Below are 70372 nucleotides of genomic sequence, written 5' to 3'. Positions count from 1 at the left end.
TTTTCAAAGTAGTGTTCTTCAGATGTATTTACCCCAAAGAGGAATTTACCCAGAAGGGGGATAGCTGGATCCTATGGTAGTTCTATTTTTAATGTTTTGAGGAACCTCCATACCTCTTTCCATAGTGGCTGCACCAGTCTGCACTCCCACCAGTAGTGCACGAGGGCCCCTTTTGTCCACACCCTCGCCAACACTGGTTGTTTCTTGTCTTTTTAATAATAGCCATTCTGATGGGCCTGAGGTGATACCTACTGTGGTTTTGATCTGCATTTCCCTGATGATTGGTGACGTGGTGCATCTTTTCATGTGCCTGTGGCCATCTGTACAACTTCTTTGGAAAAATGTCTGTTCAGATCCTCAGCCCCTGTGTTGGTCCGGTTGTTTGCTTTTTTTGTCGTTGTTGAGATGTATGAGTTCTTTACATATTTTGTAGAATAATCCCTTATCAGATATACGATTTGCCAATATCTTCTCCCAGTCGGTAGGTTGTCTTTTCCTTTGCTGGGCAGAAGCTTCTTAGTTTGATGTAGCCCCATTTGCTTATTTTCCCCTTTGTTTCCCTTGCCCGAGGAGACAGATCCAAAAAGATACGGCTGAGACCAATGTCAAAGAGCGTACTGCCTGTGTTCTCCTCTAGGAGTTTTTTCTTTTCTTTTTTTTTTTTTTTTTTCACTTTAAAAAATTCCGTTTACTTTAAGAAAGGAATGCTTGGTTTGTCTACTAATTGTTTTTAGACTAATTCCTAGTGGAGAGAGGATACAAAATGTCTCGCAGTGTTAATTTAAAAGACACGTGTATAAAAACAGGGGCAGGTCGGGGAGCGGGGTGTGCCTGTCCGGAGGGACGCGAGGGCCTTTTCCTTTCTTCTTGTGGAGAGGGAGCCCGCGCCGAATTCCCCTCTTGTGCTTAGCTGTCACACCCTTCAAGGGCATCCTAGCTTCTGGTCACTTTTCAGTTGGCCTCAGCGTTACATCAGCATGCCCTTCTTCCGGGCACCCAGACACAGCACCGCCGCACCATCTTAAGAGATGGAATGGGCTGCCGTGGGGAGAGGGCAGCGAGCAAGGCACCGGGTGGGGGTCTCCCAAGGGGCCGCACCCTTGACTCTGAGGCTCTGCGATGGTGCATGGCAGGTGGTGTTTAGTCCCTGTTCCCTCCGAGTCTCCGTGAACTGCTCTCCCATGCTTCTGTAACTAACGGATCTGACTTGGTCTGCGAAGCTGCAAGGACAATATCAATATGGGAAGAGAACTTGACTGAAGTTTTCAGCAATATTCAGCCAGGATATTCCTTCTAAACTCTGCTCCAGCTTGATCAGAGTATCGATAATTCCTTCTGTCAACAGGACACAGGGCTAACTTCTCCTCTAGGTGTACATGCATCCTTTATCTCCAGGTCCAATTCTTCCAGCCAGCAGCCCGAGGATCCCGGCCGCTCGCAGCCCCCGGGGGCCGGGCGCCCTGCACCGACGCCTCCCGAGGGCACACGCAGTCCCTACCCACAACGAGCAGATCCAGCTGGGTCGGCCAGCGCGGTGCCTCCTCACAGCACTATCCGCTCCGAGACGGCGTGAAGGCGCCGGAGGCCGAGGGTCCCCAGGCTCGCCCTGCGCTCGGGCCCCGCCAGCTCAGGTGGCAGCGAGGAAGGAAGGTGCTAGCGAGACTCTTCTAGGAGTTTTACGGTTTTGGGTCTTACGTGCAAGTCTTTAACCCACTTTGAGTTAATTTTCGTGGATGGTGTAAGATAGCCGTCTAGTCTCATTCTTTTGCACGTGGCTGTCCAGTTTGCCCAGCACCGTGTACTGAAGAGACTTTCCTTTCTCCATTGTATGCTCTTGGCTGCCTTGTCGAAAATTAGCTGTCCATACGGGACGTCATCTCTGAGGCCCAGTCAGGAAGGATGGGGCGGGCACGTATCCAGGGACGCGAGACGCAAAGGGCCTCCTTTGGCCACAGCAGGAGCTCCTTCCCGGGAACAACTGGACACTCGGCTGCCCCCTCCAGGCTGGCGCCTGCCACCACCTGAGCCACCAGAGCCCAGCACGGGGCTACCTGACACCGTCATTGAGGAAAAGGGGTGCGCCTTGTCAGCCTGCACCTCCACAATGTGGCCCACACCACTCCACTCCACTCCCTGCCCCCACCCACTTCACTGGCAGCATGGGGGAAGGTGGGAGGGGAGGGGAGGGACCGTGCCTGTGTGCAGAGGGAGGTCACTCCCACCTCAGGCAGGGCAGCTGCCCTGCCCCCACCCCTGCCCCTGGGGAGGAGAGGGAATGGGGGCAGGACTGAGCCACTGGCTGGGGACGCTGGAGGTCGGGGAGCATCCTGCGGCCAGGGCCTGGGTGGGGACTCACACGGCACTGGCGCTGAACAGGCTGGCTGCCGTGATGAGAAAGAGCTTCCTGCCCGTGTGCCCGGGGCTGCACAACTCCCTGGGACCGCCACCAGGGCCGCAACCTCCTCTGCAAAGGGCAGAGAGCACACACCGTGGGCTTTTCAGGCCACACAGGGGCTCTGTTGCATATTCTTCTCCCTTTCTCTGGAATTTTGTGTGTTTTGTTTGCAACCCTTTAAAGACGGAAGAGCCACCCTCTGCCCTTACAAACACAGGCTTAGGCAAAGGACGTGTTCCTGAGGCGCTCGTGCCGGACCAGGAGTCCCACACCCAGGTTCAGGAGCAAGGAGGCTCCTCAGAGCCTTCTCATTCGCCGTGAACGGAAACAACCTATGCCCTGGTGGGTTCCAGGGCTGACCCATGCGACCCATAAAAGTACAGCAGAGGCGAGCGGGTGTCACTTAGAGACGAAGTTATAAAAAGACTGCAGCTTCGACCTTGGGACCGCCCTCCCCGGCTCTGTCTCTGCTGGATCACTGGCTCTGGGGGAGCCCTGCCCTGAGCAGCCCTATGGAGAGGCCCCGCAGGGAGGCACAAGGCCCCTACCACAGCCACGTGAGTGATCTTGGAAGCAGAGTCCACCCCCGGCAGACCAGATGGCTGCGTCCCCAGCTGGTGTCTTGACCGCAGCCTGTGAGAGACCCTGAGCCAGAACCTCCCAGCCAAGCCCTCTAGGAGCCTGTCCTTCAGACACCTGGGAGATCACAAGTGGTAGCTGTGCTAAGGCGCGACGTTTGGGCTCATCTGTTACGCAGCAATGGGTAACTCACGCACGACTTCAAATGGAGAAGGCCACTCTAAGTAAGTCTGAAGCAAGCAGGCCGAGGAGAAACTCCAGAAGCCATTAGGAAAAGCCTGCAAAGTCTGACGACATGAAAACTAAAATCGCCTGCCTGACCAAATGCAAACCCCAAACCACAAAGTCAAGAGACAAGTGACAAAGTGGGGAAAAAATAGCAGCAAGATGTGACTCAGGGCTCATATCATTAACGTATGGAGAGCTTGAACCAGTCGACATGGAAAAGCCCGGTGACCCCTTAGGAAAAGGAGGTCGAGGAGGGGAACAAGGAAAAGCAAAGCCAAAGGCCACTCCACCATTTGACCCCACAGCCAGAAGAGGCTCCGGTGCTGGGGCCGCACAACCGCTGGCTCCAGGGACAAATGGTGACTTGCACCCGTGACTGGCACTGCATTTCACCTGCTGCTCCAACTGGACGACAGGCCACGGTGGAACCGAACAAAGACCGATCACAGCAAAGACTGGCCAAAGCCCGGGGAGCACGGAGCAGGGCGGGGGTGCCACGGGGCCCTGAGCGGGTCTGGGCAGCCTCACCCAGGAGCTGGGAGACCATCTTGGTGAGGACCATTTAGCAGGAAAGGCGGCGGCTTCCCAGCAGCTCAAGAGCCGGCCACCTCCACCGACCAGACAACTGTCAGGGCAGTTCCCAGGCAGACAAGGTCCTTTCTGGCCTCCCTGCTCTCGCAAACGCACGTTCTCGGTCTCAGGGCCCATGTTCCTTTGCCACCCGCGAGCCCGGCGTTTGGGTCTTTCCTCTGCCTCATCAGAGAGTTCTTTCCCTCCCCACTCCCAGGCACAAATCTCATCTCCTGATCTCCGTCCCTCCCTCCCACCTGTCCGGATTGTTATCCGTGCAAGCCTGACGCCTTTTCCCCCGGGCTGTGGACGGCGGCGCCCTCCAGCGGCGGCATCCAGGCAGGGACGGGTGACTGCTGCTCCATGGGAAGCCCCGGATCTCCCGAGGGCTGGCACTCCGCTGGCGTTTCCCGGACCTGTCGGGACCCTGCAAAGGAGGCAGCCCCGGGTAGTGGAGGGGGCACACACCTAGGAATCTCGGGCCTCCAGAGCGGTGCTTCTCACGGGAGGGTCGGTTCTAGACCAGCAGCACCCGCACCACCCGGGAGCTTGTTGGAGCCATCAGTTCTCAGGCCCCACCCCAGATCTGCAAGATCAGAGACTCTGGGGTGGGGCCCGGGGACCCAGGTTTGAACAAGCCCTCTAGGTGTTCCCACGCACCCTCCAGCGTGAGAAGCACCGGGATGGCTGGTTCCTGGTCGCACTCACTTCCAGAGAAGCCAGGAGCTTTCTCTGCGGGGCTCACCTGGACCTCCCCAGGGGAGAGGCAGGCAGGCAGGCACAGCTGACGGCTGCGACCACAGGCCGTCCTGGGTACAGGGGTGCTTGGGCAGGAGTCCCTCCCAGTGGGCCACACTGTCCAGTGGCACGGGGAAGACTCTTTTACCTTCCCGCCGTCCCCACCTCTAAAAGCACAGACAGACACTTCCGGCAGACACCACGTCCCCGGGTACCGGCCCCAGCTCTGCCCACCTCTCCCTGGATACTACGCTGTGGTTGGCGGGAGGGGGGCGGATCCACGCTTTACAGAGAACCGTCCTGAACACACGCGGGAGGCGCTGAAACAGTGGGCCGGGCAAGGAGTGTGCGTGTGCGCGTGCGTGCGGGGCCGGGGGCGGGGGCCACAGTCTGGGCCCTGGGAGGGTAGAAGCTCCCGGGAGCGCGGAGCGAGACAGCTCTCCGAGGCCAGGACTGGGCGCAGCGGGAGAGGGAGTGACTGTGCCCTTTCCCATCCCCGGGGGAGTCGCCGCCCTCTCCCCCCCCCCAGGTCCCTGGGGACCCCGACACACTGTCCCTGGCCGTCTAGAGGGCCAGCCACCCTTAGGGTGGTGGGGGGCGTCCTGCCGGGAGCGGCGCCCGACGGAGCCCCCACGGTCTCTCGGGGCCTGGACTCAGTGGAGGCTTCTCCTCGGCCTCTCCCCGGGAGAGTCTTGGGGAACGAGGACTCTGGCGAGACACACGCCCCAGAGGGGCGGGGGGCGGGGGGCGGTGGCGAGCGGGCCGGGTCGTCGTCCGGGCGTGTCGGGCCCCGCCCTGGCCACCCCCACGCCCATCTCCACATCCCCCGCCCCTCAGCTCGCCCACCGGAAGGCCCGCTCCACCGCCCTGCTCCGCCCCACCCTTTCCGGCTGGCCCCGCCAATGACCAGGCTCGGCTTGTGACGGGACGCACCCACAAGGCCCCCGAGGAAGCGCAGCGCCTCTGGCCTGACGGACACTCCTTCTGCCCAATCAAAACAAGCCGGCCGCGTGCGCGCCTCTCGGTTCCGCCCCCGCGCGCTCCCCGCGGGGACATCCGGCCTGGCGGGCTGCGGGGGTCCTGGACGCGCCCGCGGGGCGAGCGGGGACTCTCCCTGCCGGGTCGCGCCAGTCGTCCTGTCTGTACAGGCTAAGCCCTGCCTGTGTGCTTTTCGTGTGAGCGTGTAGTTTGAAGTGATTACATTCACAGGAACTTACATAAGAAACACGTCCGAGAGGCGGGGGCCCCTCCCGCGGTTCCCCCGGTGTCGGCGTCTCGCGCATCTGGTGCCGTCGCACACCAGGAAATGGCACTGGTGCCATCCGAGCGCTGCTCCGGGTTTCGTCCGTGGGTGGGTGTGGGTGGGTGCGCGCGTGCTCTGTGCAGTTTCACCACCCGTGTAGATCCTGGATAAGTGACCCCCCGCGGCCATCAATGACCAGCTGGTTCCCTCGCAGGGATCCCTCCTGTTGACCTTTCATAGCCACAGCCTGCCCGCGTCCTCCTCTCAACCCATGGCACCAGTATTGGATTCTCATCTCTAGAACTGTCAGTTGAAGACTGTTACATAAATGGAACCATGCAGTATGTGACCTGGGGTGGGCCTTTTTTTCCCCCACTCACATAATGCCCTTGAGATCCATCCAAATTGTTGCATGTATCAACAGTCAGTTCTGCCTTTGTGTCGCTGGCTACGGTCCTTGGTGCGGATCTACCACAGTTTGTTCAAGCATTCCCCCACTGAAGGACATGTTGCTTGCTCCCAGTAAATAAACCGGCTGTGAACATTCGCGTGCGGGTTTTCCTGTGATGGTTAAGTTTCCATTTCTCTGACATAAATGCCCAGGACTGCAATCGCTGGGTCCTATGGAGGTGGATGTCTAGCTTTAGAAGAAACTGCCAGACTGCCTTTCACAGAGGCTGTACCAGTTTACATTACCACCTTGCATATTTTTAAAGCACACAGTTGAAAATTTTCCCTTGAAATCAGACTAGGCTCGCTGGTTTGGGTGGTCAAGAAGTAATACAGGGGCCGGCCTGGTGGCGCAGCGGTTAAGTTCGCACGTTCCACTTCTCAGCAGCCCGGGGTTCGCCGGTTCGGATCCCGGGTGCGGACATGGCACCGCCTGGCAAAAAGCCATGCTGTGGTAGGCGTCCCACGTATTCAGCAGAGGAAGATGGGCATGGATGTTAGCTCAGGGCCAGTCTTCCTCAGCAAAAAGAGGAGGATTGGCAGTAGTTAGCTCAGGGCTAATCTTCCTTAAAAAAAAAAAAAGAAGTAATACATTGTTATATGACCAAATTTATCAAACTCTCCATTGACGATTTCTGGCTTGCGTATCCTGGGCGCAAAGGCCTCTTCCCATGTGTGACTAGAGTGAGGAGACTCGGGGCGGAATTTCTGAGTCTCCATTGCCAATTCCTCGTTGACTCAGGCTGGCAGGCCCGCCTGCCGGCCCAATCTCTGTGGCCTGGGAGGCGGGGTATTGGGCACATGACTCAGTGCTGCCTAGGCCAGGATTGGGGGCGGTGCCTCTCCGACACCCAGTCCCTGCCCTCCAAGGATGCCCGTCCAGTTTGGGAGAGAGACAAGGAAATATGTAATGAGAAGAGTTTAGTTACATTATTCAAATGCCTAGGTGGCCCACAGGTAAGTGAGGGAAATCCCTGGGGAAACAGAGCCAATGAAAACACAGGGCTGAGGCGGGGAAGGCTGGGGCTCAGGCCCCTCGAGGAGCTGCCGGGCTGGGTTTCCAAGGCGCTCGGGGATCACGGGCCTCAGAAGGTGAGAGCAGAACTGAGATCCCACCTAAAACCAGTGCTCTTGAAGGGTCACCTCCTCGGCAAAAAGGAAGGACAGAGATCTAAAAAGAAGTTGAGGGGCCACCCCGGGGCCTAGTGGTTAAGTTCCGCTCGCTCCACTTCGGCACCCGGGTTCAGTTCCCCGAGCGCAGACTTACACCACTCGTCGGCAGCCATACTGTGGCAGCGGCCCACATACAGAATAGAGGAAGATTGGCACAGACGTTAGCTCAGGGTGAATCTCCCTCAAGCAAAAAGAGGAAGATTGGCAACAGATGTTAGCTCAGGGCCAATCGGCCTCAGCATAAAAAAGAAAAAAAAAAAAAGAAGTGGGCCCATCTGAACATGGGTCTGAGTGAGGAGACAAAGAACTCCTCTCCACCCCCCACCCGCCCCCGCCAGCATCCACGACCAGGGGCTGCCTTCCCCCCTCACCGCCACAGCCAGAGGGGCTTCAGCGAACCCCTGGTTGAGAGAGAAACTGCCCCTCATCGTGGTTGTACTGCTGGGCTCCTCACCCCAGGCTTCCCACCCAGGACTCCCAGAGGCCTTACTGAAGATGGGTCAGCAACCTCAAACTGAAGACACCGCCCACCCTCATGGAGAACCAGCAGGTCTGTCAAAGAGAAGACTGGCCCTGTCCACGTTCCCAGGGTGTAACTGTCAGAGGCCAGATAACATACTTTTCGGTAATGGCCCTGAGCGTTTGCTACGTGCCTGGACTCACCCATCCCATCCTCATGGCAGCCCTCGGGGTTGGTAGCAGCATTATCCCCATTCTCCAGATGGGGAAAATACGACACAGAAGGGTTGAGTAGCGTGTTCTGAATCACTAGCCAGCAAGTGGCCGAGGCAGGGTGGAAGATCAAGGATGCTGGGTTCCAATCCCAATCCCCTTTTGTGGGCTATGCTCTACAGCCTGGCTCGCTCCCTCACTTGGAGATTCCTGGGGCGTGCGTGTGGCACATCAGTACGTCCTGAAGGTGTCAGAGGTGACCCCAGGTGAATGTCCCCCAGGCCTTAGGCCAGCACATCACCAAGGGAGGAGGTGAGATAAAGAACCACCTTCCACTCTTGTGCTTAATCAGGGGGGACTTTGAAACACAGAGTGACATTATCGTTACAAATGTGCTATTGTGATATAAAGCTACTCCAACTCCCCAACGCTTCAGTAGCCTCTGAGACACAACAAAAGAAAGACACAAAAGAAGGAATTTAAAAGTTCAGAATAATTTTTAAAGCTCAGGCAGATTTGAAAAAGAACAAGAACTTTAGAAGTAAAAAAAAAAACTCGTCATTGAAATAAAAATCTCAACGGATGGATTAAACCACAAATAGATGCCACTGAAGAAAGAATCAGTGACCTGGAAGATGGAGCCTTGGAAATTACCTCCTGCCCCCTTCCCCCTCGTAGCTGCTGATGTTGGTTCCTCCTTCCCTGAGAAACTGCAGCAGCACCCCCTCAAAGATCCAGGCTCCGGCTCTTCAATGCCCCTCCATCCTGGCTTCTAGGCCTCTTTCCTTCTTCCTCTCGCTCTAGGGGCGGCAGCTTCTTCCTGTATTATCCCTGTCACTTCAGCCCTCCAATCCCTGGGTAACCAACTGCTCTTATTCAATCCCCTCTGTTGAGAATCTCTGTATATTTTTTGTACCCTGACCCATGTCTGACCGACAGAGAATGGGTACTATGAGTGGTCCCAGAAGACAGAATTTTGGGATTCGTCTGGTTGTGCTTCCCTTGGGCTGGAGTGCAGGGCAGGGCTGAGCTCCTCACCAGTGGGAAGTAGGGGTGTGAGGCACCCGTGGCCTGCAGGGACCCCAGGATTCATCAGGCTCTCAACCTGTGGTTGATTGGGGTGAAGGGCCAACTGCAGCAAGTGCCTGGGGAGCTGGAGCGGCTGCTGCCCTGGACTGTCGTGGCGGTAACGACGGCTATGAAGACTATGGTGTGGGATGATTCCCGAGTGCACCTGAGAGCGTGCAGAGAAAAAATGAAAGGCTCGGGTTCCTTACCTCTCAGCTCAAGTCACAGTATGACAACCAGAGAACTTCCATGACAGCCCTAAAACCTCTCTTGCTTCCTGTACTGCAGGGCTGACAGTGCTGAAAATCCAACGCAACGTTCAATTGTGAGGGTCACAGGATCCCAGTGTCAGTTGAATTCCCAGCCTCTCCACGTTCCTCATGTGAAAGGCCGGGCAGCGGTCAGAGGAGTGGAACCCTGAAACCTGGAATTGGGACATCTGGTTGGCCTCAGTTGCAGCTGACAATCAAGAAGCCCTCGGTCCCTTTGAGACTCCCTCCTGTGTCTGGGGGACTGGTGTTCTCTTGCTTGAGGACTGTGTCATTACCTCGCTGGGGGCGGGTGCCTTGCAAGGAGACACCGTTGTCCTCCAGACCCTTTGCAACCACCCCCTGTTGCCATGAGACCCATAACTACGTTCCAATCACAGCATGCTCCAGGGGGACAGGCATACATTAAGGGTCGGGGTATCTTTCATCTCTGCCCCTACACCCCCCAGTGCACTCTTGGGTTCCTGCTCTCAGCGTTTTGTAATCTGCTGTTTGTCCTCCCCATCAAATAGGGAATCACACGTGGTAGCATTTCAGGATTTCTGAATTCCAGGCCACTGTTTTCCCGATCCCAAGCATGGCCTGCTAGGCATGATACCACAGTGAAGAGGTAGAAGGTACCCGGCTTACTTTCTCCTGGTAAGTGAGGGCAAACCTGGGGCAGTGTGTCTGTGGGGATAGGGATGTTGTGGCTGAGACTCCACTTGCTTCAGAGGTCTGAGTCTGAAGAGGAACTCCGCTCTGCATCACTTTCCCTCCTTTTAGGAGTCCAGGAGGGCCTGGGCTGCACACCTCTACCCATCTCCACCCTTGCCTTCCCTGCACCCTACTCCTCCACTGACATCACAACCCCCACCCCATCCCACCCTAGCGTCCCCTTCTCTCTGGCCATACCTCTGCACTCTACCGCCAGTCAGTTGGCTTTTAGGGGCAGTACCCTAGTCCGACTCTTTCCGGGGGCCAGGGCCGCAGCCTGCTCCTCTCCGCATGTGGACCGGGCCCCTTGGAGCCAGCTGGGCTCCAGCCTCGCGAGGGGAGGTGCCGGACTCTCGGGGAGTTGTCTGCCGCGCTTGGCGTGGTGCAGGCGACACTGATTGGCTGGGGCCCAATGAGTGACGGGACAAAACCCAATGACGTGGCCCAGGCCTCCGCCCGCGCGCGCATTGGCCAGGCTCTGTGCGGGTGGGGCGCCGGCCAGCGCGAGGCTGTGAAATGGTGGGTAGCGGGCGTCCCGGTAGGGCACAGGGCTTCGGAGAGGGGAGGTGAGAGCATCCAGGGCTGCATAGGAGGGGAGGGGGGCCAGGGAGGGGAAAGGCGGGGCCGATTCTGCTCAGAGCCTTGGATATTACAGCCAGGCTGGGAAGGGGCTGGGACGTGCAGAGGACTGAGGTCGTGTCTCGGGAATAGAAACCTCCCCAGGAATGCAGGGCAGCCCTGAATGGGGACATTTCGGTGGTACTTCTAAAATCCTGGCCACAGCCCTATGAGAGAGATACTATCACCATCAACACCATCATCCCGTTACAGATGGAACGAACTGAGGCAAAAAGGGTTACCCTGCCATCCCTCCCTGCCCCCAGGTAGCCCACCTGGGGGTTAAAGCCAGGCAGCGGCATCACCCGAGTCCGTGAGTGCCGCTTCTTCATCAGAGCAGCAAGGCGACGTTGGAAGACTCAGGGGTGACGGCGCCAGGGTCCAAGGCTCCAGAACAATTAAGAACATTCAGACGGGGGCCGGCCAGTGTGGTTCGCGCACCCCGCTTGGCAGCCCAGGGTTTCACTGGCTCGGACCCTGGGCACGGACACGGCATCGCTCATCAGGCCACGTTGGGGGGTGGTCCCACATGCCACAACTAGAAGGACCCACAAGTAAAATATATACGACTATGTACTGGGGGTGTTTGGGCAGAAAAAGCAGGAAAATACAAAAAAGACTGGCTACAGTTGTTAGCTCAGGTGCCAACCTAAAAAAACAACATTCAGAGGTACTTCAGCGTCTACAGCAGTTAGCAGTGTGCCTACCGCCAGCCCCTTGGCTGCTCTGCACCCAGGAGCTATAGCTGGGCCAAGCTGGCCCCAGGCCCACTCCTATCTCCGCGTCATCAGGGCTCCTCTCAGCCCTTATTATGGAATCCGGCCTACTGTTCCTGCCCAGCACCTGTGGGGGCCTGAATTCAGGCTTTGGGAATGGCACTTAAATCAGGGACATTTGTTGCTCCATTTAGCCTGCCACAGCGAGCTCGGGTACACTGCTTCTGTTGTAGACATCACCAGATAGGGCATTTTACACATGTGTGTAAGCTAGTGTGTGGCTATGCACTAGCCACACACTAGGACTTGTGTGTGTGTGTGTGTTGCTAATGGCTTACCTTCGAGTATACAGTGCTTTACAGATGCCATAGCACCTTCACATTGTCATTCACTCCTCACGAAACTGTGTTTAAACATACAGTCACTCAAAAAGGTAAACAGGATTACAGGACCCAGCCAGTCCACCCCTAGGTGTATATAACCCAAGAGAAGTGAAAATATACATGCACAAACTTGCAAAGTTTATAGCATTATTCACAATAGACAAAAAGTGAAAACCACCCAAATGTCCATCAACTAATGAATGGATAAAACATGGTCTATACATAGGATGGACTACTATGTGGCCATAACAAGGAATCAAGCTCTGGCACAGGCTACAATGTGGATGAACCTCAAATGAATTATGCTCAGTGAAAGAAGCCAGACACAAAAGGCCACATATAATGACTCCATTCATATGAAATGCCCAGGATAGCAAATCCAGAGATGGAAAATACATGACAGGCTGCCAAGCACTGGGAAGAGGTACAGGGTTTCTTTTTGGGGTGATGCAAATGTCCTGAAATTGACCCGGTGGTGGATGCACAACTGGGTAAACCACTGAATTTGTACACTTTACATGGGCGAATTGTATAGAGTGTGAGAGACTTGACGTAAAAAGGTCTGCACCCAGGATCTGAACTGGCAAAACCCCGGGCCACCACAGCGGAGTGCACAAACTTAACCACTCGGCCACAGGGCCGACCCTGAGATTTTAAATATTTTTGTGTTTTCATATATTTTTGTATCAGTTATATCAACTTTTTAATTTTTTAAATTTTTTCTGAGCACGATTAGCCCTGAGCTAACATCTGCTGCCAATCCCCTTTTTCCTGAGGAAGACTGGACCTGAGCTACACCTGTGTCCATCTTTCTCTATTTTGTATGTAGGACACTGCCACAGCATGGCTGGATAAGCGGTGCATAGGTCTGCACCTGGGATCTGAACAGGCGGACCTCAGGGGGCCACTGGAGTAGAGCACACGAACTTAACCTCTGTGCCACAGGGCCGGCCCCTATATCAACTTTTTAAAAATATATAATTTTTCAAAATCTTATGAAACAAGCACAGCAATTATCATGCTAATTTTACAGGTCAGGAAACCAGCTCGGTGATGTAAAAGAGCAGGAGCAGAATGAGTTGGCCTTCAGGACTCCGAGTGCCAGGCCAGTTCTTCAGTTTCTACCACACATTCTAGAACAAAGACTAGTTAATGAGGGCAATAAAAATAAGGACCATGACATACCAGACACACCCAATTTGAAATTTAGTTTTGAAGCCTGGACCCATGTTTCTCTGGCCGGTGCTTTCTTCTTGTGTTCCAGCCACACAGTTTCTGTGCTCGCAGCTGGAAGGAGTCGTCGGCTCAGGGATGGCTCTTCGGGCCACGCACCGCCCTCTAGTGGTGCATCTTCTGCCCAGCGCCCTTCCCCGGGTTTGCTGTTGGGGGAAATGGGTCTCTCTCCCTCTGCTTTACAAGGAAGTTCCTTATTTAGGATTTTATCAAGGAGAAACCAAATCACACATACAAGGCACAAACGGAATAAAGCGGCTGGTTTTTAAAATGCTTTATTAACATTAAATTTAACTAGTGTCCTTAGTAGATTAATAGAATCGAGCTAACAGTTTGGTTTGGTCACTGGGCAAATGAGACATTTCTGAGACCTCACAAGAGAGTACAGTGTGGAGACTAAGACTAGTTGTGTCCTCTCTTCACAGAATAGTCACAGGACATTCTAAGAGCTGCTGCTGCTGCGCCACAGCCTCTGCACCCTGGAGGGGAGATGCAGGCCAACAGCAGAGGAAACTCCAGGGCAGGTGCAGTCACACAGTAGCCAGGAAGCTGCAGGTAGGAGGGCAGCATGGGGACTCTTGGCCTGGGACAGCAGGGGCAGCAGGGCGCTCTAGTGCTGCACAATCTGACTGCAGTCTACTGTTCAATTCACATGGTCTTTACTCACGAGGAAAACGCACTCAGTTAAGAAACTGTTACCCTATGTTGTTCCCTAACTACTTATAGTCTCATCAGAAAACGTAATATTAGATGGTGGTTTTGTTAGCTATTATGTCACTTAAAACCTTATAGCCCACTTTAATGACTCAAAGATGAGTTACACTAGTACATGTAGTTATAGCTTAACAGGACGGTAGTTAACTTGCTTTGCTTTTAAGAAAAACAAAGCACAACAATACAGATTTAAATGATGCAACAAGCATAAATGTAAGGCAAAGAGGCCAGTCTTTTAAGACCAAAGTCAACAGCCATTTTAGTTCATTAACATACATTTCACAGCCACTATGATATGTCTGGCACTGACTCCAAACATATCCAGCAGCTCACTTGGCTTCCCACTCTGAGGCACTCCTGGCGCTGCCAGCTGATGGACTAAGATGTCAGGTTCCATGGAGACAGCAGCACAGACAGCCTCCCCGATGCCACCTGGGGAAGGAAGGGACATCAGATTCTGTTCTGGAAGCAGGTCGTCAGCCTTAAGGTCCCATGATATAGAGGCTTTTGAATTTGTTGGTTCCCAGGGAAAAACACTTTTCACTAGTCATTGCTTCATGTAAATAGTCATTCTCTGGCCACAAGAGTTCTCATTTGAAACCAGGTCTCCAAATTGCTCCCAGCCCCACTTACAGCAGGGGCTCTCTCAACCGAGGGTCCACGGATGCAGGGGTCTGCAGAGCTAATTCTCAAAGCTGTCAGGAACCCCAAAATGATTAAAACCAACAATAAACTGCACAGAAAATAGCAACTGGGAGGCCTGAGGCTGCTAGCTTTCGAAGGGCCAGCTTGCAAAGTTGGCCCTCGGGTGGCGCTTGGGCAGTTGGCTGGTCCAAGTCCCCTACGCTGACATGACACTTTCCTTACTGCTAAGGGTGGTCCCTGTGCCTGGACTTTTGCACAACAGGATGGTTTATGGGGAGCACCTGCTTTCCTCTGGGAGTCGGGAAGTGTGGTGTGTGCCCGGCAGGGGGGCCCTGTGTGACCAGCCCCCAATCAAACCCGGGGCACTGAGTCTCCAGTAGGTTCCCGGGGTCTCCAGCGATGCAGTGTCGCTGCTGGAGAAGGGAGAGCACTCGGTGGGCCCCTCACAGGAGGGAGGGAAGGAGGGAGCCTAAGGCGTGGGGTTCTCCACCCCCGACCTGTGTCTTCTGTCCTCGTGGGTCCTGGCGTGTGCCCTTTCCCTGTAATAAACCTCAGGGGAGAGGGCACTGGGAGTACTTCCAGAGATGACCATGGATCATGGGGTGCTCGTGGGGCCCCTGAGCATGAACACATGAAGCTCCCCATCCCTTCCTCTGCCCCACCTAATCTTCCCAGGCCAAACAGTGCCCAGGCCCCAATCCCTGGCACACACACTTTTTCTGCATTTGCTGTGTTCTCTGTTTATAAGGCACCATTCCAATTCTTTTAGTGGGGGGGGGGGGGCAAACTATTAATCATTCAAAACTCAAGAGCAACAGTGAACGTGTAGCAACCCTGCCCTGCCCACAATGCTGAGTTAGACTCTCCTCTGTGCTGCCAACTGGGCCACCTGCGGACCAGGCACTGTGCTAGGGACACACAAATGAGTATGTGCACGGCCCCACCCTTAGGGAGCTATTGTAGGTAGGCAAGAGACTCCTAAACCAATGCACTTGCTAAGACCAGTCATAAAGGTTGTTGGGTGAGTGGCTGGCTGGAGGTGAAGCCCAGGATGACAGCACACCTCCAAGCAAGGAAAACAAAAACACATCCCGCCAAAGCAAGGCCCCCACCCACCTTCTGGGTAGTGATCCTCCACTGTGATAATCCGGCCACCTGTGGCTTTCGCATTGGAGATGATGGTGGCAGCATCCAGGGGTTTAATGGTAAACAGGTCGATGACGCGGACAGAAATATCTGGAGAGCAGCAATAACCAGTTTGGTATATGAAGCAGACTTAGAATAAAAAGAACGGTTGGGGCACTGGAAGCAGCCCAAGTCCTACCTCTCCCCAGGTAGAACTTTAACATTCATCAACAACCAACTCACCTTGCTTGGAAAGATCGTCAGCAGCTGCTAAGGCTTCATGAAGAGTAACTCCAGCTCCAATAACAGTGACCTTGTCGTTGACACTGTGGCGGACGACCTGGTATTGTGCCCACACACACACACAAAAAAATGCTGTGGTTACTATGCACAGAGTGCATCTCAAAGTGGAGGACACTCTGCTACACTGCTCTTCCCCGATCCTCCTAATTCCACTCCTTAATAATTCACTATAAAAAAGACTGAATCAGCACAGTGACAGACAAAGATACACTCTTTCCAATAAGCCCCACTTCATGTTTGGTTTACAAATTCATCTACCTTTCCTTATGATTGACAGTGCAAAATTACGACGTTTTTACACAATACATATACAAACGACACTTCAGCAAAAAAGGTGGATTTCAAACTGGGATCTGCAAGGCAAAGGGCCAGAAGTGAGCTGTACGGTCCAGGTGCTCCAGAGCAGGGACTCACAGCCACTGAGGGGTCTGGAAAGGTGCCATTTCTGGATTGCCTGGACATCTTGCTGGGGCACGCACACAGACTGGACTCCGATGATGAACATGTGAATGGGGACTCTTTGGGGCATTTGCGACGTGATCTGTGCCAAGCACCTTGCATGCCCGAGTGCCCTGTCCGGCCCACGTGTCAGCGGGCCCATTCTGCATCTAAGGAAAGGGAATCTCAGAGCAGGAGGGGATCGTCAAGGGCAGGGCTGAGACCAGCAGCCAGGCTTGTCTGACATCAAAGCCCACGCTCTCAACCACTTGCTATTCTGCAAGAAAAACAGAGGTCCCTGGCCTTTTTTCAGAGTTTTGTTTCCTCCAAAGCCACCCAACCAAAGGCATCTGGAATTACTCATCTCATCCCTCTGTATAGGTTTCCCTATAGCTTAAGAACCACTGCTGACAGTAAAGATATCCAGGGCTTCTAAGCCACTCCATCCTCTGAGAATGTCCTAGCCTTTTCATATATGTACTCATATATGTACATGGACATACACACTCCCCCCATGTCCCCTTTGAAAAACCCAGCCCTTGAATGATCTATGCCATGTATATTATCATACACATTTTAACTGACATCCTTTACCATCAGGAAATTTACTTCATTTTGTCAGGACAAGGAAAACTAGGGAAAAAAAGACAAGTGAGCTACAAAAAAGCTCTGCAAACCACATGAATGTCATTGAGATCTCCCTCTGTGAGGTGAACACACAGCCTTGAGTTTAAATGTGGGAGGAGAGGGAACAGCAGGACCTGTAGTTAATACTGAAGGTGAATACTCCAGCTTTTCCATTCAGTGTTGGCAAGCTACCTAGTGGCAGGTCGTGGACTGTTTTGGATATACCTGCTTTACCGCGGCACTAAAGCCATTCAAAGCTCAGACACAGTCATTCTGAATACTAGCAAATATGAATCCTAGAGCAGCCCAGCCCTTGGCAGTCAAGTCAGATGTCATCTGTTGGTCCTTCAAGAGTGGCTATTGGTCGTTCACATACGTAAGAAGAGAATTAATGACATTCTAAAAGACTTACAAGATAAAAGCAGGACATAAAACTTTCCCATGCAGTATGATCTCAACTATGTAAAATACACACACACGCCTAGAAAAACACAGGAAGGAAACATGTCCAAACATGCCAAACCTATCAGCCCTGCTCCCTAGGTGATGGGCAGGCACACAGGGGCCAGGTTGCTGCCTAGGCCTGAATCCTGATCTTGCTGCTCACTAACTATGAACCCTAAGGAAGCCGCTCACCTTCTCTGGCCCTCATCTACAAAACAGGGCTGCTAACAAGCTGTGCTTCTAGATCTTTCGTGAGAACACAGGAGACAGGAAGTGCCCAGCGACACCAGCCTTTATCAGCAGGCCTGCGGGACAAAGCCACATCCCATGTGCAAAACCAACCACAGGGCCATACCATGACCAGTGGCAGATGGTTTATGGTCCCTTTTATTCCTGGCCTTGGGTTGGCAAAACCCGAACCTAACAGATCTAGTATTCGTTTGAAATGGGTTCTATTATTTTGTTTAGCTTGAGGCTATGGTAAGTTAGAGCTGAACAACTCAGGTGCCTCCAAGTTCTTCTCTCTTTAAGAGTTCAACAGGGGGGTGGCCCCGTGGCTGAGTGGTTAAGTTTGCGTGCTCCTGAAGTGGCCCGGGATTTCGCCAGTTTGGATCCCGGGCGTGGACATGGCACTGCTCATCAGGCCATGTTGAGGTGGCGTCCCACACGCCACAACCAGAGGCACTCACAACATAAAACTATGTACTGGGCGGCTTTGGGGAGAAGAAGAAGAAAAAGAAGATGGCAACCGATGTTAGTTCAGATGCCAATCTTTAAAAAAAAAAAAAAGGAGTTCAACAAAGGGAGACTCCATTTGGAAAGGAGAAAAGTTTGGTTCTGGCTGATACTGGTACAATGTTCCTTCCTGAGGAAAAGCAGGCAAAGGCCAGGATTGTTGTTTTTTAAAACAAGAGCAAAGAAAGGATGAAGCCTCAACCGTGGGGACCCCGAGTGCTTGAGCACAGCTCTGTCCATGCAAAACGGCACCAGAAGCCACTGGAGAGCTTCCAGCCTTACCTTGGCCTGTCCAATCTCAAAGCGTTCTTGCGCAGTATAAATGACTGAGGTCTCCGGGCGGCTGGTCCGAATGTAGCACATCCCCTAGGACACAAATGAAAACGAGAGCCACAGTTTAGAAAATCCAACTAAATTTCCAACTAATAAACCTTAAAAAAAAGAGAGGAGGGGGAAGGAGGACTGAATAGTTATGTTTTTTTCTCCCTTTCTTTTTACTAAAAATGAAGCACACATTTGGGAGTGAGGAATCAACATCTACAACCACTGGCAAACAGGTCAGGTGTCACCCTATCAGTTACTACCGAGCCAGGCAAAAGTCAAGCCAAGACCCTGGCGGACGCTCTCAGTGACAAGCTTTCCACACTGTCACGTTCACCAATTTAGGAAAGCTTTCTCAAATACACACCAACCTATTCTGTCTTCATAGAATCATAAACTCAGGGCAGGAGCCCTGACTCATGTTGAATAGAAAGCCCAGAACAGAACACAGTGATCAACAATTAATTTTTGCCACAAGAGCTTGTAAGGCTTCATCCTTAGAGATACCTTAAACATCAGAATATAAAATGACTATTTTCCCAATGAGAAGATGTAAATACATTTTTTTACCAACTTGAACGAATAAACAGGAGTATAAATGAATACTCAAATGTGTAAAGTATGTTAATTTACATACCTACTTAAACCAGACATTATAAAAACTAATATATTAATTTAGACACATTCCTTTTGTTCATCCATTCACATATTATAAACCATTTATATTCAGCGTGTTTTTACTGAGGTAAACTTTACCTGAGTGGAGCACTCCACGAACTCTGACAAAGGTATATACAGCACGTAAGCTGAGTCTGGACAGCATTTGCACTTGCCCAGGAAGTTCCCTTATGCCTCTCTCCAGTCACTCCCCCAACCCAAAAAGCAAGCTCTATTCTGATTTCTATCACCACTGCTTTGTTTTGCCTCTTTTGAACTTTCTAGAAATGGAATCCTCCAGCATATATGAGATCACTCTGTATATGCACAGGCATAAAACAATTTCCAGAATATAGTAAGTAAAAAAAATCAAGTACATAATTCGTACAGCATGAGCCTGCTTAGAGGAGGGAAAAAAAGCCAAAGAAACACGTCTCTAATGTGTTGGAAATGCCTAGAGTGGAACTCGCATGACCCACCTCAGCCATGCCCAGGGTTGCCTGTGCAGGGGGGTCCAGGGGCTCGGGTGGGCGAAGGTTGGGTGGTGAGGGAGTCTGGTGACCATCAGTCGGAACGGTTGGAAAGGTAAAGACCCCATCCCCTGGTCCTCCCTGCAGCTAGGTTCTGGACAGGAATTAGCTTGTGTCCATCTGATGCCCTTGCATAAGACTTCAGGAGGGGCAAGAAGGGAGGAAGTCACACTCTTGCCTTTCTAAGCTGTTTCTGAGGGCAGGCTGGGGACCCTGGGGCCTGTCTGCAGTGGAGAACCACTGGTCACTCTCTAGCTTTCTGGATGTCATGAGGTGGCACAGGGCGTGTCTAAGGCCAACACCCAAGAGCTCACTCCTGGAGCCCACTTCCTCAGCTCTGCCAATGGCTCTCTGTCCCCAGAGTGCCTCCTCTTCTTGCACCGAGCCCTGCCCGATACAGGCCATCAGGTATTGTTCAGCATCCTTCTGTACTGTTTGTCGAACGATTTCACGTTCTATGTGCTTAATCACCTTTTTTTGGTAATGGTCTGTTTTTAAAAGGAATCCTACAACCACATTTTCTTTTTCTTTTTTTTTTTTTGAGGAAGATTAGCCCTGAGCTAACCACCACCAATTCTCCTCTTTTTGCTGAGGAAGACTGGCCCTGAGCTAACATCCGTGCCCATCTTCCTCTACTTTATATGTGGGACGCCTACCACAGCATGGCTTGCCAAGCGGTGCCATGTCCGCACCTGGGATCCGAACCGGCGAGCCCTGGGCCGCTGAAGTGGAACGTGCGCACTTAACCACTGCACCACTGGGCCGGCCCCACAACCACATTTTCTAAAATGAGTATTACCTTTATGCTGAGATAAAAAAGGGAAAAATCCAACCATCAGTACCAAACTAGCAGCAGAGCCCAGAAGCATTTTTTGTCAGAACCAGTGTCCCCTTAAAAATACCTTGGTATTGGCCGCCAGGAAAACAGCATGCTCCGTTGAGATGGCGTCACTTGGATAGAAAATAGTGCAGTTGGGAACAGCTCGGAACATGGCCAGATCCTCCAGGGCCATCTGGGAGGGGCCATCTTCACCTGAGAAAGCAAAGCCACAGCCCAGCAAAAACATAAGTGAGACCCAACTAGGAACCTGCCCTTCCCTGGATAAGCAACAGTACTTATTGCCACAGGGGGTCCACAGCTACAGCAGAGCCCTAGAAAACCGTCCAATTCTTTTGTCAATATAATGCTTTGTAATTATAATGAGCTGTCACACCTCTATCTCCCTCAAGACATCATTGTGACACTCTGGGTTAGGCTCCTCATTGACCTTCCAGATCAACATAGCAACCAGCAGTCTCTTCTTGGCCCAACCTCTGACACTCCATCACTGGGCAGTGCTGTCCAAGGTGAGCTGATGCTCTTCTCCCAGAGCTCCAGAGTTAGCCTCACCAAGTCTCTGCCCCTGTCCCCTCAGGCTCTAACCTTCCTTCTCTGCTCTTCTATCTTCTCCGTCAAGAGACTAAGGCCTTCAGCTTGAAGTGGTCTTCTTCACTTCTCAAGGCCCTCAAAGCAGCTGAGTATAACACACCTTTGGGGCACAGTTGGGGTGCTGTTGGAACTAAGGGGGCCTTAGGGTGTGTTTCTTAGGGTGTTGGGAACAGTGTTTCTGGCCAGAAATGCTGTGGAAAGAAAAATCCCACTGTACACCAGGATGGCCTAGCTCTTCCAGTCAGGAGGGGACTGTCATGTTGCACACTGCGCCTCGCCTGGAACAACTGTCTAATCTCAGAAGCCCGGCTCCTCTGGGTTGGACCTAGGGCCACTTCTCCACTTAGCTGACTGATTTTAAAACTTACACTGCATGCACCCAGCCCCAAGCAAAGACCCTGGATCCCTGCCCAGGCCCTCTGCCTGGCCCAGCCCTGAAATGCTGCTGGCCCTCTTCTCCCCTCACTCAACTCTCTCTCCCTGCATCTGGCCCATCTGGAGACTTATTAGCCTGTGTCCACTTCTCCCAGGAAGTCCCAGAGATGACTCCCAAATGTGCCCTTCCAGTCCTCCCCTCCGCTCTTATCCAGCATTCTAGCAGCAAATATAAGCTGGCACATCTACCTAGATGACCTGCCCCACCAAAGGCACATCAGGGACCTCATCTTTCCCAAGTCCTCATTTCTGTCATTCATAAACACAACGCCCTGATTCTTTCCAGACAAGAAACTACTGGAGACTGGTTTTTTGTTTTTCATGCAATTTTGGACTCCTCCATCTGTCAGAAATGCTGGCTTCTCTCCTCAGACTCTCTCAGATTCACCCTTATTTCCTATCCACTGCTAACGCACGCCGTATTTCAACCTCTTTCTGGCTTCCCCATCTCCTGTGGTTTCCATCTAGCCCGTCCTGCCAGGGTAATGCCTCAAGAGCAGCATTTTCCTCAGCCTCATTCCCCTGCGTTGGACTCCTTGAGGCTTCACATTCCATCTGCCCCGACTGCTCAGCCCAGGCAAAGTCCTAGCAGGCTGCGCTCTTCACTTTCCTGTGCCCATGCTGCTTGTCCCCACTTAGACTAAAGTGCCCACAGTGAGAGCAGAAAGGATTTTTGTGACACTGGGGTGGCCCGACTCATACCCAGTATGCAGCTCGACACATAAGAGGCACTCAGGACAGATCATTATTTCTCAATGACTGAGAGAGTGAGCACTTCACAGTAATATCAAGAGACCACTCAAAAGTTACCCAGAATGTCTAGAACTTTTAAAACACAACATGGCTTTTATTAAGAGAGATTATGAATAATCGAATATCATGGAACACATTAACTGGCAGTTCAACCACTCACATGCTAATCTTTCTCTGTAAAGGAAAAAGGCCATCAAGATAATGCCATTGAGAACTCATACCTACGGATACCCCGCAGTGGGACCCAATAAGGTTAATGTTGCTTTGAGAGATGGCTCCCACTCGGATCTGATCAAATGCTCGGGTCAAAAAGGCAGCGAAGGTGCTAACAAAAGCAATGGTCCGATCACGAATGGCGCATCCCAGTGCCACGCTCACCTGCAACACAAAGAAGCTGAATCAGAAGACTCCTGGACCCCGCACCCATCACCCCTCCACACCCCCCTTCCCTCGCCCAGTGTATAGTGTGTGGTTCCCAGGATAACCCCTACTCCCCACACCCCCCTGCTTCATCATCCCCCCGGGCATGTACCTGGGAAAAGCCCAAACCTGGCAAACCCACAGCATCCCCCGAATGTAGAGGAACTGTGGCACTGATCTGGCCCCTTCAACTCTAAGATGAGGAAGCTCGGGACACTCAAGGCTGCGCTGCAGTCCTCATGAGTCTCCTTCCCAAACCTTCTACACCCCTTTCTCCCTGCCCCCTCACCTCACACGGTACCCTCACCTCACACCTCGTGGGGAACGAGGGGTGAACGATGGAGGCTCTCTCATCTGTCCCCAAATGCCCCCTCAGCCTATGCTGCTAGGAGACATGATGGCCCTGCACTGACCTAAGGCCCCCTCACCATGCTGAATCTTGTCCTTCCCTTCCTTTCTCAAGGGCATCTCTGGCCGTGCAATTATCCCTCCTCTCCTGTATTCAGTTGGTCTCTCCCTTTCTCTTGGGTCATTCTCTCACCATTCAAATATGTGCTAGTATCTTCCATCTTTACCCTCCCACCTCCACCTTGTCCTCCCTCTGCAGAGACTGTCCTTCATCTATGTTTTCCTTCACAGAAAACTTCTCCCACCATCCTTGCTTTCTCATCTCCCAGTCTCTGCCCAGCCTCCTTCATCTAGACTGCCAGTCCCATGAGGGACCTGTAAGCTGCCAAACGCAGGAGGTCGCCTGACCTCCATTTGCATCATATGAGACCTCTCAGCAGCATTCTGCAAGACAGATCTCCCACCTCACTGGACGTTGCTGCTCCTGCCCCGGCTGGATCTGCTGGATGGTATGCTTTTTTTTTTTTTTTTGAGGAAGATCAGCCCTGAGCTAACATCTGCTGCCAATCCTCCTCTTTTTGCTGAGGAAGACTGGCCCTGAGCTAACACCCGTGCCCATCTTCCTCTACTCTATACGTTGGACGCCTGCCACAGCATGGCTTGATGAGCGGTGCCATGTCCGCACCGGGGATCCGAACCAGTGAACCCCAGGCCACCAAAGCAGAACATGTGAACTCAACCGCTGTGCTACCGGGCCAGCCCCGGTATGTCTCTTTTGACGGCTGCTGGACTGAGTCCTGGGACTCCAAGTCACACCTTTCCTCATCTGCCCTCTCTGCTGGGAACTTGCAGACAGTCCAACCACCCTCACTCAGATCCGCATTATGCTAATGACCTATGCTTTAAATTGCTTACTCCTCACCTCCCCCAGGAACACCAGGCTTCCAAGGGGCACATGGCTATGTCTGGTTTCAACGTCAAGATCCTTGACTCCACATTTGTTTGCTGGGGAAAGGGCCCATGGCCTCTTTTCCCACTGTCTCCCTAACGATCACTTCCCAGCAACCTAACCACCAAAAAGTGCACTCTCACCCACAGTGGGGCAACATGCTGGAGTGTAAAACCTCCAATTGAAACAAAATGGACAATTTGAAATAATCACAGTGGCACTGAGAAAGTGAAGAACTCAAATGATCAGATAACAAATTCTTTTGTAAGCCAGGTGTTTTCCAATCCTTTTTTTCAACAAAATTGAAAGAGAACCCTAATGGAACTGTCAATTCCTTACATATAATTTTTTACCAACAAATTTAAATAAAAGATCACTGTGTGATTTTTGGCTTGTAACTGAGAAGGAATTAAAAGAATCGAATGGCAGACATTCCTACGACAAAACTTCTTCCATTCCTATCATTTATGTGAATAAGATTTCTTAGCACTTACATCATTAAAATAGGAATAGATTTTGTTCTGAATCTTGTCCTGTTCAAGCTGTAAGTATACTTATCCACTGATACACAAGCTAATAATCGCAACTATAGCTCAATCCAGAGGAAAAAAATCTCTAATTCTCCAAGGCCTACGGACACAGGAAAATTTTTAAAAACTAACAATGTATATGCATATTTTTGTTGCAGAGAATAGAACTATCAATAAAAGGTTTTCATACATTAAAATGTTGGAGAAACAGAATAAAAATAAGAATTCAAGTACAAAAAGGGACTTAATTTCTGACAAAGACAGTGTTCATGTAATCTTTAATTAGACGATTTGGGAATTAATTTAAAGCGTCATAAATTTCAACATATGGGAAATTATATCCTTTGTTTGCAACTACTTAAATTTGTGATGAAAAGTTTAGATGTTATCTTCAAACTCGGCAGAAGGGGGGCTAGCCTGGTGGTGCAGCAGTTAAGTTCGCATGCTCCACTTCAGTGACCCGGGGTTTGCTGGTTGGGATCCCGGGTGCGGACCTACGCACTGCTTATCAAGCCATGCTGTGGCAGGCATCCCACACATAGAGTAGAGGAAGATGGGCACAGATGTTAGCTCAGGGCCAGCATTCCTCAGCCAAAAAGAGGAGGATTGGCGGCAGATGCTAGCTCAGGGCTAATCTTCCTCAAAACAAACAAAACAAAACAAAACGAAACTCAGCAGGATACGTAGTTTAGAAAACCCCATTCAGTGGTTTGGAGAGCAAAGACATTTGAAGACAACTGATCTACCTACCCACCTCCCTGACTCCCGGCCCCACCACATCTAACAGGTCCTGACTCCCAGGGCTCAAACAGACCTCCTGTGTCCCCCAAATCCACTCCTCCCCGAGTCTTCTTCACCTCAGGAAGTGACACCACTCTGCACCCAGGTGCTCAGGCCCACACTCTAGGGCCAGCCTTGATTCCTGCCCTGACCCGCTACACCATGGCATCCTGCTGGCTCTCCTGCCAAGCCAGATTCTGGATGAGTCCGCTTCTCTCCAACCCCACAGCTACTGTCCTGGTCCAAGTCACCATCTCCTGTCACCACGCCCTCACTTCCCCCAACAAGCTATTCTCTACACTGCAGGGTCCTGTAGAACACATCCTGTTGCTTTCCTGCTTCAAGTCCTCCAGTGGTTTCCCAGCAAACTGCAAGAGAACCAAAGATGCTCAAAGTGGTCCATAACAGCCCCACATGATTTGGCCCCTGGCAACCTTTCTGAGCCAATTTCCTTCTGTACTCACAATGCTTCAGCCACTCCACTCTTCCTTCTCCCTAAACATCTCAAATTTGGGCCTGCCAGAGCTAGCTGAGTCATCTGCTGGTCTGCCAGATCTGTGTGTGACTGACTCTTTGTCAGTTAATTCTCAGCTTAAATGTCAGCTCTTTCAAGAGGCTGTCTCTAATTGGCCCTAGTCACATTCTTACTGTAGCCACTAGTCTCACCACAGCACTGCATACTAGCTGCTGGCCACTTCTTTACAAGTTTTCTTCCAACTGTGAGAACATATCAGTAGGCACAGAGTATATGGTTGCTGACTGAAAGAATCAATGGGTTGGGGAGCAAACGTTTTTTCCTACTTTATCTCACCAAATCTCCCCCCACCCCGGCACGTAGTTGTATATCTTAGTTGCAGGTCTTTCTAGTTGCGGCATGTGGGACGCCGCCTCAACGTGGCCTGACAAGTGGTGCCATGTCTGCGCCCAGGATCTGAACTGGCAAAACGCTGGGCTGCCACAGTGGAGCACGCGAAGTTAACCACTCGGCCACGGGGCCGGCCCCGGGGAGCACACTTTTTGAGAGGAGGCTCAATTCAGAAAATTATGGACTGTGTTTTTCTCCATTCAAAATGGAAATAGCTTAATAAGACACACAGAAAAATGCACATGTTCTTACAATTGTGATGATTTACTTCTCTGAACAGGGGCAGTGGGCTTAAATTCCACCACTGACAGGCCAGAGAAGCACCATGAACAAACAAGTGGGCCGGCTGTGGACGCCCACCTAAATAGGGCCCTGCTTGGCTCCAGCCAAGTGGTGCCAGGAGGGAATGCTGTCCTAGCATTGCCAGACCATACCACTCTTCAAGAAAATCCAAAAATTTGGATTCTACATAAAATCTGATTTTTAAAAGCTGGCAACTAATCTAAAACATTTGTAAGTACTACTTGTTCCAAACAAAATATCTCTGGTGGTGACTTGAGATCTGATGGCCCACAGTCTTCTGGCCAGTGCTATTTTTGGCCTCTATAATGTGAGGATAGATGTGTGCTGTTGTCTGCGCTAGCACAGAGCTTTAGAAGTCAAGGTGTTTACTCATATTAACTCCGCTCTCTCTTGAGAGGGGCGTGTGTGGGGATGTGTGTGTGTGTAAGAGACCCCCTACATCTGCGCCACTCCAGGGAGAGACTGAAGCACAGACAAGCAGAACAGCTTTATCCCAGGCCACAGCTCTATGGGCATTCTTGAGGCTGCAATTAGTCCAACATTTGAATATCCAGGATATATTAGGCCCCACAGTACCGTAGAGAGAGAGAGAAATCAAAGTCCCTTTTAGTTCTCTAAACCTATTAGCCTCTGGGTGGTTGTAGGACTGCCTGGTTGTGGGCTGGGCTGGGCAGAAAGAGCAGGGTCACCAAGAGCTACTAGGGAGCTCAGATGCTTTGGGCCTGGAGCCCTGGAGTCAGATGGCTGTGGCCCTCCGCCTCCTGGGAGAGAGTGCCAGGCAGTCCACCACGCCCCTCCCAGCAGTCCTGGAAGCCCCCCCTCAGACTCTGCCCAGCTACTCTCTACCTGTTTCCCCAGAGACTTTCTTTTCTCCAGTTCCTTTGCCGTTATAAATGGAAAGAAAAACTGTAATGTGGGGTGGGGCATCCTGTGTCCAGTGGGCCATTAGTCAATGAGAAGACCCAAAGGGGACACCCACAGCACACACACCATGTTTTGCTCAGCAATGAAACACTCGATGAACCGCTCGGGGTGCTCCTTCTTGAATATCTCAGAGAAGGTGGAGTTCTTGGTGTCACCATCCAGCACAATGACTCTATTATTTGCATGGCCCAGCTTAGCCAGAGCCAAACCACACGCTTTCCGAGTAGCTATCTGGAAGAGTCAAACAGTAGAGTTTCTTAGAACGGATTTAGAAGGAAGGTGAAATTTTACAGACTTACAAATTGCCATCTAGCATCATCATTTTTTTTTTTTTGGTGAGGAAGACTGGCCCTGAACTAAGATCTGTTGTCAATCTTCCCCTTTTTCTTTTCCCTCCTCAAAGCCCCAGTACATAGTTGTATATCCTAGTTGTAAGTCACTCTAGCTCCTCTATATGGGATGCTGCCACAGCATGGCTTGGGACAAGTGGTGTGTAGGTCCATGCCCAGGATCTGAACAAGCCAACCCCAGACCGCCGAAGTGGAATGTGCAAACTTAACCACTCCGCCACGGGGCTGGGCCCCTGCCATCTATCTTAAGAAAGCAAATTTGTGATTCACCAAAAATCTCTTTTAGGGTTATAAAAATGGATTGCTAGCCAATCTTAAATCCACACATGGCTCACTGGGTATCATTTTTTCAAAAATGAGTTTATTCTTCTGTCCCATTTGTATAGTTGACTAAAAAATTTAAATTTCTCAAAATGCAAATACCTCTGTGATTTTTTATAAACTAGAAAACTGATAATACTCGCTGCAAAAATTAAAATGTAGAACTTTAGAATCATAATACCATTAATAAAAAAACTCCATTAGGGGGCTGACCCTGTGGCCGAGTGGTTAAGTTCATGCGCTCTGCTTTGACAGCCCAGGGTTTCACCAGTTCGGATCCTGGGAGCAGACACGACACCGTTCCTCAGGCCATGCTGAGACAGCGTCCACATAGCACAACCAGAGGCGCTCACAACCAGAATATACAACTATGTACTGGGGGGCTTTAGGGGGAAGAATAAAAAAAAAATTGGCGACAGTTGTTAGCTTAGGTGCCAATCAAAAAAAAAGTTATTAAAAAAAATTCCATTAGGATATTGTTTGAGACTGGACTGAATTTATAGATTAATTCAGGGGAGAAATGACATCTTTATGATATAGAGTTTTTCTATCAAAAACCAAGGTTCAGTATTTCCTCAAAATGTTAAACATAGAATCATCATATGACCCAGCAATTCTACTCATAGGTATAGACCCAAGAGAAAAAGACATCTATACAAAAACTTGTACACATATGTTCAAAGCAGCATTATTCACAATAGCCAAAAAAGAGAAACAAACCAAATGTCCATCAACGGATGAGTGGATACACAAAATGGTATGTCCATAAAATGGGGTACTGCACATGCCACAACATGGACGAACCTCGAGAACACTGTGCGAAGTGACAGAAGCCAGACATGAAAGTTCACGTTATATGATCCCATTTATATGAAATGTCCAGAAGAGGTAAATCCAGAGACAGAAAGGTAGATGAGTGGTTACTAGGGGCTGGGGAGGGGGAATGGAGAGTGACTACTAATGGGTATAGGATTTCTCTTTGGGGTGATGGAAATGTTCTAAGATTAAGTGTGGTGATAGTAGCATAATTCTGTCAATCTGCTAAAAACCACTAAATTGTACACTTCAAATGGCTGGATTATACAGGGAGTTATATCTCAATAAAGCTGCTATAAAAACAAGGTTTGCCTCTTCATTTGTCTTTGTTCATTCATCCAAACGCTCTTTAAAAATATTTTTAAAAAGTCAATTCATGTAGATAGTAAAAAATTCAAGTTATGAAAGGACATCCAGTGAAGAGGCCATATTCCTCCCACTCTCCTGTCCCAAGCCACCCAGTTCCCCTCCCAGGAGGTGAGTGGAAATGACAAGTTTATGCTGCATCCTTTCAGGAAGGGTCTATGCACAAATACTTGGTGAGCATCTCATACATATAAGCATGTGGCTTCTTTTAGGGCTTTGGTTTTATAAGAATCTCAATATAGATCTTGTATATTTAAGTTTACCTGCAGATGATGCTAGGCTTACCCTCACCTTGTCAGGACTAAGTCTTTTATTCTGTTACTTAACCACATTGGCTAGCACTTCCAGAGTGGGTCTGACCCTCCACCAGATGAACGTTAGGTATGAAGAGGGCTCCAGGTTTAAGATATCTAGATCAAGAATTGAACTGAAGTATCTCAGTAGTCCTATTTTGTTTTACTAAGAGGTTTAAAAAAAAAAAAAGGAATGAATTTTATGAACTGCTTTTGTTTTCCATGAATCAAAATGATCATAATTTCCCCCCTCCTAATACAGATGAATCATTTGCATTACTAATTTGAACTTCACTGATTCATATACTTCTTCTAATGTACTAATGAAGTTGAAATTGGCGAATGTTTTTATTTAGAATTTTTACATTAATGTTCATAAGTGTGATCGGTCTGTAGTTTTTTTCCTTTTGGCTAGCTTTGTCATGTTTTGGTTTTATAAATGAATTGGAATGATGCTTTCATCTTTCTCCATATTCAAGGAGGTTTGAAATATAGCCTAGGAATTACCCAGTCCTTGAAGGTTAAAAATAAGTCCCTCTTGTAACTTGGTGAGCCTGGCATTTAGAGGTATAACTTTTGGATAGTCTTCTCAATTTTTCCTATGGTTGTTGATTTACTTAAGTGTTTTGCATCTTTTTCAGTCAATTTTGATATTTTATGCATTCATAAAAATGGCTTTTTTTTTTTACAGGTTTTCATACCAATTAGCATAGATTTGTTAATTTTCTCATAATTCTCTGAACATTTTCTAAATCCGTGGTTATCTTCTCAAGTGACTAATTTTATAAACTTATGGCTTTTATCTCTTTCAGTAGTCCAGCTAATAGCTTGTCTACTGTGTTAGTAATTCAGAGAGCCAACTCTTAGATTTGTGTATTAATGTGACTTCTTGTTTTTTAATGCACTGATTTTTTATGAACTAGCCTGCTTAATTTTTCCTATTCATAAAATATATTTACTTTTTTTTTTAAAAAAATGAGAAGTTCCTATAATCCCACCTTCCAGAGATAAACACTTCAATTTGGTGTCATTTGTCCAAATATACTTTTCAATGCGTTTCAATAATATTTGATGTCCCCTTTTAAGATTTTCTACACAAAAACTGAATTATACTCTATGCTGCTTTGCAACTTTAAAAAATTTTAATAATAATTTGGGTAAGCTCTTAGCTTCTTGCTGGGTTGTTTCCAATTTTGTCATGATAACCAACGCTGCAATCAATGTTCATTCTGACAGACATATCTGCACACTCACACAGGTATTTCTATAGGATAAATTCCTGTGAGTAGCACTGCTAGTTTGAAGGGTGTGAACAGTTAAAGTGTTAACACATATTGGCAAAGTATCCTTTGTTAATATGTGCTTTTCCTTATTAACACTTTTCTTCTGCTTTTTAATCTGTTTTTTAATTTCTCAAGTAATCATTTCATTTATTTTTAGCCCATATTACCAGGCTAAGAAAATATAAGCAACACTCAAAATGTCCCCAATAAATAAGGAAAAGAAAGAAGGGTCAGAAAATATTTTCTTCCTCCTCTAAGGCTTGCCACTTTGTTTCCTTAGGTCCTGAAGACCCTGCCTATTTTGGGTCTGCTGCAAAATACCAGAAGGTAGGATACAAAAATGATAACAGAAAGGCTTTATGTTCAGGATTTCATGCCTAATTTGCTTCCTTTTTGAAGAATTGGCTTGCTTCCTTGTGTAATCCAGGGAGTTAAGTTCAAAAGATCAGCCCAGTCAGGCCCCCGTCCTTAGGGTAGTCACAGAATTGTGGCCATTTCATGCACAGTCGACTGCCAAACCACAAACTAAATTTAAGAAGCAAGGAAAAGCTACACAGCACTGGGTGCTAATAAGTAGGGACTGACTGATAAGAAAATTCAGACCTAAGTTAAATTTGAAATCAAAGAACAGATATCAGAAATAGTAAGAGAAGATAAATCTAGCTTTATTGCTTATAACTTTAAAGGTCACACCATCTAGTAATTGGTTCACCCATGGAGATCAGAGTAACTGAAGAGTCCTGTGTACTTAAGAAAAACACAAAACAAAGCAGTTTGCCTACCTTGTCACCATCTTTGTAAGCAGGTGGAGAGGTCATTTCTATATCCGTGATGGTGATTTGAGGCGAGTCTTCAATAGGCGGTTTTGGTTCGAGATTCTGGTTGGTCTCAATCTGGCTCTCAATTAGTTTGATAATTGCATCTGCTCTTTCTTTTGGCATTGGCTTTCCATGCCAATTTTCTGCATCCTCAACGTCTGCAACCAAATGAATAAAAGACATTCCTGAAGGCTCAGATAATGGTTAGCATTTTTTAGCAATAAACTATTTTTTAATTAAGATATGTATACTGTGTTTTTAGACAATGCTACTGCACACTTAATAGACTATAGTATGGTATAAACATAACTTTTATATGTACTGGGAAACTAAAAACGTCATGTGACTTGCTTTATTACAGTGGTCTGGAACTGAACCGGCACTATCTCCATGGTAGGCCTGTATTTGATTAGGTCATCTGAAAGACATCCGGACGGAAAAGATGTCAGCCGAGGACTCACAGGAGTAAAAACCTGGCACCAGGAGCCTGAGATGGTATTGCAGTCCCAGAGGACAGTTTGAACAAAGGTCCAGAGGCTCTTGAAGGGCTGCCGGCTGACGTGCTGGTGAATGGAGGGGTGAGTGAGGGAGATGAGGCTAGAGAGACAGGCAGGGAGGACCATGGAGGATACTGTGGTATAAGGAGTCTGAGTTTTGTCCAAAGCAAGATAGGAAACCCCTGAAGGGTTTGGAGTGGGGAGGTGACTGATCAGATCTGCGTTATAGAAAGATCACCATGGCAGCTGCACGGAAACTGGCTTGGGGAGACCGCAGTTAGGGAGAGATGATGGGGACCTGGGCAGGAAAGACGGAGGAGTGAACAGATCTGAGATATACTATTGGGGGCAGAATCAATCAGAGTTGATGACAGACTGAGGGCGTGTGTAGGAGCATATAAGGGAGAGGGGGAGGCAAGGATGATAACCCAGGTTTCTGCCAGGAGCAAATCAGTCAAGTCGTCATTTACTGAACTTGGGGTACCAGAGAGTAAGACCATATTTTGGGGAGGAGTCAAAGAACAGTTTTATTCTAAAATGTCATTATTAAAACACACCAGGAATCAAACCGTTTGCAACTATTTATACTTGAGATGATTGACTTCAGATGTCAGCTTAGAAATCTACAAGGAGTTAAGACTTTCAAAGCCCCTCCTTCCCTGACCCTCAGTCCCACAGCTCCCTTCCCAGAGGTACCACTTTACTTTATCAGTTGTCTGTGTGTTCTCCCAGGTTGTGCATGGGCACAGGTGAGCCCTGTGTGTGTGTGCACATCCTTATGTACAGATCTGCTCACACACAGAGCAACCCCCACACTGTGCACTCCCGTGGAGATCACCCCCTGCCACTCCTCTAAGTGGACTACCCTCCCAGCTATTCCCTTGTGCGTGCAGAAAATCACTGCTCACTTGCTGGGGGCCTGGGCTTCCCTTCCCACCCTAACCAGACCTGCTATCTATAAGGGCCAAGAAGAACAAGAGCCTCCAGCACATATTATAGACGTGACCACTGTGCACTAAAGTCGTCTGCCCAGCCAGCCTGAGCCTCCTTCCACCTCATCTGCTGTGCAGACAAATGTTTTTAATATAACCCCAGGCAGAAAAGAAATGTTTGCTTACTTGGAATACCCCGGCCCTTGAAGGTCTTGGCAACCACAGCAGTGGGCTTGTTCTTCACCTGAGCTGCCTGCCAGAACACTTGGCACAGCGCCTCCACATCACGGCCATCTACCACATAAGTATTCCACCTGTCAACCAAGGAGGCGGCCAGGTTACAAGGTGAAGAGGGAGTGGGGTAGAAAGAAGGTGACATGAAACAGGACACAGTTACCCAAAGGCTTCGCAGCGCTTCTGATAGACGTCTATGCAGTTCTCAAGGGGCAAGGTGCCACTGTGGCCCAGGCGGTTCACGTCAAAGACGGCCACAAGATTGTCCAGACTGTAGTGGGAAGCGAAGGCCAACGCCTCCCAGACGGAGCCTTCCGAGAACTCGCCATCTCCCAAGAGGCAGAACACCCGGTAGCTGAGACAAGCCAAGAGAGGTTAGGACCCTGCTTGGGGCTCTTCTGGGCCACTTGAGCAAATATATTCATGGAGAGAAAGAGGAGAACAGACTGAAGCAGCTGCTTCTGATTAGTAGGTTCCTAAGACCATTTTCCTCCTTGACTCTGTTCGAACTCAACAGCTGAGCAAATGAAGCTTGAAAAGCTTGAGCCTCACAAGATGGGCCTCACCTTTCACTAGTTTTCTCCTTCTGGCTGTTCAGGCTATTTCTAGGTTCTTTTGCCATTTCTCTTGGCTCAACAAACAAGAGGGGATGGGGAGAAAGCAGCTCCCTTAAGCATCCAAACAACATTTATATACACAGTTTCTTGGCAAGCTCCGTTTTAAGCAATGCCACCTTCTATTCCTAATTTTACAAATTTATTTACAATAATCATAACAATCAAAACATTCCACCTCAGGAGCACATGTTCTGTTGTAAATAGTAAACTCCTCCACAGCAGAAACACGAAGCATTTACACCAATAAAACACAACTTAGACCCCACAAAAGTGCTCTAAGCGAAAGTTAAAAAAAGGGATTAACTGCAAGACAGGGACTAATAGAGGCAATAACAAGAGAGGAGAAACGTCAACAGACTTATGGGAACGGGAGCAGGGCAGCAATATGAGCAGTAGAGGAAGCACAATGAAGTGCCTTCAGAAGGGCCACAGGGTTGAAACCAGGGATTGAGGGGCTCCACACTCAGCATGCTCGGGGATTGTGGGAGTAGAATGTGTGTGCCACCATGGCCATCCCTGGGCCCTGCACTCCCCCCGCCTTGCCTTGCTCCCACATCAGCAGCAGCTGGGCACACACCCCTGGAAGGCACGGATCTGCCTGTCCTCAGGTGAAACCACTCCAGAAAAAGAGACCTTTGATTATTAATATTTACGGGTCCCCAAGGCAAAGGCAAATGCACCTCCATTCATTCTATAATGAAGCTCACTAAGAGATGGAAAACAAGAATACATCTTAGAAAAGACCTAATAAACCGATTTTTTTTTTTAAGGAAGATTAGCCCTGAGCTAACTGCTGTCAATCCTCCTCTTTTTGCTGAGGAAGACTGGCCCTGAGCTAACATCCATGCCCATCTTCCTCTACTTTATATGTGGGATGCCTACCCCGGCATGGCGTGCCAAGCGGTGCCATTTCTGCACCCGGGATCTCAACCGGCGAACCCCGGGCTGCCGAAGTGGAATGTGCGTACTTAACCACTGCACCACCGGGCCGGCCCCTAAACCGATTTCTATACTGCAGGTAGCACTGAGAACCCAAACAGAGATGCTAGACGAGTTTCCAGAAACACAATTTCTTTACTGCTTGAACATTTGGTAACCTAAACTTTGAAAACATTCACTGTCTTCCCAAACTAATAAGTCATAAATAAAACTGAAGTGCCTGGGAAGTAGGGTGGGGACAGTTAAACGGTTTCTGGGTAAGCACCTTACCTGGCCTTATCAAAGTACTTGCCAGTATACGCCATCCCGCACGCGGCCCCCAGTCCTTGCCCGAGCCATCCGGTTGCCACATCAACAAACGACAGTCTCTGTAAGAAAAGGGACCAAATGAACCCAGGAGCACCTGCAGGACACGAGTATCAGGCCAACTTCCGGCACAAAGCACAGACTGCTCCTTGAATGGCATCTCCCACCCTGTGGGCTGAATTCCTCTTCATCACACCCACATGAACCCAGAGTGTCAAATCAACATCACAAAGACAGGGGAGCCATAGGTAACCTACGCAGCGTAGCGTGGCAAGGGAGATTGAAGCTTTGGGAACATAAAGGAGGGAGGCTTCTCGTCCACACAACAGCCTCAACAAAGCCCAACACCAAAGCAGAAAATGTTAAGCATGAGCCTTGCCATTTTCACAAGGCCTTTTATCCAGCCATGCACAAACCAGATGTTCAATGTTTTTTGGAAAGTATGAGCTCTTCAATAGAAACCAGAAACACTGAAGAACATTGCGTTTTCTCTGGTTCCTAAAACTCAGGTCAACTGAGATTTTAGAGGTGGTTATCCAGATACTAGAAACAAATCACTTTCCACCACCACTCCACCTCTCCCCTCATCCTGTTTACACGCACAAGGCTTCATCGTCCCATGGAGAGAATGTGGCCCTCTGAGGGCCATAGGGCTGTGCAAAAGGGCTGCTGCACAAAGGGGCCACTCTCAAGCTTCCAAAGACACAATGAACTTATTCAACACTTCCAATGCCACCATCCTGGCCTGGCCACAAACATCTCTTGCCTCCAACATTGCAATAGCCTCCTTGCTTCCCCCATAGCCATTTTCAACACAGCCGCCAGGGGAAGCCTGTTAAAACCTAATCCGGGGGCCAGCCCCGTAGCCGAGTGGTTAAGTTCAAGTGCTCTGCTGCAGGCGGCCCAGTGTTTCGTTGGTTCGAATCCTGGGCGCAGACATGGCACCGCTCATTGAGCCACGCTGAGGCGGTGTCCCACATGCCACAACTGGAAGGACCCACAACTAAGAATGTACAACTATGTACCGGGGGGCTTTGGGGAGAAAAAGGAAAAAAATGAAATCTTAAAAAAAAAAAAAAAAAAAACCTAAGCCGGTTCATCACTCTATGTGAAGAACTGTCCAAAGTCTTGCCATCTTGTGCCAAGCAGAATCCAAGTTTTTATACCAGCCTGTCCACACTGGCTCCCATCACCTATTACTGTCCCTCCCCACCATTCCGGGTGTCCTGGCTTCCTTGCTTCCCTATGAACACACTGGGCACATGTCTGCCTCAAGGCTTTAGCACTTGCAGCTCCCCCTCCCGAGTGGCCAGTGCTCATGCCTAAATAGATGCAAAGCTCACTCCGTCACCCCTTGCAAGTCTGCTCAAACATCAGCATCAAAGCCTTCCTGGACCATCTCTTTCAACTAGTACTCCCTAATCCTCCAATTCCCTTGGATTCAGTATGCTCAGCCCCACGTGATATGCTATTTACAGGTTTATTTCTTGTCTGCCCCCTCCTCCATTCAAATGTCAGCTCCATTCAAGGAGACCGTTGTGTACTTTCAGTACCATGGATGGGTGAATGGTACTCGTTAGTCGCTGATCCCTCTTCCGCCCTGCTCCACCCTACTCCTCCAGGAGCTCTTGACCTTCCCTAGCTTTCTCCCTGTGCTTTGTGCTCCCAGAGACTCCCTCTCATTTTGCATGTCTGGCCCCACAGAACCGTCCCAATGAAGCCTCTCTTGATGACATCTCTAGCTCCATCTTCCTCCCCATCGCTCCTACCTTACTCCTGTAATAAACTCTGGCTCCCAATTGCCCTGTGTGCCCTTGGACTTAGCCTGGGCTTTGCACTCAGACCAATTCCACTTCCCCCAGCTTTAAAGCAGGGGGTAAGTGAGCCCACCTCCTAAAGGTTTCTGGAGATGAGAACACCCCTCAGGCAGCAGGAAGCTGTAGAACTGACTGAGAAGACTGGCAGGGCGCCAGCACGCTGCCTGGCATGGGGAAAGCACCCTCACATGGGTTCCCTTCTCTTCTCCAAGAACCCTCCTGCTGTGGGGGAGACACAACTGAGAGGGTCAAGGGCTAAACTAAAGATGCGTACAAGGTGCTACAGGCACCCAGAAAGAGACTTCTCTTCCAGGTGGTACTTCTCATCTTTGTTGGGCACAAAGTGTGCTTCAAGAACAAGTTTACAAAAAGGCCTTCTGGTTTCCTCCCAGGACTGCTTGGCTGGAGAAAACAAAAGAACTGATAAAACAAAAACAAAGACCTGGGTGTGGGTATAGGGGACCACAAGGCCCCCCCCAAGCCTTCAGCACCATGAGAGCTCTAAGAGAATACAAACACCTCAGTCAGCGATGTCACCAGGCCTTGGCAGTCAGCCTCCTAATGTAGTTGTCTGTGTTAAGACACTTGTGCCCTGGGAGCACCGATTGTGAAGACTCTGGCTCCTCTGCCTGTAATGAGTCTATTCACTCCATTCCCAACCAAAGCCAAGATGGCCTACACGCCTGTGTGTGTTCTCTTTTCTTCCAATTCTATCTGCTGCTTACATCTGATAAACACATAAATTTTGGCAGCTGAACAGTGCCCATGTCAGAAAGCCCCTTTATCTCTCTAAGGCCAAAACTCCTATTCTATGACAGCAGTGGTTATTGGATAGTCTAGGTATCTACCCTTTTTTTAAACCAGAGATCTGAACACTCATACTGTATTTATACACCCATAATTATGCAAATTTTTTTTTTTGGGTGAGCAAGATTGGCCCTGACCTAACACCTGTTGCCAATCTTCCTCTTTTCACTTGAGGAACATTGTCCCTGAGCTAACATCTGTGCCAGTCTTCCTCTACTTTGTATGTGGAATGCCTCCACAGCATGGCTTGATAAGTGGGGTGTAGGTCTGCACCCAGGATCCAAACCTGTGAACCCTGCACCGCTGAAGCGGAGATCGTGAACTTAACCAGTACACCACAGGGCCAGCCCCTTTATTCAATTTTTATTGTGAAAAAGTTCAGGCTAGGGGCCGGCCTGGTGGCACAGTGGTTAAGTTCGAATGTTCAACTTCGGCAGCCCGGGGTTCACCAGTTCGGATCCCAGGTGTGGACCTAGCACCACTTGGCAAGCCATGCTGTGGTAGGCGTTCCACATATAAAATAGAGGAAGATGGGCATGGATGTTAGCTCAGGGCCAGTCTTCGTCAGCAAAAAGAGGAGGATTGGCAGCAAATGTTAGCTCGGGGCTAATCTTCCTCAAAATAAATAAATAAATAAATAATTTTAAAAGTTCAGGCTTATCAGTTCTAAGAACAGTACAATGAAGTCTCACACACTCTTCACCTACATTCATCAACTATTACTAATGGACCCCTTTTGCTTCATCTTTTTCTATACGCACTCTCACATTTTATTTATCTTGTGCCAAACCTCATTTGAGATTACGTTTCAGACACCAAGACAAAGGTCATAACTACAACCCCAGGTACATCAGCCACACCTGTATTCTTACTTTGTCTTTAAACTACTTCTCACTGCCGGGATCTAGGGCTTCTGTTTGTACATGGGGCTCTAGTAGATGAATTTTAAGTGATTTGCTCAAGACCCAGCAAGCTTTCCAACAGTATCAAAAGAGCTGCACACTCTTCTAGATCAACCTTGCTTTTACATTCCTTTTTCTTCCTGTTTCCCGGTGTCATTAGGTACTTGGTACCATATCTAGTCAAAACAAAGTCCCCGGGGGCTGACCCTGTGGCCGAGTGGTTAAGTTCACGTGCTCCACTTCGGTGGCCCAGGGTTTCGCCAGTTTGAGTCCTGGGCGCAGACATGGCACTGCTCGTCAGGCCATGCTAAGACGGCGTCCCACATGACACAACTAGAAAGACCCACAACTAAAAATACACAACTATGTCCTGGGGGGGCTTTGGGAGGAAAAAGAAAAATTTAAAAATCTTAAAAAAAAAAAAAAAAAGTCCCCCATTGGTACCAGGTCAGATCTGCAGAGAAATGCAAGAGAAAGATGACTGACAGGGGTGGGATGTCCCTCCAAATCAAACCCAATTTTCCTCGAGCCCAGCAAATCGGATCTGCTAATGTTGCCTGCCTTTACTCAGGTGGCAGACGATGAGAGCAGTAGGACTTTGCCAAGGGAGGCTTTAGTGCTAGATGGGGTACAGTGGGGCACCACCAAAGGAAAGGAAGAGAGGCTAGTTGCCACACGTCCTCTTTCCCGCCACAGAGTCCTCACTAGAATACCTTTTAGATCTTTATGAGGTGCTATGCTCTGAATGTTTGTGTCCCCCCAAAATCCACAGGTTGCAAACCTAACACCCACGGTGATATTATTAGGAGGTGGGCAGTCTTTGGGTGGTGATTAGGTCACGAAGGCAGAACCCTCAAGAATGGGACTAGTGCCCTTAGAAAGATACCCCAGAGAGATCACTTCTCCTTCTGCCATGTGAGGGTACATTGAGAAGTCTGTGACCAGGAAAAGAGCCCTCAGCAGAACGTGACCGTGCTGGTGCCTTGATCTTGGACTTCCAGGCTCCAGAACTGTGAGAAATAAATTTACATTGTTTATAAGCTACGCAGTCTGTGGTATTTTGTTAAAGCAGCCCGAACACACTAAGACATGAGGCAAGGAACTAAGAATAAAAAGGATAAGCAGAGCCCATTTCAGGCCTTGTTGCTACATGGTGGCTTTTAAAAGGAGTTTAAAAACTGAGCATCTGGAGCAGGCCGTGGGCTCCCGTGCCGGCTTACCTTGGAGAGGACGAATCGGTCATTGTCCGGGTCGTCCGGGTCCGCCTGTTTATACCTCATGGTGTGGAAGAACAGCACGGCCATGATCTCAGCAGCACTGCTGCACGATGTGGGGTGGCTGAAAGGCAGATACAGCACAGATCGTTTCTCACAGGCAAGTGACTCACCAGGGACACGGTGCATGAGAAGCGCTTTCAGCACATGGTCTCCTCCGACTGAAAGCAGCAATCATTTCTCCCAGGCCTGAAGAATCCAGCCAAGGGAAAAGGATGCAGGGCCACTGCCTCCAAGCTCATAGCTTTTTAAAATATCTTTTATTTATTTATTTATTTATTTGAGAAAGATTAGCCCCGAGCTAACATCTGCCAATCCTCCTCTTTTTGCTGAGGAAGGCTGGCTCTGAGCTAACATCCATGCCCATCTTCCTCTAATTTATATGTGGGACGCCTACCACAGCATGGCTTGCCAAGCAGTGCCATGTCTGCACCTGGGATCCGAACCAGCGAACCCCGGACCATCAAAGCAGAACGTGGGCACTTAACTACTTGGCCGACCCCCAAGTTCATAGCTTTTAAGGATGCTTTACGGTCCAGTAACCTCACAACCTCTCTTCCTGTGGAGAGTAAGATCTCCAAGACCAGTCCCCTTCTATCAATGGAGCACCTATGAACTTGGGGCAAGTTCACCTGATCACTCTGTAAGCACCTGAATATTCTTCTACTTGTCTGAATTTATCTGTGATCCCATTAATCAGAAATGTCACAAAGCAGAAATAAACCCATGTATATATGGTCAAATAATACTTGACAAGGGAGCCAAGAATACTTAATGGAGAAACGACAGTCTCTTCAATAAATGGTGCTGGAATAACTGGAAATCCACATGTAAGAAAAAAAAACTAGACCTGTATCTTACACCGCTCACAAAAATTAACCTGAAATGGATTAAGACTTAAATATAAGACCTGAAACCATAAAATTGCTAGAAGAAAACACAGGAAAAAGGCTCCTTGACATAAGTCTTGGTAATGATTTTTTGGATATGTCATCTAAAGCACAAATAACAAAATAAAAAATAAACAAGTGGGATCACATCAAACTAAAATGCCCTCGGCACAGCAAAGAAAACCATCAACAAAATAAAAAACACACGGAACAGAAAAAAGTATTTGCAAACCATATATCTGATACAAGGTTAATATCCAAAACAAATAAGAACTCACACAACTCAATAGCATAAAAACCAACTAATCCAATTAAAAATGGGCAAAAGACCTGAGTAGACATTTTCCCAAAGATATATGAACGGCCAACAGGTCCATGAAAAGATGTCAACATCATTAATCATCAGGGATATGCAAATCAAAACCACAATGAGATATCACCTCACACCTCTTAGAATGGCTATTATCAAAAAGACAAGAAATAACTAATGCTGGCAAAGATGAAAAGGAAACCCTTGTGCACTAGTGGTGGGATTGTAAACTGGTACAGCCACCATGGAAAATGGTATGGAGGATCCTCAAAATACGAAAAATAGATCTACCATAGGATCCAGTAATTCCACTTCTGGGAACACGTCTAAAGGAAATTAAATCAGGATCTTGAAGAGTTACCTGCACCCCCATGTTGGGTGCAGCATTATTCACAATAGCCAAGACATGAAAACAACCTAAGTGTCCACCAACGGATGAATGGATAAAGAAGTTGTAGTACATAGATACAATGGAATATTATTCAGCCAACAAAAAGAAGGAAATCCTGCCATTTGTGTCAACATGAATAGACCCTGAGAGCATTATGCTAAGTGAAATAACTCAGAGAAAAACAAAATACTGTATCATCTCACTCAGGTACTAGGGATGAAATGTACAACAAGATGACTATAGTTAACACCGCTGTATGCAATGTAGGAAAGTTGTTTAAAAAGTAGATCCTAAGAGTTCTCATCACAATGAAAAAAACATTTTTTGTTTTGTTTTATATGAGCTAACAGATGTTAACTAAACTTACCGTAGTAATCATCTCACAATGTAAGTCAAATTATGCTGCACACCTTAAACTCATACAGTGCGGTATGTTAGTTACATCTCAGTAAAACTCCAAAAAAAAAAAAAGATGCTAAAAAAAAGAGAGGGGTCAGCCCAGTGGTGTAGTTAAGTTTGCAGGCTCTGCTTTGGTGGCCCAGGGTTCACTGGTTCAGATCCTGGGTGGAGACCTACACACTGCTCATCAAGCCATGATATGGCAGCATCCCACATACAAAAGAGAGGAAGATTGGCACAGATGTTAGCTCAGGGACAATCTTCTTCACCAAAAATAAAAGAAAGAAACACCAGCAAAATCCCATTCTACTACCTAAAGTGAATTTCTTTTAGGAGTAAATAGTGAGACCAAGAAGCTTCTCATGAGGCAGTTACTGAAGGCCAAAATAAGCACTGCTCTTAGAAAGCGACCCACACCCAAGTACAGCCAGGCCTTCATTAACAAGGGGAGGAGGGAGGAGAGGACAGGGCAGAGGAGAAAATCAACGCCCTAGAGCCCTGCCCCAATAGTCAGAAGAGTAAGATTTTAGACCCAGTTCATGTTTATTAATAATCTCTCCTTTCAAGTTGCACAATATAGAAAACTCAGACAAGCCTCTTGCCTTGCAAGCACCCCCTAAGTGGACGATTTGGATTTAAAGACTGTTAGAGATCCCTTGAGAAAATACAAAACCATTATTAATTTTGAAGGCGAAGGGAGCAAAATGAAAGTGTAAAAAAAAAACCTAAAAATATTCAGGTCTTAAACTCATCTAAACTGTCCTTTTACTGTCATAGCCCAGGCTGGAAGACAAAATTCAAAAAGACATGTATTACACAAAGCATTTTATCATCTGACCATAAGAGGATTAAGTTAGAAAAAATTCACACATTTGTGGAAACTAAACAACATGCTCAAACAACCAATAAATCAAAGAAAAAATCACAAAAGAAATTAAAAAATAGAGGCAAATGCAAGCAAAAAGACAACACGTTAAAATTTACGGGACGCAGCAAAAGGAGTGCTAAGAATAAAATTTATAGTTATCAACAGTTACATTAAAAAAGAAAGATTGGGGGCCACCCAGTGGCACAGCGCACGTTCTGCTTCAGCGGCCCGGGGTTCATCGGTTCGGATCCCGGATGCGGACATGGCACTGTTTGGCAAGCCATGTTGTGGTAGGCATCCCACATATAAAGTAGAGGAAGATGGGCACGGATGTTAGCTCAGGGCCAGTCTTCCTCAGCAAAAAGAGGAGGACTGGCAGTAGTTAGCTCAGGGCTGATCTTCCTCAAAAAAAAAAAAAAAAAGATTGACAATCAAAAACCTAACTTTACAACTTATGAACTAAAAAAGAGAACTCAAAGCTATCTGAAAAAAAAAGATTAGCGTAGAAATCAGTAAAACAGAAACTAGGAAAACAATGGAGAAAAATCAATGAAAAAAAGTCAATTCTTTGAAAATATTAAAATTAAAAATTTAGCTAGATTAAGTACAAAAGAAATTACTAAATTTACTAAGACATTTAAAATTACTAACTTCATTTCAGAAATGAAAATAAGAACATTATTGATTCCACAGAAATAAAAAGGACTATAAAGTACTGAAAACAACTGTACACCAATAAATCGATTAACTTAGAAATTTCTAGAAACAGAAAACCGAAGAAGACTGAATCATGTAGAAAGTCTGAACAAACTCGTAACTAACAAGGAGATTGAATCAGTAGTCAAAAACCTCCCTAACAAAGAAAAACTCTGGACCCAATGGCTTCACTGCTGAAGCCCATCAAACAGTCAAAGAATTAACATCAATTCTCTTCAAACTCTTCCAAAAAACTGAAGGGCAGGGGCCGGCCCGCGGCCGAGGGGTTGAGTTCGCGCGCTCCGCGTCGGCGGCCTGGGCTCTCGCCGGTTCGGATCCCGGGCGCGGACACGGCGCCGCTCGTCAGACCACGTCCCACAGGGCAGAGACAGAAGGACCCACAACTACAAAACACAACTGTGTACTCGGGGGCTTTGGGGAGAAGAAAAGGGAAAAAAACCAGACTGGCAACAGACGTTAGCTCAGGGCCATTCTACAAAAAAACCCTGAAGGGAACACTTCGAAACACTCGGAGGCCAGCGCCGCCCTTGTTACCAAAACCGCACAAACAGCTTAGGAGAAAACTGCCGACCAAAACCCTGATGGACGGGGAGACAACACTCCTCCGGCCAACGCTCGCGGCCCGGCAGCCGCTGTCGGATCGCTTCTTACTCGCCGACCGCTTTGTCTGCGACTCTACTTCTTCCAACGCCACAGCCTGGAGCTCGGGACCCCTCCACGCCGACCAACGCTTACACAGCAAGGCCGGCGGCGACCGGAGGCCCGCTCCGCGCCCCCACGCCCGCCCGCCTCGGCTCTGCGCTCCTCGCTGCTAACGGGAGAAGCCCTGACGGCCGGCCGGGACGCCAGCTCCGGCGGCCGCCCGAGCACGTGGCCCGTCGGCCATGCAGGGCAGCGGCGGCGCGCCGGGCTGGCGTCTGGGGCAGGCAGCCGAGCCCCGACAGCTGGAAACACGGCCTATGACCGAGTCCACTCGGCCCCCGATGGCTCCCTTCACCTCACGCCGCTGTCGCCGCTGAGCCCGTCGCTCGGCGCCACGTGGGCTTCGACGAGGATGCCTTACCCGGAGCTCGAGGCGCACGCGGCCCTGATAGACTGGATGCGCAGGCGATTGGCCATGTCCTGGAGCACCTGCACGGTCTTCGCGTCAGGCTTGGTTTCCTCAGCCATCGCAACGCTCAACTTGGAGTCAGCCATGGCTGCGACCGCGTTGGCGTCTGAGGAGCAAGCGCCGCGGAGTGCTCCACGGGGGGAGGGGGGCGTGACGTGACGTGACGTGACGTGACGTAACATGACGTAACGTGACGTAACGTAACCGTCGCGCGCCGCTCCCAATTCAAAGGATTTTGAATACTTAGCAGTTGCATGTTGGCCATCATTCGAAACAATTTAATTTCGTTACACCTTGTTTTGTCGTATCAATTCAAACATGGTACCTTTGCGCGTGGGTCCAGGGTCTACTCTGGGGATGATAAAAAAGTTTAAGAACTAGATGTGGTGGTGGTTGCACAACGTAGTGAATGTAGTAAAGGTGACCCATTCACGTACTTGAAAAGAGTTACAATGGTAAGGTTTACATTTTACGCATTTTATCGCGCTATAACAAAAGCCACGCTGGAATTTTAGTTTGCTGATGCCCTCCCCTGCCACCTATGGCAACCCAGCCCCCAGGGGGGTTTCTCAGCAGACGAGGGGGACTGAGGGTCCTGGGACGTAAGGTGTCTCTGCGCGGACCTCTTTTCTCTTTCTAGAATCTTCTGTGCGGCAAGCACAGTGTGACTGTTGAGATGGCACTAGCCCAACGCTAGTGTGCAGCTTCTCCTGGGGAGCCTGACCTGAGGGGGCTCCCATTGACTTTCCGTCTGAAAGGCCCCATCTCCGAGGCCACAGTGTAGTCCGAAAGAGCTCGTCCCTCTGACTTCGAGATGGTCTTCCAGGAACCAGCATGGCTCCCAGTGGCACCATCTCACAACACTGTACCCTAAGGTCACCCGCTGGGGAGCACTTTAGGTCAAAACTGCCGAGCTCCTGAAAGCCCCCAAGTGCCCCTGAATACGGCTAGGCGCCCGCGTTCTGACTCGCTTAAAGGGGACGTGCGCGGACGACGGGCGCGGAGACTACAGGTGACTGCTCCCCCGACCGGGCGGGCGTCTGCGGCCGCCTGCTGCCCGCCGAGGGCGAGCTCTCGCTGCCCCGCAGCCGCCCAGCCGCTCCGCCTGTTGCCTGTGCGGCCTGGGATGGGTGAGCAAACTGTCTTTCATCCTTGCTCCGAGTTACGTCCGCCGCGTTCCCTGCAGTTGCGCATTTCCGTGTTTATTGCCATCGGATGGAGTTCGTCCTTTTTGTGTCTTGTTATCCTTTACTGTTTTATATTGGATTATTTGCTTTTAGCTTCCCGATTCGTAGGAGTTGTTATATTGATTAACGTTTTATCTATTAGCGATATTGCAAATCTTTTCTTCTCAATCTGTTGCTTTTTAAAAATGTTAACGGAGGGGGCCGGCGCCGTGGCCGTGGCCTAGTGGTCGGGCTCCGCTTCTGCGGCCCAGGGTTCGCCGGTTCAGATCCTGGGCGCGGACCTAGCACCGCTCATGAAGCCATGCTGAGGCGGCGTCCCACACGCCACAACCAGAGGGACCTACAACTAGAATATACAACTATGTACTGGGAGGCCTTGGGGAGAAGAAAAAAAAAAGGGGAAGATTGGCAACAGATGTTAGCTCAGGTGCCAATCTTTAAAAAAAGAGTAAAAATGTTAACGGAGATGCTTTAAGCTGCAGCATTTGAACCAAAGCCTAAATGCTGCTTCTTTTTAACTTTATGCTTGTTTCTCCATAAGAAAGTTTAAAAACATTTTTTAAGTAGTTAAATATGTAAATCTTTTCCTTTATGGCATTTTGGTTTGAGTCTTGTTTAGAAAAGTCTTTTCCACACAAAGATTATAAAAACTTTCCTATTATTCCTTCCAGTACTTTTATCGTTTCACTTCTTTAGTCTGTCTTGACTTTATTATTGTATATGATGGAAGATGGTGCTCTAAATTTTTTTCTTTTTCTTTGAGGAAGATTACCCTGAGCTAACTACTGCCAATCCTCCTCTTTTTGCTGAGGAAGACTGGCCCTGAGCTAACATCCATGCCCATCTTCCTCTACATTATATGTAGGACGCCTGCCACAGCATGGCTTACCAAGCTGTGCCATGTCCGCACCCGGGATCCGAACCGGCCAATCCCCGGCCGCTGAAGCAGAACATGAGCACTTAACCGCTGCTCCACTGGGCGGCCCCTAAATTTTTTTCAAAAGCCAATTGTCCCAAGACCATATTTATTACTCTTCTTCAAAAATTTCTTAACTGTTCTTTGGCATTTTCTCTTCCAAATGAATTTTGGAATCAGCTCATTTAAGATTCATAAGACATTCCCACTGGGTTTTATTGGGATTTCATTGGATTGATAAGTTAATATGTAGAGGGCTGACATATTTACAGTGTTTCTCCTCAAGAACATGGTATATAGCCGTTGATAATCACATCTTATTGGCGTCCTATTTTATATTTTTTATTTACCCTGCTATCTTGTCTGTTTGTTCTTCCTTTCCTTCATTTGGATTAATTGAGTTCCATTTTTTTCCTCCCCTTGGTTATTTGGATGTTATGTACCTGGCTTTTTTTTCGTGGCCAGAAATTTTTAATTTTTAAATTTTAAATTTTTGTCACCAACATATTCTCTCAGTTTTGAGTTTTATACGATATCTGTAAAATTCCCCAATAGAACAAGTCTTTAGCAAATTTTAATTTTTCCTATTTCCCACTTCCTTTTTAAACAATTATTTACTTCTTTCATTTATCAGTGGTATATATGAACATAGTTTAAAGCAGGGATCAGCAAACTTTTTCTGTAAAGGTCCAGTTAGTAAATATTTGAAGCCACATTGGTTCCTGTTGCAACTGCTTGACTTGGCCATGGTTGTGGCACAAACTCAGCCATAGACAATATGTAAATGAGTGAGTGAGGCTGTGTGCCAGTTGCACTTTGTTTATGAACATGGAAACTTGAGTCTCAATAATTTTCACGTCACAAAATATTCTTCTGATTTGTTCAACCGTTTAAAAATGTAAAACCCATTCTTAGCTTACACTTGTACAAAACCAGGCCATCGTTTGCCGACCCCTGGTCTGAAGAGTTAAAATGGTTCTAAAAGGTTTATTACAAAAAATAGCAATCCCTGGCTTCCACCCACCCACTCGTCCACTCTCCAGAATTGACCATTTGCAACCCTTTTTAGCTGTTTCTTTTGGCATTTACCTCTAATTCTCTAAGTAAAGTTATAGTGCTATTTCTTTATTTTTTATATTTTAGGAATTACCTATTGACTTCTCATTATAAAAGGTGATGATATATCTCTTTCACTGCCCCCTGCCCCCCGGCCCTGCCATCCTTCCAGTACAGTATACAAGGATTTGGGTTAGAGCATTCCTTGGTGTTCACATTATCAAGTACATGGAAACACTAGTTACAACTGAGTCATCACCCTGATGACTTTTCCTTTCTCCCCTGACATGTTGTTTTCCATAGAGTTAACACTTGTCTTCCCCTATCCCTGTGTTGCTTGTTCTCTACTACTTGTCATGGGGCAGCACTTCCCCCAACTGTCTGCATCTCCTCTCCAGCTGGTCAAAGATGTCTGGCATTCCATTCATTTCATTCCCTTGGAGCGCTCTCTCCTGGAGCCTTTTGACTTACCCTCCAGACCACCTGCCCAGCCACCAGCCTGGGCTCCCCTTCCATCCTCTGGAGGTTGCATTGGCCTCTCTTTTAGTTTGGGGCCCCTGTTTCATAGATCCCATCTCTACCTCTTTCTTGGGTTCTCTGCTTTTGGTGGTGCACGTTCTCTAGTAACTTCCAGAGAAAGAAGACAGAGGAGGTAAACTATTTGAGTACTTTCATGTTGGAAAATGTCTTTAACCTCACAATTGACAGTTTGGGTATAGAATTCTAGGTTGGAAAATCGTTTTTTTCCTCAAATTTGGAAGGTATTACTTCGTTGTTTTCTAGTTCCCAGTGCTGTGCTGAAATCTGAAGACATTCTGATTTCTGATTCTTTGAATGTGACCTATTTTTTTTCTCCAACAGTTATTTTCTCAGCATATTGAAGATATTATTCAGCTCTCTTCTGGATTTTGCTGATGCCATTGAGAAGTCAGCTTTCAGTCTAAGAGTCATGGTTTTAAAGGTAATCAGCTTTTTTTTTTTTTTGCAGGGAAAGCCCTGAGCTGACATCTGTTGCCAATCTTCCTTTTTTTTTTTCCTCCCCAAAGCCCCAGTACATGGTTGTATATCCTAGTTGTAAGTTGTTCTAATTCTTCTATTTGAGCTGCTGCCACAGCATGGCAACTGACAGACAGGTGGTGTGGTTCTGCCACTGGGAAATGAACCCAGGCTGCCAAAGCAGTGAGCGCCGAACTTTAACCTCTAGGCCATTAGGGCTGGCTTGGTAATCAGCTTTTTTAATCTGGCTACTCTTAAGGTCTTGTGTATAGTTGTGGATCTGTTTCTGTTTTTCCTGTTTGGGATTTATTTGGCTTCTTGAATTTGCGGATTTGTGTCTTTCATCAGTTCTGGAAAGTCTTAGTGACTACTATCTCTTAAAATCTTGCTGCTGCTTCATTTTGTTTTCTCCCTGTGGCATGGCAATTAGGTTTCTTTTAGACTTTCTCACTCTATCTTCCATATCTTCTGTTTTTCAAATTTTCTATTTCTTTGTGCCTCAGTGTTGCATTCTGGATGCTTTCTTTAGCTCTGTTTTACAATTTACTAATTCTCCAGCCTTTTCTAATCTGCTATTAAGTCTACTTATTGAACATTTTAAAGCTTTTAAAAATTGTGAAATCTGGCATATGTACATAAAGGTGCAGAAAACATCAACATACAGTTTAGGAAATAATGATAAGGTGAACATACGTTTAACTACTACCCAGATCAAGCACCCCAGCCTTGATGTGTCTCTCTCAATCACAATCCCCTTCTCCCACCCTAGGGAGAACCACTTTCCTGATGTTTATACTTTTCTTTATAGCTTTACTGACTGTGTATGTATTCCTAAACATCATTTCATTTTGCCCACTTTTGAACTTTTTATGAATGGAACCATATATAGTAGGGATTCTTCTGTGTTTGACTTCTTTTGTTCAGCTTTATGCTTGTTCATTCATATTTTCAAGGCTGTAGTTCATTGCTGTATAGTAGTGTAATGTTGAATATGTTACACTTCACTTACACATTCTACTATTGATGGGCAGGTGGGTTGTTTCTAGCAGTTGCCTATTAGAAACATTAGAGTACCTGTCCCCCAAGGATATACCTAAGAATGCAGTTGCTGGGCCATTTGGTATACACGTCTTCAACTTTATGATATTACCAAATGCTTTTCCAAAGTGCTTGTACTAATTACTCTCCCACCAGGAGTGATTAAGAGTTCCTGTTGCTTCATATCCTTGCTGACATTTATTACTGTTAGTCTAAGTTTTGCCAGTCTGCTGGGTGCATAGTGCTATCACATTGCATTTTTTTAAGTTGAGGTATAATTTGCATACAGTAAAAGACACAAAACCAAGCTATCTGTTACAATGGCTTCACTCCTGATTTGCCACTGGGAAAGCATTTTCAGATCAAAAATGGTCATAAAGGCGCTTAGAATTAAAAAACAGAAACAGAACAGAGAGTCCCCCTGCTCTGACCACACCTACTTCTCCTAGCTCATCACCATCCACTCTGCCCTGGTCTGCCGTGCCCCAGCTATACTGCTATGGCCATGTTTATTTTAGAGATAAGAAAACTGCCCCTCCAAGTGGTTTATTAATTTGCCCAAGGTCTCAGAGTGGTAGAGTAAGGATTTGAACTGGGTTCTGTCTTGAAGGCGGTGTTCCATTATCCTTCACCATGTGAGAGGCTCATTTGTTTGTGTGACAATAGAATTTTCCACTCTGGACTGTCAGCTCTATGAGAGCAAGGAATATATCTGACTTCTATACCACATGGTGGGTGCTCAGGAAATATGTGTTGAATGAATGATTGGATTAAGGAATGAGCCTGTTAGGATGCAAATCTCCCTGCCTACCTCTTCTATCTGCCTGACAGTAGCAATACAGCAAGCCATATGGGTTAATGGGAATTTTACTCCATGTTTTACAAGAACAATTCTTTATAAAATGAGACCCACAGTGGGTAATCCTTGGAAGAGAAGTCCAAGAACGGACAGGGCAGGTGTAGAAGGGGGATTCTAGCCATCTGGGGGTTGTAGTGAGGTACACCTGTAGAGCAAGGAGTTGGGTGCTGAAAAGGAGGGAGAGGGGCCTGGAAGATGAACTCACCTTCTCCAGTCTGTGTTGGGCCCATCTCAAATACACAAATCTTGCATATGTAAGTATCTGCACATACGTAGAAGTATTTTTATAGAGCAAAGCAATAACATGTCCAATTCTTCGACTGTTTGCAGCTCACAGAAGTACCTGTTTTGTGATTTCTTATTTGTTTCCCAATGCAGGCGGAATACACCAAGAGCCCAAGTGCAACCCTCCCATCCAGTGTGCCCTCATGCAGGTCTCTGTCATCCAGTGAGGATGGCCCCAGTGGCCACTCCAGCCTCTCAGATGGGGAGCTGGCCCGGAACTTACAGGAGAGTGTCAAGCACCGCATCCTCTACCTCTCAGAGCAGCTGAGAGTGGAGAAGGCCAATAGGGACGAGAACACCATGGGCTACCTCAAGCTGGTGTCCAAAGCTGACCGGCACCAAGCCCCCCACATCCGGCAGGCCTTCGAGAAGGTGAACCAGTGTGCCTCTGCCACCATTGCCCAAATCGAGCGAAGGCTTCGCCAGTGTCACCAGCAGCTGCAGGAGCTGGAGGAGGGCTGCAGACCCAAGGGCTTAGTGCTGAAGGCAGAAAGCAGCCTGGACAACTGCGAGCAGCCCAGCAAGGAGGCCCCATTTTTGGAGTCCTCCAAGTCGGGTAGGGAAGACTGCCTGTCCAGCAACCTGCCTGACATCGTCAGACACTTCCCTCTGGAGAGTCGCTTCCTGGCCTTGCAGCGGGGGAAATCCTCAGAGACAAAGCGTGTGGCTCAGCAGCAAAGCCTGCTGTTGCAGAAGATGGAGGAAGAACTGAAAGAAGTCAAGAAGTTCCACCTCAGCTTCCAGGTGTCCTATCGGAGCCTGAAAGAGAGGTATCTGACAGACCTGCAGGTGTCGCTGGAGTCCCTTCAGGAGGAGAGATGCAGGTGAGGCAGAGCCCCTTCTGCCACCTTGGCTCTGGGCACAGCCCCCAGGACTGTCTGTAGGAGGGGGAAGGGGAGCCAGGACTCGGGCTTGGAGAGTTAGGGGAGGTGGAGGTGGGGAGAAGCAGCTCAATGTTCCTCTTGGCGACTGGACCCCACAGTGGAGAGGGCTCGTCCCGTGCTGCACAACTGCCTGGCCTTCTGCTGGAAAACGAGGCTCCAGCTTGGGGTCCCGCCAGGCGCTCCCTGCAGCTGCCACTCTGACTGGGGTGGCAGGAGACAGCTGTGGTGGCAGTGAGCCCAGCAGGCACCCATCATCAGTCGGGGAGGCAGCCTGCCAGTCCCTCTCGGCTGGAATGACGTGTGAGGCAGGACTGGAGTCCCCTTGCCAGCCCTAATGCCCTCATCTCTGCTCATGGCTGAGCTGGGGCACAAGGTCCCATAGAGGATATTTGTTCTGAAAACGGCTGCCTTTTGGGGAATGCTTTCTCCCCACTGTGTGGTGGGTCGATTTTATTTTCATCCAAGACAAGACTCAGGGCCACCAATAGAAAAAAAAGGCAAAAGCCAAACTCAGTCTCTCCAAGGACCCCCTCCATTCCTGTTTGGCCCCTTCTCGGGGTCCCATGGGCCCTGAGGGTGCCATGCTCCCTCCCGACCACTGCAGGCTGTCACGTTGGGCACTTGCATTAGTAATCCTTCCAACAGCCCAGCTGGGAGGGAGGAACTGGCTTAGAAGAGCCAAGATTCTCAGCATTTTCATGAAAGTAAGAACTGGGGGGGAAGAGGCAAGTGGGAATCAACCGTCTTCTGTTTCTACAGGGAAATCTTACCCACATTTACACTGCTTGACAAATCCATAAAGGGTAGGGAAAGAGTATTACAGGGCAACCCACTGTCAAGTAAGATAACCAATCAGAATTACAACTTTCTTTTTGGAAGTGATTTTCGTAGGACACAGCCACCAAATCTAAAATCTTGAGACTCTTAAAAACTCCTTTGTTGAAATAACATTTCCAAGGTCAGATTTGTATAAAGCAAGACCAGGGCTCAGTGGCATTTACACATATCCTCATATGTTTCCTTGCTGCCCAGGCCAGCGGCACTGTTGTGCTATGGTAAGCTCTTAACCCCTTTCTTAGCAAGTCAGAATCTCCTAACTGGGCAGAGGAGCAGGGTGACCTTCCTTCCCCCAGACTCTGTGTGAGTTCTACAGGCTTGCACTTCTGAGCCAGCCCCCCACCCCCTCATCGGACTATGACAGGAGTGTGAACTAAACTCTGTGTTCAGCCTCTGAGATTTTCTGATTCTTGGCCACAGCAGTTAGCCTACCCTGATTAATATACGTTAAAAGCAAAAAAGCAGGTCTGTAGGACCCAGATTTACCAGGAGAAATGGAGAACGGGCTGAAGATGACTTCACGTAATAGCAGTGACCAGAGGGAGCATGTAGCATTGTTCACCTGTAGCATTCAGACAGACACCCACTTTACAGATGGGGCAGTGGAGTCTCAGAGAGGCACAAACCAGCCACGCAACTGGGAAGTGCACACCTGAGAGCATGTCAACACGTCCTGGCCTCGCCTTGTGGCTTCCTAAGCTAGGCGAAAGAGACACAAGAATTCATTACATTTTTAAAAAGATGTCATGTCCTTCAAATCTTTTTAAAAAAACCTTTATGTGAGCTAGATGCAGACATAGAAAAGGGCACGTGACATATGTGTTCAACTCGATGATGCGTCACCCAGTTTTCACACCTGTGTAGTCACCACCTAGGTGCCTGTGATTGTCATGTCTCCTCTGGTGCACCACAAATTGAGATTTCAAACTGAAAAGTCCTGTGATGCTCCTCACAGGTAAGCCCGTTTGGTTTCAAGAGGGCTTTTTTTTTTTTTTTAAATTAAGATGAAATTCAAAAACCATAAAATTATCTATCTTAAAGTGTACAATTTATTGGTATTGGGTGCATTCACAATGTTGTGCAACCATCACCTCTGTCTAGTTCCAGATAATTTTCATCACTCCCAAAGGAGACCCCATCACTCCCCATTCGCCCTCCCCCAGCCTCTGGTAACCGCCAGTCTGCTTTCTGTCTCTCTGGATTTATGTGTTCTGGATATTTCATGTAAATAGAATCATACGGTATGTAGTCCTTTGTGTCTGGCTTCTTTTACCCAGTGTAATTATTTTGAGATTGATCCAAATTGTGTATAGGAGCAGTTCCCTCCTTGCTCAGCACGGTTCCATTGTGTGGATGCACCACAGTTTGTTTACCCATTTGTCTGCTGCCACTTGAGGCTGTTATGAATAAAGGTGCTATGAATGTTCTCGTACAAGTCTTTTTGTGAACATATGCTTTCATATGTGGAATTGCTGGATAATAGGGTAGATGTATGTAGAACTTTTAAACTGTCAAACTGTTTTCTAACATGGTCGTACCATTTTACATTCCTACCAGGAGCATATGGCTGTTCCAGCTGCTCCACACTCTTGCCAATACTTGGTATGGTCAGTCTTTGAAATTTCAGCCTCTTAAATTCAGCCACAACTTTGTGGGCGCTAAGCTCCAAATTGTGTCATCCTAGCCCGGGTTTTCTCAACCTCAACACTATTGACATTTTGGACAAGATCATTCTCTGTTGTGGGGGCCATCCTGTACATTATAGGATATTTAGTAGCATCCCTGGTCTCTACCCACAAGATGCCAGTAGCACCCTGGAGGAGTTTCCTATGGCTGCCCAACAGATTACCCCAAACTTGGTGGCTTCAAACAATGGAAATTTCTTCTCTCGTAGTTCAGGAGGTCAGAGTCTGGAATCAGTTTTACTTGGCCAAAGTCAGGGTGTTGCTCCCTCTGGAGGCTCCAGGGGAGAATCCATTCCTGGCTTCTTCCGGTTTCTCGTGGCTTCTAGCTTCCTTAGCTTGTGGCTGCATCACTCCAGTCTTCAAGGCCAGCATCTGCATGTCTCTGCTCTGTCTTCACATAGCCTTCTCCTCCGTGTGTAAAAGCTCCCTCTGCCTCTCTCAGAAGGACGTGTGTGATTGCAATTAGGGCCTGCACATTTGTTCAGGAGGAGCTCCTCTGTCCCTGCCTGATCCCCCTACATCTATTTCTCCACCTTGGACTTCTCCAAGTTGCAGGCTATTAGGTTCTACCTCACTTTGCCAAAAACCAATCCTCAGATATGATAAGAATATACTCTTTTGCAGCAACAATAAAGTTTAGGACAATTTGTATTGGAGAGGGCAGCCTTAACAGTGTAGGAAGATTTGGGGGGCATTTTGGTTGACTGGTCATCATTTTTTCTTTGTAAGAATATTTTCCAGGGTGGTCCATTTGCCTCTGCGACTGTAGGAACTGGACAGAGAGGGCTCGTTGACCAATGGAGGGATAGGGAGGAGAGTCAGTCACGTTGCAGCCAGGACGCTGCTGCCAGAGGGCAAGGAGGCTGGGGGCCAGGGAGAAGGAGAGACTAAGAGAATATCTTTAGGAATTAACATCATCTTATTCAACAATCTACTCGAATACATTTAAGAATGTATTCATAAATTCTTATAAATATGTTAGTGAAGAATATTCTTGTTGACTTCATATTTGTGAATCATGAATGTATGCTTGAACATAGTTAATATCTTGAGTGTTCTTGTGGCTAGATCCTTCATGTGAATGGAAAGACAGTCATGAGGAATCTACTTTCGGGGTGGACACCCTGCAGTCTCGCCCTCTCTGTGGGCGGTAGCCTGTGCCACATTGGCAGACCACTCTCTTCTCAGCAGGGAACAGGGCAGAGACTAATGGCATATTCCTTGAAACTAATGGAATATTCAAATGCTGTTATGAACTGGCTCTTGATGAATTGGCTTTCAACAGATGGGTGTTCAGCTGATTAGCTGCCTGGGGGACATCTCCATGTAGGTGTGGGTGAAGTCCTCAAAGCAAGACCAAATTGACCTCCTCACCTCGCATTCCCTGTCTTTGCCATAGCACCATTGGTTATGCTCTCGTGCACACCAGCGCCACAGAGAACATAGGATCCCCCAGCCATTCTGTGTCCCCAGTGCGCTGCAGCACCTTTCCTCTTCTCCAGCGTCACCACTGCCCCTGCTTGGGTCAAGCCTCCCTCGCTCTTCCCTAAATGACAGTGCTAGAAGCCACCTGGCCTCTGACCTTTTGGCCCATCCTGGTGCCCAAATGAGGAACCTCAGAGTTTTTTAAAGTTATGAAATACTCCAAACCCAGGGACAATGTGGAGAATAACATAATTAACACTGTATACCCACCCCTAGCTTTCTCATATCTTAACATTTACTGTATTTGCTTCCAATCTTAGTTTTTTTATTTTATTTTAATTTTTTTTTTGCTGAGGAAGATTAGCCCTGAGCTAACATCTGTTGCCAACCCTCCTCTGTTTTTTGCTTGAGGAAGATTAGCCCTGAGCTAACATCTGTGCCAGTCTTCCTCCACTTTATATGTGGGTTGCCGCCACAACATGGCTGACGAGTGGTGTAGGTCTGCACCTGGGATCCGAACCTGTGAACCCAGGCTGCAAAAGCAGAGTGTCCTGAACTTAACCACTATACCATGGGGCCGGCCCCCAATCTTATTATTTTAAGAAATAAAACTTTAAAAGATGCGTTTGAAACTCTCTCATTACCCCCAGTCCCATCCCCCTCTCGCCCACCTCACTCTCCTCCTTGGGCACATAGCTTTCCCATGCATGGTGTCACACTTTTCCTACTTACATACATAGCTATAAACAACAGGGTGTGATGTTTTGCTTGAGTTTTTTAACAGCTCTACTGAGATAGAACTTACATGCCATAAAATGCACCATTTTAACTGTACGTTTCCATGATCTTTAGTAAATTTACTGTTACGCAACCATTACCACAATCCAATTTTTTGTTTTTGTTTTAATAACAGCTTTATTGAGATATAATTCACATCCCATAAAATTCACCCATTTAAAGTGTACAATTCAGTGGTTTTTAGTATTTTCATGGAGCCGTGCGACCACCACCTGTATCTCATTCCAGAACATCATCATCACTCCAAAAGGAAACCGAATGCCCATAAGCAGTCACTCCCCACCCCCCACCCCCCAGCCCCAGCACCCACTCATCTCCTTTCTGTCTCTATGGATTTGCCTCTTCTGGACCTTTCATATAAATGGAATCATGTACTATGTGGTCTTTTATGACTGCTCCATCCCTATAATCAACAGATCTTTATGGAGTAACTACTGCATGCCAAATACTGGCACTGGGCATATATATGGAATTTAATAGCATACACGGATAGTTTAGATTTTGATTTCTACAACTTCTAGTCTACCACTGTTTGTAAAGCTGTTATAAAAGAGTAACTATATATAAAAGATATATGAATATCAGTGTGTGGGGGCTGATGTGCATTTGGGGTGTTCTCAGGCAGATGTGGAGGAGGAGGCAGGGCTTGACTGGAGTTTGGGGAGAGAGGAGGAAGGTGGAATCTGAACCCAAGTCTAGTCTGGACGTAGGACCACTCACTGCCAGCACGAGCTCTGGGCAGGGTACTCAGGAGTATTACTTTCTCTTTTGCTCCCAAGACAAGCGTCAATGGAAGAACAGGTGAATGACCACTTGCAGGGGCACCTGGATGAGATTTACCGCCTCAAACAGAACCTGGCCTGCACCGAAGAGAGAATGGCCTACCTCTCCTTCGAGAGAGCCAAGGAGATATGGGTAAGAACCTCCCGGGGAGCTTGCTGAGAAATGGCCAATGAGGAGGATGGAGGGATAAGAATCAAAGGATGAGCAAGTCCTTTCTGAGACCTCCTCAAGCCAAGGAAGGAGACAGAGCCTCACACGTTTTTCTCAGAGCTGCTGGGGTCCAGTCTGGATGTTCCTGCTGCACTTCGCCCGATGCAGCTTGGCAGCTCTGAGAACTTGGGCGCTGTGGTTCTCATATTTAAGGGTGCATCAGAACTACCAGGGGCTGGGGATGTGCTGACAAGTCCCCAGGAGCTGCTGCTAGTGTGGGGAGCGCCCTCTGGGAACCCTTGCTTCTGACCTTGGGTTAGCAAGCATGGGTAAAGAGTTTCCTTCCCCTGTGATAGTTAGCTTCATCCTCTTCCACACCCTCAGACCCTACGCCTGTCCTCGGTCAGCTCTCCTGGCCAGGTTCTCAGTCTCCCACCACACTGGATGAGGGAGTGTAGCCAAGTCCGATCAGACCTTCGCTGTCGCTGGACACAGGGCCCCTCCCAGGACATTTGCTCTAGGTTCTCGACTTCCTCCTAAATCTCCAGTTCACCAGCATTTGCTGTGCACCCTCGGGAATGCAGGTAAATGACCGCACTTCCCTTCTGACCTCTGGTGAGGGCGTGTGCTTTTGTCACCTACAGGAGGTCGTGGAGACTTTCAAGAGCCGTATATCCAAGCTTGAAACGCTACAGCAGGTGACTCAACTGGAAATGACGGAGAGCCTCAGGAGCCATCCCCAGGGGTTCATGCTCCGATTTGTGAGCCTGCTCCTCACACTGGTCACCATCCTCTTGGTGTTCGTCTCCACCATGTGTGCCTGTCCCTTGCCGCTGGTGAATTCACGCCTGCGCACGTGCACCACGCTCCTGCTGATCGGGCTTGGGGCCCTGGCCTGGCAGAAGTGGCACACCATCCCCGCCATGGACTGGCAGGCCTGGGTCCCCTCCAGATGGAGACTGTATTCCAAGGACTCCAAGCCTCTCTCAGATGGGCCTTAAAGGGCCTGGGTTTACCAGCTTCTCCCGCCTTCCAGGAGTGGACGGTGTCCAGCCAGCCCTCCCCAGACAGCCACTTCTCAGCTCTCCCTTTCTTCTTCCATCCCCAGCAGCCCAGTGAGAGGTAGGGGACACCCACCTGCCTTGCACTTCCCTTTCTCATGACCCTTCCACACCATTTGCAGACATGAGGCTTGAAAAAGATTAAAGTCTCTGGCATTCAGTGCTGCTCTTCTCTCTATGCCCTCTCACCCTCTTGTGACCCGGTGACCAAACACTCAGAGGTGCTGGTGCCCCAGGACTGCAGTGGCAGCCTCTGTGACTTTGTCTTTTTTGGCAAAGAGAAACTACATTTATTTCATAGGGATAGAGAGGCAGGGGCGGTGGGGGACGGAGGTGGCCAGAGCCCTGGTGAGTGGGACAAGGGGTTACGTTTCTGGTAGGAAGCAGACCTTTTTGTTGTCGGGGCTGGGAGAGACTCATGCAGGTGACACTGAAGAGACAGATGAGGCCTCCGTTTTGGAGACGCTGGAGAGTTCAGAGCTATCATCCACCTTCTTCCCAAAAAGTTGCAAAATGCAGTTTCGAAACTGACAGGAGAGAAAGTGTTATTCAGCAGAGCAGGAAGGGCCAATGCGCTATGCTAAAGCTAATGCTTGGGGGCTTCTGGGGAAGGTGTTCATTAAGTGATGACTTGACAGCTTCTCTTCTACCATTCAGAATCCTACCAGGAGAATGGAGGAAGGCTCCAGTGTTTCCTTGCTCATGGGGATGCTCTATTCCTGAGTATTTGGTTATATAAGTCATCTAATTTAGCAGCTGATGGTGACTATTGTGTCCCCCAAACAGATATGTTCAAGTCCTAGCCCCTGGAGCCTGAGAATGTGACCTTATTTGGAAATAGAGTCCTGGAAGATGTGATTAAGATATACATTACCATGAGGTCATGTTGCAGTAGGGTGCACCCTAATCCAATGACTGGTGTCCTTGTAAGAAGGGAACTTGGACACAGACACACAGACACAAAGGGAAGAAGGCCACATGACGGTGAAGGCAGAGATCATGGTGACACGTCTACAAGTCAAAGAACACCGAGGATTGCTGGAAGCCACCGGAAGCTAGGAGAGAGGCCTGGGACAGATTCTCTCTCAGAGCCCTCGGAGGAAACGAACCCTGCCCACACCTCGATCTCAGACCTCTGGCCTCCAGAGCTGGGCAGAATAGACTTCTGCTGTCTTAAGCTGCCCAGTTTGTGCTAGTTTGTTATGGCAGCCCTAGGAAACTCATACAGTGACCAAAGATGATGCCAGCTAACGGGCCCATGCATAGAGTGACCCTTCTCTAGCATGTCTGGGAAGAGATTCAGAGGCATTTTAGTAAAAAGGAACATGATTTTCATCTTGTTTCTATTGCATCAGTTTTTTTTTTTTTTTTAAGGAAGATTAGCCCTGAGCTAACTACTGCCAATCCTCCTCTTTTTTGCTGAGGAAGACTGGCCCTGAGCTAACATCCATGCTTATCTTCCTCTACTTTATATGTGGGACACCTGCCACAGCATGGCTTTTTGCCAAGCGGTGCCATGTCCGCACCTGGGATCCGAACCGGCGAACCCCGGGCGCCAAGAAGCGGAACGTGCGAACTTAATTGCTGGGCCACCAGGCCGGCCCCTATTCCATCAGTTTTGGAGCCAGGTCAGCACTAGGTAGACACTGGTCTAGCCACCACCTTGTCTCTTCAGCCAAGAGAGTCTTCTGGCATCTGGAAGGCCCTGCTCTTTGCTGCCTGGCTCCTAAAGAGATCCGGGCCATGTTCATTCCTCAAATTGTATTTCATATCATCAGTGAGCTAACCACAATGCTTTGAGAACACAGACCAGAGGTGTTCCCTATATATTCCAGGCCTATTCTTGACTCCTTCCAGCATCAAAACTCTCAAAAATAAAAAACACAGTTGTTGAAATCAATAACATAAGAAATGGGCTGAACAGCAGAATTGACTCAGCTGAAAAGCTGACAGATGAGGCTGAGGAATTCCTTCAACGTCTACCTTCTGAGCACCTACTCCACGCCAGACTGTGTCTGAGGGGATCAGCAAAATTCCCTGTCCTCATGGAGCTCCATCCCAGAAAGTTCTCAGAATGCAACAGGAAAGGATAACAATGTGGAAAGGGTGAAAGCACAGTTTGAACGCCTGGAGAGGTCCAGAAGTGCAGACATCTGTCCAGGAGGGGGAGTTCCGGAAAGGGCAAATGGAAAGACTCAGGTAAAGACAGTACTTGGCAAGGTAGCCTAGGATTCCTCAAACAAAAGCCAGGCCTAAAACGAGACAGGAAATGGGTCAGGGGTAGAACTACACTCTGGGGGCTGGGGTGCCAATAGTGGAGTCCTGGGGAATCAATTGTGGAACTAGTCCTACTTAATAGTTAAACGTTACCCCCCAAGTGCACGCTTAATGAACCCCACAGAGAGTCAGGGCCAGATGGGAGTGGGGAGCCCTGGGGCAACTGTAAACGGGGGAGCAGGGAAGGGCCGGCTGGAAGGAATGCACTGGGTCTGGTGAAATGTGAAGCCCCTGCAGTGGCAGTATTTCTGTATTTCTGACTTGTGGACCTTTCTGGTCACATTGCAGCTGTCCCTTAATGAAGTGGATGTGAGGGAGTCCAGGAAGAATAGGGCGCATTGCACTTGGAAGGTGATGGGCCTTAATGGTCACCTGTAACCAACCAAGAGGTCTGGGAGTTGTGGGCAGTTTGCTGCTGAGGCCCAGTATGCCAGCCCATGATGGTTGCCATCTGGCAAGACCTTGGGCGGGACCGCAGTGTGTCCCTCCTGAACTAACTCATAAAGTCATGAAAGCCACAAGTCAGGGTGTCCTTGTCAGAGTTAGGATTTGAAGATGGAAAGATCAGGTTGAGAGAAGAGTTGTGCCTATAAAATCCAGAAGGGCACCCCTAGGGTCACTGTGGAAGTGTTCAGGCAGTCCTTGGGTTTGAGCTCCAGGCCAGCCCTGAGGCCAAGAAAGGGAAAAGCCTGCAGCACACAGTGCACTGCAGGAAACGCCCATGCTCAGGCCAAGACTGTAACAGAATCCAGAGGGAGGGCTGGCTCAGGCTGGGTCATGTACTGAGCCTTCTCCAGTCATTGTCCTGGAGGTCATCAGACTCCTCCCAGACACGATTCCAGGTGGGAGCCATAACTGAGCTCTTCTGGGGTCTATTTCTAGTTTGCTCTGCCAATGGTGTGACTTACCTGTCGGTTCATAAAGACATAAATAATGGGGTTGTAGATAGTGGCACTTTTGGCGAAGTAGGCTGGTAGGGCGGCCACCAGAGGGTGGAAGGCGTAGCCAGGGTGGGCAGCAGCGAAGCATGCAAAGAAGGTGTAGGGCCCCCAGCAGAGGCAGAATGCGAAGACCATCACCATCACCATGCGTGTCACCTCCTTCTCTGCCTTCTGGGTGGACTCGGATTCTTTCTGCTGCTTCGCCACCTGGGGGAAACAGAGAGTCATGCCCAAGGACAGTGAGTGGGAGAGTGCCTTAGGGCTCTGTATCCAAGGGGACTCCATGTCGCTATTGCTTGGGCAGCGAGTCGGGGAGGCAGCGAGAGGCGGTTGGCCCAGGGATGGGGAGTTGTGGGGAGAAGGACATGGGCTCACCTGCTACAGCACCCCCACCAGCTAGCAGCCAGCTCCCACCTGAATGATACATGACTGGCCTGGCCTTGCAGGAGGAGCTCATGCAGGCTTCAAGATAATGCAGCTGGGCCTGGCTAAGACGTCCCTGAGCCAGGGCCTTCCGAGCTCTTGGCTTACCTTGGCTCCCATGAGGAGTTTGAGAGGGAGCTAAGGAGGCCGTTCTTAGTCTCACTTGGTCCTTTATCAGTGTCCCCTCCCATGCTCGGGTCTGAGGGGCTGGGTGGGAGACGACATAGAGGCCAGCCACCGCCTGCTGTGGGCAGGGACTGACGGCAGGCAGCCGAGCGGGGATGGGGAGTAGCCGTGAGGGCTGGGAGCAGGTTTTGGAGCCTGGGCTCCACAGCCCAGAGCTAACACGGCCCAAGCCATGGTTGGATACCTGCAGGAGTCAGCCAAGTTGGTTCTGATCCCTGACCACCACCGAGGTGAGGGGAGGAAGAAGGGGGGCAAATCACAGGCTGAAGACAGTGAAGTGAGGGGAGCTGATCTCAAGTCCATGGCCTCCACTCTAGAAAGAGTTTGTAAACACATGCTGATCTGATTGTGGGCACAAGCAGCTTCATATAGAGAAGGCACCATCCCAAAAGACCTTCTACTGCCTGTGCCAAGCAAGATCCCAACAGAAAAAGATGGCACAGCCAGATCAAGTTAATTGCAGGTGAATTGATTGACAAAGGGACAACTTACCTATGCTGTTTGGGGGACCACAAGGGGAGAACAGAGCTCTCAGCACCCCAGGACCCAATCTCACTGTCCTGCCTTGCTCTGATTTCCTGCAGGGGCTCCCCAGTGGTAGCCCAGCCTGCATGGGTTGGGGGGCCATAGGGGGATGGGGCATGGCTATGGACCAGATCAGCTTCCCAGGGTGGAGAGTGGAGAGTGGGTCTGAGGGCAAGTGGTACACGTGAATCCACTCCTCAGCCTCCCCCGACAGCCCCATGAAGGGAACAAGGGCACTCTGGTGGCCGCCTTTTTAAGACACCCCTTGATTTACTTGCAGGTTTCACTGGCAGATCTGGCCGGCTGCGCTCCATTGTTGGGAGAGGCAGGCTTTCCACCCTGGGGAGACCTGTCCAGGCTCAGGAGGAAATGCAGCTCTGCTGCCTTATTGGGCCTCTTCCTGAAGGGGGGTGCGGGGAGTAGTCCCTTCCCATCCCACAGAGGCGAAGACAAGGGAACCAGGATTACAACTGCAGCCCCAAAGGAATTGCCGGATTCACATCTGGTTTAGGGGCAGGAGAGAGGACTGGGTGATCCTCTGTCCCAGCCTAGACATCCTACCAGCCTGGGGTGGAGCCAGGAGGGCACGGGGGCTTACCGCTCGGATGGCCAGCCACACTTGGAGGTAGCAGAGCACAATGACGCTGAGGGGGATGATGCAGCACGTGATCATGAGGACGATCATGTAAGACTGCACCCCAGGGTATGAGCTGCCGCTGAACACATCTGGGCCGCATGAAGTCTTCAGGCCATGGGGCCAGTATCTGGAAAAAAGGGCAGGCAGCTCATCCAGATGCGGGCAGGGCAACCTGGGCCCCCCACCCCCACCCCCACCCCCACCCCCGCCACAGCCAGGCATACCACTGACTTGGGTAGGGTTGTTAGATTTTTTTATTGAGGTGAAATTCACATTCCGTGAATTAACCATTTTTGAAGTGAACAATTCAGAGGTATTTAGTACATTCACAGTGTTGTGCAACACCGCTTCTATCTAGTTCCAGAACATTTTCATCACCGCGAAAGGAAACACTCGGGTAGGATTTTGGTAAATCCTTATCCATTTTTAGGTCTCATGTGCCCCCCCCTTTTTTTTTACTGTGGTAAAATACAGATAACTTAATTATGTGGTTTGCTACATTCACAGTGTTGTGCACTCATCACCACTATCTGGTTCCAGAACATTTTCATCACCCCAATCACATCACCTTTTTACAAAGGGTGGGTGAGGTGCCCTCTGGCCTTCTAAGAACACCTGTGAATGCTTGAATTGCCTCTCCGGGGTCTATTAGGCAGCCACTGTAATACAGGGGCTTGCTCCCAGGGAGGCTCTGAGAAAGAAAAAGCATTCCCTCTCCGAACACCACGAGGACTTATTCCCAAGCTCGCAGTGGAAGACAGGGACATGCAGCGTCCTTGTCTCATCGTTCCTGCTCTAACGGCTGAGCTACTTATGCAGAAATTTGGGTCTTCCCCCAAAGAAGCAGCCTGGCTAGGACACAGCTGACCTATAGGCCCAGGTGTACCTACAATCCAAGCAGCCTCTGAAAGGGGGGCCCCTCAGAATGTGCAAGAAAGTGGCCTGGGGCAGAGGGGGCAAGAGAAACCTGGAATCCAAGCATGCCCTGCTTTCCCTTACAGCCGTGCCCATGGCCTGAGCTCGTCAGCGTTTCTCTGTGCACTCCTGTGAGCTGCTCACGCTTGGGAGAAACAGACCCTTCCAGAGGCTCGGAGACCACAGGGCCCATTTCCCTGCCGCAACCAGGCAGATTCATAGACACTGCACGCTCGCACAGGTCTCAGGGAGAGGCAGGTCCATCCTTGTTTTACTCATAGGTCCACAGAGGTCAAGACACAGGAAGCAATTTGCCCTGAGGTCATAGAGGGAATCACAAGTCTGACCCTCCCCGCACTGTCCTAAAGGAGCCGCCTTCCTGGCACCCTGGCATCCTTACCTGCTCCAACCAAAGATGGGCGGGGCCGTCCACACAGCAGCCCAGATCCAGGAGAAGGCAATGCCTGCGACAGCCAGCTTGGCATCAAATCTCACATTGCCAAAGGGCTTGCAGACCACCATCCACCTCTCCCAGGAAATGATAGCCAGGGACCAGAGACCTGTGATCCCTGCAGGGGAGATCAGACAGACAAGGGCTTTGAGCCTCAAATGTCACTTCTTCCATCCAGACCAGCCAACAGTTTTCAAGATGGAGAAGCATCCCCCCACCGACCTGCAAAACCTAATTCTCCAAAAAGTGTTTTCAGGCCCAGGGGCAGTGGGTCTCTTGTCAGTTTCTTCCTCTAACACCTGCTTTCCCCGTTCCTTCGCCACTGGACCTGTACCTCGTCTCTCCTTCCCCCCTCTGATTGGGTCTCTTCGCCTGATTTGAGTGGGAGTTCTGTCTGGGGTGTGCAGAGCCCTCCCCTCCCACATTGTTCTGGTATTATCTGGCTCTATATCTGTCTCCTCCCATGCCAGCTGCATGGCCCCAAACTGGCTGTCCTCAGGCAGAGCCTATCTCAGAGTAGGCACTCAGGGTGTATTGGACTCAAGCAAGCTGAATGTAAGTGGGTGCTCAGATGGAAGCCTCCAGAACCCTGCAAGCCCTCCCACCTCCATGATGACCCCGGCCCTGCTTCCCCTGCAGGTCTGTCTCTCTTCAAATGTGTGCCTTGCACATGCACCGCAAGTATATCTGGAGGTTTTCCATGTGTTTCCTTTACTCACGGCAGGCTGGGTCTTCCCTGGGCCTGGGCCCCCAGCTGACTTACCACACAGGGAGACGGTGTAGCCCTCTACAACACACATAGGGTGGCCCAGCACAAAATAGCCATAGATTTGGTTCACAACGCTGATGGTGCTGGCAATGATGGTCTCTGCCAGGTCAGCAACCGCCAAGTTCACCAAGATCCAGTTCAGAGGGTGGCGCAGCTTCTTGAACCTCATGGTGGCCGCCAGCACAAGCCCGTTAGTAAAGACTGACGCGATGACCACAAAGATCATCCAAGCGCTGGTGACGTGGTACACCCATCTGGGAGCGATGTGGTAATTGGGGCCTTCAAAGGGGTCTGGAGGCAGGAGGTACAGAGTCGGGAGAGGAGCTGGGCAGCAGCGTTACCTACCTGTATGGCTACTCCATCCCACCACTCCTTGCCCCATCAGAGCCTCCCCTTCAACCTTCCTACCCTCTTGCCCACTGCCCTGGCCTGCAATGGGCTCTTTCCTTCTAGCTTTGTCCATCTGCAAACAACCTTCCCTCCATCCTCTCTCAGGCCAAAGGCTTTGGGCTGCTAGACACCCGTATGGGCATCCTAGAACTTAACAAAGCAGAACTCCTCATCATCTCTGCTGGGTATCACTTCCTGAGCTGACTCACCAGGCCAGCCCCCTGGAGTGCCTAACCCCCAGTGCCTCAGAATGTGACCTTATTTGAAGATAGGGTCTTTACAGAGTGATCAAGTTAAAGTGAGGTCATTAGAGTGGGCCCGAATCCAATAGGACTGGAGTCCTTATAAAAAGGGGAAAGGTGGACACACAGACACACACATACAGGGAGAAGGCCATGTGAAGATGAAAACCAGAGATCAAGGTGATGCTTCCACAAGCCGAGGAATACCACAGATTGCCGGCGACCACCAGAAGCTAGGGGAGAGGCCCAGAGCAGAGTCTCCCTCACAGCCCCCAGGAGCCAACCTTGCCCACTCCTTGATCTCGGACTACTGGCTTCCAGAACTGGGAGAGGAGACATTTCTGTTGTTTAAGCTGCCCAGTTTGTGGTAAATGTCATGGAAGTCCTAGGAAACACACACAGAATGAAACGGGAGGAGTGACTCCCCTTTATTGTCACACAGTGGCTCTCCACCTCTCTGTGTTGAAAGAAACTTTTTCACCACCATCACTTGTGGCAGAATACCTGTAGGGGCTATGAGCCACAGTGCCCACTGCCTTATTATCGGGCCTCATGGTACAGAGTCCCTCAATTCACCAGGACCCTTTAGCTGTGTGTTACAAAAACCCAACTCAAACCAGTTTAGGAAAAATGGGGATTTCTTGGGTCCCACAGCTAGGAGGGGCGGGGTAAATCTCACCCTTAGTGCAATTGGATCCCACAGCAGCCATGACACCCCAACACTCTGTCACCCTTGCTCAGCTCTGCTCCCCTCTGTGCACGGGCCTCATTCGCCCCTACCACAGGGAGCTCCCAGAAACCCATCAACAATGTGTGCAACCACGCCAGATGGCACAGGCTCCCCAGGGACAGACCTTTGACTGCTCCAGACCCGAGTGGTACCAGTGTCTGTGCAGAAGGGAGCAGAGTGAAGCAAGGGGGCTGCCAGAGAGCCTCCAAACTGCCAACAGATCTCCAGAAAGTACGATGGGTTAGTTTGAGAACAGCAGCTGGAACCGAGAGGTCTTTGGAACACTGCAGCTTGCAGGCAAGTGCACGGAGCTGGAACAGTTTCAAATGAGGCAGCTGGAGCATCCTTCCCGGGCAACCCACGGAGTCCCAATTGGGCAAGGCAGGGGCAAGGGCCATGCGCCATGCGGGAGGGGACAGGAGCGCTCTGAATGTAGGAGGCCTCAGAGGGAGAGGCCTCTGGCAGTGCAACCAGAGCAGGTGACTCGGCTTGCCCCTCCCTCCTGAAAGTTCCGGGACTCCTTTCAGGAAGAAATGAGCACAAGAAGGGCATCACAGTTAACTCCCAGGCAAAGGGATTCTAAGGAATACAGAGAAGGAGGGGCCTGGGAGTGGGGGTGGGCAGGGAAGCACAATTTCTTTGAATATACCTTGTTTTCTAGACTTAAATTTGGAATCTTGTAAATATTTTATGACATGATTATAAAACAAGATTACAATTTAGAAAGCAATTCCTCAAAATCAAAAATAAAACAAATGGACTTAAATGCATGTCCATTAGGTGGCATGATGACAAAGAGAAGGACTATTTTAAGGGACTTGACTTCTTGAGCCTGGTGGCATGTACCTGATGGATGAAAAGACCTGGCCAAATGCTGTGGTTTTGATAATCATGTTGTTGATGGTAGTGTTGGTGTCGTTAATCTGAGACCATTGTGAATGTGTGTGAAATAAAGCAAATGAGTAATTAAATGATACTCTAATTCTAATTCTATCCAAAGCCCTTGAGAATAGGATTCTTAGTGGGAGAGAATGGAGATACAGAGGTCAAACTCAACTGGCTCCACTGGGGAACCAAATCATTCTTTTGAAATGGGAGAAATAAAAGGAAAGAATCAAGCGTTCTCCTGCCTTTCCCGTACACACTGTACCCCTGGGAACCCAATAGTAGACGAGGGCATGTTTCTCTCTATTGAAGTAGTCCAGCTGATAGATCAAGACAGGGTAAGAGAGTCAGAATGTCACCACTTTGCAATCCTCAGTGGTTTAATGGGTCCAGGCATCGAGCTTCAGCAGCTGCCGACTCCCTGAAAAAAAGGGTGTGCTCCTAACAGAGCGGTCTTGCCAAAACACCCGGCAAATGCAACTGGCCGCCCAGTGGACCTGCAGATCAGCTGCCAGTCTACAGAAACGTGTGACCAAGGCGGTGGGAGGGGCGTGTGAAGCCATGGGCAGAGTCTGAAGCAGGCAAGTTCAGGGACAAACAGCTCATTTTCCTCAACAAATAAATTGCAAGGAGGTTGAGGGGGAACCTCCAAATTCAAATAGGGCGAAGAGACATAGCGACCATTCTGAGCCTGTGGACCTTATCTGAGCCCTGATTCAGGCAAAGTGAAAACATGTATGACCTTTTTTTAAACACTGACTAGGAGATTCGATGATATGGAGGCAATGTTACCTTTTAGGTGTGACGATGGCATTGTGGTTACATTTGTTAAAGAGTTCTTTCCTCTTAGAGGTACAACAGAAGAGTCACAGAGGAAATGTGATGTCTTGGATCTGCTACCAGAAATCAGGGGAGGGCTGAGAGGAAGGCGTTACAGACGAAATAGGACAAGTGACGGACCCCTGGGAGTGTATTATACCTTCCCCTCTACTTTGGTAGATATTTGAGCTTTTGAAAAAAAAAAAACAACTTACAAAAAGGAATCTTGGGCACCGACGAAGCCCCAGGGGCCTCCAGGGAGAGCCTTGTTGCATCTCCATCAAGGACATTCTGGGGCGCCAACAAGCAGGTGGAGGCGAACTTCAGGATTCTCAACCAGTTTGGCCCAGGAACCCTGTTGCTGATCACTGCCCTGGCCGTCAAGGAGCTGGTGTGGCTTCTGGAAACCACGGCATGTGAGGCACTCTTGAAGGAACCAACGGTCTTTGGCTTGGAGGAGGGACCCGGGGAGGGGGCCAGGAGCTGGGGGTCACTAGGGTCCTCAGCTCTTTGAAGGGCTCACATGCAAAGCTTTTTAACTGGGCTGTTCCCAGGGCAGAAGTCAGGCTGCCTTGACACAGTTGTCAGCTTTCTGTCGGGACAGCTCGCAGCAGAAAGGCTGCCCTGGGAGCCAAGCGAAGCTCTTCTCCCAGAGTGTGCAGCCAAAGGCTGTGGGCTGGACGCGGAGTAGAACAAGATGACCGCTACAGTCTCTTCCTACCCTAAGGTTCTAAAGGTCACTCACCCTCCTCCAGGCTACCCCCGTCCGCCTCCCTCCTCCTTTCGGCTTCGGGAGAAGCAAAGGTGGGTCAGACCCAGCTCCTGCCCCAGGAAGCTCAGGGCAGCTCCGCCAGATAGATGAAGCAGAGTTGAAAGTAATGAGTGCTCACTAGCAGTACAGGGTCACAAGGAAAGAGTTAATAAACTTTCCTGGGACAGGGATTCTCAAGGTGTCCGGGAAGCCTCTGTGGTTTGAAGGTGCATATCGATATTACGATATCTTTTATATTCAGAAAGGAACCCCCCATTCACGTCATCCTAAGAACTAAGGGAGAAGACCATTTCACAATGTGCAGAAGAGAGACTCTCTCAGGTTGGGTGGGTGGCCGATGGCCCCCTGTATGGCCACTCAGGCCTAGTGTCCCAGAAGGGCCACTCCGGGCAGTGTGACCCAGCCTCCACGGCGCCTGCTCGCTCACCTCTGGTGGCGTTGTTGTTGGTGTAGGTGAAGATGCTCGCCTGGGTGCTGTCCTCAAAGCCGGCCTGCGGCTGCCCACCTGCAAGCTTTTGGGGGCCCCACCGCTGGGCCATGGCTCCAGAAAGCCCTGTCCCCGATGCCCGCCAGCCCTGGTGCTGCCGGGGGGTCAGGGCGCTTTATATCAGCCTGCGGGATCAGCCCAGGCCTTCTCACCTTAAAAGCCCCCAAACCCTTCCCCATCTGATCTCTTAATTGGGCCCGAGACTTAGACCTCCTCCTCCCCCACCCCTCGCCTCTTTGCTCCTAAGGCAAGCCCACAAGGGCAGCTCAGAGGGATTTTCTGGGAACCGAACTTGGAGCCCTGGCTTTCGGAGGTGGCTGTGGGAGCTACCGTGAGTCCTTGCTCCCATTTACATGTCCCCTGTTCCCTTCTACTGTGTGGCACCTGCTCTTAGGTCAG

The 70372-nt window shown here is 49.2% G+C and overlaps 3 protein-coding genes across 3 annotated transcripts; 1 reads left to right on the top strand and 2 right to left on the bottom strand.

Annotated features, from left to right (window-relative positions):
- Positions 1 to 13290: 13290 nt before the first annotated feature.
- Positions 13291 to 44750, bottom strand: TKTL1 (transketolase like 1). Its single transcript, XM_070604589.1, has 13 exons — positions 44517 to 44750; positions 39825 to 39942; positions 35043 to 35140; positions 33380 to 33571; positions 33169 to 33296; positions 31518 to 31711; positions 27373 to 27537; positions 22409 to 22565; positions 20473 to 20603; positions 18345 to 18428; positions 15759 to 15855; positions 15507 to 15626; positions 13291 to 14177 (listed from the first exon to the last, which is right to left on the bottom strand). Exons 1-13 carry the CDS (start codon positions 44744 to 44746, stop codon positions 14005 to 14007), a joined length of 1887 nt encoding a protein of 628 aa, XP_070460690.1. The 5' UTR covers positions 44747 to 44750; the 3' UTR covers positions 13291 to 14004.
- Positions 31016 to 58686, top strand: TEX28 (testis expressed 28). The gene is made up of 6 exons (XM_070604590.1): positions 31016 to 31062; positions 31915 to 32131; positions 48585 to 48684; positions 50995 to 51725; positions 57310 to 57445; positions 58108 to 58686. The coding sequence occupies exons 2-6, from the start codon at positions 32124 to 32126 to the stop codon at positions 58462 to 58464; spliced, it is 1332 nt and encodes a 443-aa protein (XP_070460691.1). The 5' UTR covers positions 31016 to 31062; positions 31915 to 32123; the 3' UTR covers positions 58465 to 58686.
- On the bottom strand, positions 58555 to 70042 carry LOC103541763 (long-wave-sensitive opsin 1). The gene is made up of 6 exons (XM_008508632.2): positions 69914 to 70042; positions 65643 to 65939; positions 64829 to 64997; positions 63475 to 63640; positions 61710 to 61949; positions 58555 to 59051 (listed from the first exon to the last, which is right to left on the bottom strand). The coding sequence occupies exons 1-6, from the start codon at positions 70023 to 70025 to the stop codon at positions 58941 to 58943; spliced, it is 1095 nt and encodes a 364-aa protein (XP_008506854.2). The 5' UTR covers positions 70026 to 70042; the 3' UTR covers positions 58555 to 58940.
- Positions 70043 to 70372: the final 330 nt, after the last annotated feature.

The sequence above is a fragment of the Equus przewalskii genome, chromosome X, assembly GCF_037783145.1.
Source record: "Equus przewalskii isolate Varuska chromosome X, EquPr2, whole genome shotgun sequence".
Lineage (NCBI taxonomy): Eukaryota > Metazoa > Chordata > Mammalia > Perissodactyla > Equidae > Equus > Equus przewalskii.
Note: the sequence above shows the minus strand (reverse complement) of the source record. Positions and strands in the feature narration are given on the sequence as shown.

Excerpts from the sequence above, each read along its gene's own strand:
- TEX28 (XM_070604590.1), top strand. Across the intron at positions 51,726-57,309 it reads CTTCAGGAGGAGAGATGCAG|ACAAGCGTCAATGGAAGAAC; the intron begins GTGAGGCAGAGC and ends TTTGCTCCCAAG. Across the intron at positions 57,446-58,107 it reads AGAGAGCCAAGGAGATATGG|GAGGTCGTGGAGACTTTCAA; the intron begins GTAAGAACCTCC and ends TGTCACCTACAG.
- TKTL1 (XM_070604589.1), bottom strand. The coding sequence starts at position 44,746 with ATGTTACGTCACGTCACGTCACGTCACGTCACGCCCCCCTCCCCCCGT. Across the intron at positions 33,297-33,379 it reads AAGCGCTGCGAAGCCTTTGG|GTGGAATACTTATGTGGTAG; the intron begins GTAACTGTGTCC and ends CTTGGTTGACAG. Across the intron at positions 15,856-18,344 it reads TTGAGATTGGACAGGCCAAG|GTCGTCCGCCACAGTGTCAA; the intron begins GTAAGGCTGGAA and ends GCACAATACCAG.
- LOC103541763 (XM_008508632.2), bottom strand. The coding sequence starts at position 70,025 with ATGGCCCAGCGGTGGGGCCCCCAAAAGCTTGCAGGTGGGCAGCCGCAG. Across the intron at positions 61,950-63,474 it reads TGTGGCTGGCCATCCGAGCG|GTGGCGAAGCAGCAGAAAGA; the intron begins GTAAGCCCCCGT and ends TGTTTCCCCCAG. Across the intron at positions 59,052-61,709 it reads ATGTCTTTATGAACCGACAG|TTTCGAAACTGCATTTTGCA; the intron begins GTAAGTCACACC and ends CTCTCCTGTCAG.